Source organism: Aquarana catesbeiana, linkage group LG02, assembly GCF_042186555.1.
Source record: "Aquarana catesbeiana isolate 2022-GZ linkage group LG02, ASM4218655v1, whole genome shotgun sequence".
NCBI classification, from domain to species: domain Eukaryota; kingdom Metazoa; phylum Chordata; class Amphibia; order Anura; family Ranidae; genus Aquarana; species Aquarana catesbeiana.
In genome coordinates, this window is record NC_133325.1 from 477589860 (window position 1) to 477661948 (window position 72089).

Below are 72089 nucleotides of genomic sequence, written 5' to 3' on the forward strand. Positions count from 1 at the left end.
CTCTCACTTGTCTAGCAGCAAGTACATAGCACGAACAAAAGTCTCTGCCACAGACTTGTTTGGGATAAACCTGTACGATCCTCTGTTTTATGGTGAATGTCAGTCACAGTGCTTGAACCTTTAAGCCAACCCGACAACACTATGCTGTATAACTACTTTTAGGATACGTCCTCCAACCGAGTCACCAGGCCCCTCTCCAGACCACGATGCATGATCCTTCCATGACGGGTCCTCCCCTGGGATCTCCTTGGTTGTCCAGCTTCTTCCCTTCTGGATAGACAGCTCAGGACCATTCCTCAGCTGCTGTGGTAGGCCACAGACAAGCTTCTGGGCCCACCCCTGCGCCGCAGTGGCGTGGGCCTCCGGAACGGAGGACCACCAGATTGCTCTCTAAAGCATACCTGTCGGCCCGGAGGGCCAGCAGGTGGCTGAAAATGAACCTCCCAATATGGCATCTGTCCCATAAATACCCTTGCCCAGAATGCACCTCGGAGGACCACCTCCACTGAGTTGTCTCTGGGACAGAAGAGCATCCATATGCTTCGACACGTTGCCTTTCCAACACTGGCCAGTGATAACAGCGACACCCACCGGTCAGTATGGAAACACACACAGCGTCAGCCAAGCTGGAACAGAGGCAAACCTAAGCTATTTAACGAACAAGTTACTAAATTTACCTAACATATGGTAGATCGCAAATCTACCAGCGCTACATGTATATCCAGTTTTAGACTTTCACCTTAAATTAGAGCTTTATCCCCATTACTGCCTGACTCCATATATATTCTACGTGAAGGGAGGTTCGAGTTACCAAAGGTCAGCCTTGAAACCTTAATGACTTGGAGAGAATCTGCAAAGAGGAGTGGGACAAAAACCCCCTGAGATGTGATTGCCTACAAGAGTTTCTCCACCAAGTACTAAGTCATGTTTTGTGAAGGGGTCAAATACTTATTTCACTCATTAAAATGCAAATCAATTTATAGCTTCTTTTTCAATGCTTTTTCTGGATATTTTTGTGGTTATTCTGTCTCTCACTGTTAAAATAAAGTTACCATTAAAATTATAGACTGATCATTTCTTTGTCAGTAGTCAAATGTACAAAATCAGCAGGGGATCAAATGTTTTTTTTTTCCCTCATGCTGTGTATATATATATATATATATATATATATATATATATATATAATTTTTTCCCAAAAAAATAAGCATATAAGGACGTGATCAAAGAGACAAAAGAGATGCTGTAGCCACTTCTCCAACTCCAATAATGGGTTATGTTAACTTCTTAATTATTATTTTGGGGGGGGTTACAATATAGAAATAATGGTAAGTTCTCATTTTGTAATACAATGTATTATTCTGCTAATATTTTTTGACATTGAACCATCTGGAAAAGGTCAATACGAAATAGTTAAAAAAAAAAAAAGATGTTGTTTTCCTTCTGTACTACAAACTACAGAAAATGCAGCAGCTACAGATGACTCTAAGAAACTTTGACAATGTTGAATATGTTACGTCATAAAATATTTACCAGAAAAGACAAAGACAATACTAGGAGTAATATTATTCTAGCAGGAAACAAGAAGGCATCACCCTGCTTATGACAAATCCACGTTTGTTTTTTTTAAACCATAAAAAAAAAAAAAAATAAAACATTTATAAAGATTTGTAAATCACTATTTTTTCTTTAAAATCTCCTGTGAAAGAAATGCCAGTTTCTTGTGGCATAAGCAGTGCATGGCAGTTTGATGCTAAAACCTTGTGTGAATATTGTCATGAAATTCTAGCAATCTCAGGCTTAAGCTTACATTATTTCCCCAAAATTTTTACCTTTGGTGATTAAATGGTATTAATTTAATTCAGCAGAAAAATGTAGCTCAATTTCCATATGTCAGAAAATAAAGATAGTTTAAAGCTATATAACCTTCAAGACAGAATGAAAAAAAGCAGTTAAATATAAATCTCAGAATTGCAATACTCACTATAAGGATTCAAAGCCCCAAAACGTTCTGTATTATAAATAAACCATTTAAGTATGTTATTTGAAGTTTTGATACAATTACAAGAAGACACTTAAAGAGGTTGTAAACCTCCATGGGGAAGTTGTACCTATATGTATGCCTATAAAAAGGCCTTTAGGTACTTTACATATCTCCTAAACTTGCACCGTTTAGGAGATATTTACTATATACGCTGCCGCTGACGTCATCGGTGCATGCACACTGAAGGAACGGCACGCTTGTGCCGTTTCTTCAGGGCCTGTGCCATGATGGGCAGCACACGCGTGCTGGCCAATCTCAGCCCAAAGCCTGCGAACCTGGAAGTAACTAAAGGAAACATGTTGGCCATGTAAGCGGTGTGCTGGCACTGATCCAGGGCATTGTTCTAAGGTAAGTATTTCATAATGAGCTAGTATGCAATGCATTCTAGCTCATTAGGCCTTTGTATTGCAGTTTTTTCGGGGGTGGGGGGTGGGGTTGGTTACAACCTCTTTAAGCTGGCCATACACAGTTGGAAAATTGTTTGAAAAAGCATTTAATACGCTTGATCATTCGATTAATTCGACATTAGTAGGATATTCTTGATGATCAAAGTCACAATTGTTATGCCAAAAAGCGAACTGTCATCAGATTTTTTTTAGTCTGAACAACTGATTTTTAAAAAGATTAGTAGTGGAATAGATCGAAAAGAGTTTGAAAAATCGACAGCGCATGTGCTTGTTAAACTGTAGCCCTGGAAGTCAATGCGACAAGCAACGAAAAGAAAGATCTCTTGTTGCCGACTTTTCGTTCACATAGGGAAATAGGAAATATTGCACATATTGACATGTGTGTTTTCCAAAATGTTTTTAGAAAAAAACACCATTAACCACTTCAATGCCAGGCACTTTTGTCCCTTCCTGCCCAAGCCAATTTTTATCTTTCACCACTGTCGCATTTTGAATTTCTGTCAGACGCAAGTGAGGAAAAGCTGAACGGCTCTTCCTGCTTACATCTTAATCAGCCGTGATTGGACATGGCTGATCATGTGGTAAAGAGCCTCCATCAGAGGCTCTTTACCGAGATCATTGTAGCGGTGTGTCAGACTGACACACCACACCACGATCGCCATGATGCGTGCCCCCACGGGCGCGTGGCAGCAGTTATCCTGCTGGACATCATATGATGCCCAGTCAGGATAACTGAACCACTGCCCGGCCGTCATTCTGCCATAGGCCGGGTGGGAAGTGGTTAAAAAAATGTTGTTGCTATACAGTATTGAAAAACAAAAATGTGTGGAAACACAAGGATGTTTGTCAACTAGATATGTATTTTGTGGGCTTAGGCACTTTAATTGTCACCTTTGCAGAGAGACATGGTGCCATAAAGGCTTTAAAAATATTTAAACCTCAGTAAATAGTGTCTGTAAACCAGTTGTTTACAGTATACACTTACCAAAACTGGCACTCAAAATTTGGTGCAGCTGGGTATAGTAACCAATCTGCTTCTATTCAGCTTGTTCAATTAAAGTGATACTAAAGACTCTTACCTCCTCTGTGTAGTGGTTTTGCACAGAGCAGCCCAGATCCTCCTCTTCTCAGGTCTCTCTTTGATGCTCCTGGCCCCTCCAGGAGATTGCTATGAAGGCACCTGAGCCAAGCCGCATCTCCCTGTGTCCATTCAGATACGGAGCTTTGGCATGGCCCTGCCCCCTTCTCTCCTCATCGGCTCACTGACTTTGATTGACAGCAGCGGGAGCCAATGACACCACACTGCTGTCTCAGCCAATGAGGAGGGGAGTCCAGGACAGCCAAGTCTCTCAGGCAACATCGCTGGATCTAGATGGACCTCAGGTAAGTATTATGGGGGCTGAGGGGGGAGCTACGCACAGAAGGCTTTTTATCTTAATGCATAGCATGCATTAGGATATAAAAAAAACCTTCTGCCTTGTTAAATACAATGATATCCCTCCATAATCTTTTTCAAGAAATAGAGACATATGGATCATTATCATACCTTTTTTAATTCCATATGTTTATTAATTTTACAAAGGAAATACAGTGTACAATTAACATTGTATGTCGTGCAACGACGTCAGGATAAGTATTACAAGGCATAAATAAATATCCACTAACAGGATTCATGTGTAACAAGTAGTAAACGTATTGAGAGTTTCCTAAAAATACGATCAGTCCACTTCACTAGTGTAATAGAGCAAGAAATCAACCAGCGCTAATCACTTATGTGGTAAACTAAAGCGACTGAATACTGAGGATAAAATTTATCAAATCCCACAACTCAAATTTAAAAAGGCAGTACAGCGCTAGAAATGTGAATCCCTATAAAACATCGATTAACATAAATGTCCATAAAAAGAGAATTCCAGATAAAAATCCAAAAGTGCGAGTGACATCCACATATGATGAGTGACTGTTATTGTGATAAACCTCCACCAACGATATCGCTAGCCGCTCACCTCAGCAGGTGGACCCCTGAATAAATTCAGTCAGGTCTAAAACAGCTTTTCCCACAATGAGAGATAAACAGGAGCAGGTCACTTAGGCCGGTCAGCTTTCAGTCTTTGGTGGAGCTCGCAAAACGATCACATGCAATAGAATAAACAACATCTAGTGCTCTCTGTATATTGCATAAAAGTTTTAACAAAAAGTGGATAAACTTACAAGGAAAGCACTGTTCCCCAGTGCGAGGGATAAAAGCCTGTAGGATACTCCACGGAGATCAGTGAACAAGACGCGGGTGACGTCACGATTCAAGTCACGTGATGTTTTCTGTACGCGTTACGTCCCTTGTAATGGGCGGGACTTCTTCAGCGGCGACGGCATGACGTGGTCCACCCGCTTTAAATAACTCAGCTGATCACCGCAGCCAATGGGGCATGGTGTATACAAATTACCATGGTAACCAATGGCCGGGAACGGAGATGATAGTTCTAGTGATAGAACCACAAAGGGGTTTGTTATGACGGTAGTGAATAACCGAAGCTAAACCCATAATGACTGAAAATGTGTGTTGTTACTATGTGTAACTATTAGGAATGTGACCAGCTTCCAAAAAGGAAGTCTAGTTTGTGCAACAACCCGTGTACTTGCTCGATTCCGTGGAACATCCTATTACATAGTACAATAAAATTGGATCAAGATAAAAATACATCTGTATATTCCAAACATAAAATGCATGTGAAATTATCGGTCAGAAATAAAGCAATTAACGTCAAACGCGACGTTCAAGCCTCTGGGCAAGAGAACCTTGGTCTCGTGAATCCAATGGGATTCCCTGCGGCTAAGCTGGCGAAGGAAGTTTCCCCCCCTCCAATGTTTATTAACTTTTTCAATCCCCCAGAATTTTAATCCTCTGGGGTTTTGACCATGTACAATTTTAAAATGTTTCGAAACATTGTGGGTTTTTAATCCTTTTTTAATATTATTAACGTGCTCGCCTAGACGCACATGCAGGGGCCTGGAGGTCCTTCCAATGTATTGGAGGCCGCATCCGCACTCCAACATGTATAGGACTCCAACTGTCATGCAGGTGATCAATTGGTCAATTTTGTATTCCCTACCAGTTGAGGTGGCAACAAACTGTTTTCGTTTTTTATTATTGCATTTAGAATGCCTGCAGGCTGTGCAACGCCCACAGGCATAGAAACCTGAGAGAAAGGAGAATAATCTATAATCTATTGTCTGCTTGTGTGGGAGGATCTACCACTCCAGGTGCTAGACGGTCTCTTAAAGACGGAGCTTTTTTGTAAATAAAAGACGGGCGTGGTGGCAGTAAGGGACCCAGCACACGATCTTGTTTCAGGATTGGCCAATTTTTTGCAACCAGCTTTTCAAATTGCTTATATTGGACATATAGTTGAGTAACATTTTGAAATTGGGGGCATTGTTACTAGTGTCTCTGACTTTATTAGAAATCAACTCTGACCTATCCATGGCTAAGACTTTTTCCATATCACTCTTTAAGGCTAGTTGATCATAACCTTTTTCTTGAAATTTAGAGGTGAGTGCCATGGATTGAGAAATGAAGTCACTATCGTCAGTGCAATTTCGTCTGAGCCTCACAAATTGTCCCTTAGGGATGTTAAATAGCCATGATTTGTGATGGCAGCTCTCTAATGGGATAAATGAGTTACGGTCAGTGGGTTTACGATAATTGCATAATCCAAACTTATCATCTTCCCTCCGAATCTCTAAGTCTAAAAACACTATTTTGTCCTCGCTAAAATTCCAGGTCAGTTGAATATTTTTAGTATTAGCATCAAGAGTTTGCACAAAGGCAGCTAGACTAGACCGATCACCCTCCCAGACCATTATCAGATCGTCTATATACCGTTTGTAACAAACTAGTTGTGGGGGACGGTGCTTGAACACCGCAAAGCGGGCACCCATCGCAACGCCCCTCTTTTGCAAATAAAATTGACGGCTAAACCAAAAATAATTCCTGGCTAAACAAAAACGTAAACATTTTAATAAGAAATTCTTATGTTTGGTTGAAAGGTCAGAGAATTTGGATAAGGCCCATTGTACCGAGGATAAAGCATCCTCGTGTCCAATAATAGTATATAAGGACCCTACGTCCGCTGTCACCAGAATACATGGGGAAGAACAACTGGTGGACTCCATGATTTGAATGACATGTTTCGTGTCTTTCAGAAACGCTTCAGTTTTGTTCACTAGCGGTTGAAGGAAGTGATCGATGTATTGACCCACCCTGGAGGAAATGGAGTCAATACCATTGACAATAGGCCTACCAGGGGGATTAATACTATCCTTATGGATTTTTGGAAGGCAATAAATAATGGGAGTTCTGCAGAATAAGGGGTTCAAATAGGATGCCTCCTTCTTTGTCAGAATCCCCTGTGTCTTTCCTTCCTCTACAAGCCAGTGTAACTCGTCCTTATAGATAAACATAGGGTCCTTACTGAGAATCTGATAAGTATCTGGATCATCCAACAATCTAACAAGCTCTGCGAGATACTTGGATTTATCCAGAATAACCAGACCCCCACCTTTGTCTGCCGGGCGTATAATAATGTCGTTTCTAGCCTCCAGAGTTTTCATACCTTGCCTGATATGCTGTGGGTCCAATACCTTTCTTACTTTCATCTTATCCAAATCATTAAATAACATGTTTTTGAACACCTCCAGGTACTTATTGTCGGGGTTCAAAGGATCGAAAGTAGATTTATTCCTCAAACCGGAATGTGAACCTTTTGTGATAACAGAAGGTCTGGTAGGATTTGACAAGAAATACTTTTTCATGTTCAGATTTCTGACAAATTTATGAATGCTCACATAAGTTTGAAATGTGTTCATGTTGTGAACAGGAGCAAATTTGAGCCCTCTATCAAGGACTCTCATCTCATTTTCACTCAAGGCACAACTACTCAAATTATAAATACCTGAGCCTATTGGGGCTTTTTCTTTTTGTAATCTCCTGCCCCCTCTCCTTCCTCTCTCCCTCTTTTTCTGGATTGGTCTCTTGTTTGTGGGGATGGTTGCGGTTGATGTCTCCACCATTCCGTATGGTTGGGCGGAGGCATCAGCGCTCCCCTCCCCGGCCCGCTCTGTGCCCGCGAAAAATCCCCTTCCTCATTAGAATTGTGATGTTGAAACGGGGTAAATCTATTTGACAGGGGCAAGGGTTCCCCACATGTGTGTTGAGGCATATCCCTTCTTCCATAATTATTAGAGTAATCATGATAATCCTGCCTATGATTTTCCCATCTACGAGGTGATTCATAATTTTGTTGATGATATGAGTAGTAAGAGTTATCCCTTATGGGGGTCCCTGGAGGGCCATTGTGTTTACCTTTCCCTCTCTTCCCTTTGAAATCCCTTCTCTTAGCTAAACCTCCTCTATTGGTGGAAGGTGCAGGAGGGGGGTAGTTGTATGAATTAGATATAACAGGTGGAGGTCTACCTAGATTAGAATTTAGTTCCCCCTGTGGTGGATTGGGATTTACCTCTGATGCAGGGGGGGCAGAAGTAGTCTGCCATTTGAAGATATTACCATTCCTAAAATCATCATAATCTCTGATATATTTTTTCTTTTTCTTATTCTGGGCTTCAATATCCCATTTGGCAAGCTTATTGCCAAGGTCAGCAGATAATTTTTGAAACTCTTCACTATTTTTATGAGGCTCAATGGATTTCCTGATGTCACTAATTTGTGACTCAAGGAATTCCATTTTCCTTTATTTACGTGCAAGTAATAATTGTAACAATTCTGAACCTTTTTTAACAAAAAAATTCCTCCACTCCAACATTGATTCCTCATCAAATAGACCATCATTCGGTGGGATGTCTCACCTAAGTCTTCTAGGGACCAGGTTAGAGGAAATGTACTGATTGAATGAGGTAATATCCCACCATGTCTTTACCTTCTTCTCAAAAATATGATTCAATTTTTTGAAAGAAGAGGTTAAATCGTTATATTGTTCAGATATAAGCAATTTGAAAAGCTGGTTGCAAAAAATTGGCCAATCCTGAAACAAGTTCGTGTGCTGGGTCCCTTACTGCCACCACGCCCGTCTTTTATTTACAAAAAAGCTCAGTCTTTAAGAGACCGTCTAGCACCTGGAGTGGTAGATCCTCCCACACAAGCAGACAACAGATTATTCTCCTTTCTCTCAGATTTCTATGCCTGTGGGTGTTGCACAGCCTGCAGGCATTCTAAATGCAATAATAAAAAACGAAAACAGTTTGTTGCCACCTCAACTGGTAGGGAATACAAAATTGACCAATTGATCACCTGCACGACAGTTGGAGTCGTATACATGTTGGAGTGCGGATGCGGCCTCCAATACATTGGAAGGACCTCCAGGCCCCTGCATGTGCGTCTAGGCGGGCACGTTAATAATATTAAAAAAGGATTAAAAACCCACAATGTTTTGAAACATTTTAAAATTGTACATGGTCAAAACCCCAGAGGATTAAAATTCTGGGGGATTGAAAAAGTTAATAAACATTGGAGGGGGGGAAACTTCCTTCGCCAGCTTAGCCGCAGGGAATCCCATTGGATTCACGAGACCAAGGTTCTCTTGCCCAGAGGCTTGAACGTCGAGTTTGACGTTAATTGCTTTATTTCTGACCGATAATTTCACATGCATTTTATGTTTGGAATATACAGATGTATTTTTATCTTGATCCAATTTTATTGTACTATGTAATAGGATGTTCCACGGAATCGAGCAAGTACACGGGTTGTTGCACAAACTAGACTTCCTTTTTGGAAGCTGGTCACATTCCTCATAGTTACACATAGTAACAACACACATTTTCAGTCATTATGGGTTTAGCTTTGGTTATTCACCACCGTCATAACAAACCCCTTTGTGGTTCTATCACTAGAACTATCATCTCCGTTCCCGGCCATTGGTTACCATGGTAATTTGTATACACCATGCCCCATTGGCTGCGGTGATCAGCTGAGTTATTTAAAGTGGGTGGACCACGTCATGCCTTCGCCGCTGAAGAAGTCCCGCCCATTACAAGGGACGTAACGCGTACGGAAAACATCACGTGACTTGAATCGTGACGTCACCCGCGTCTTGTTCACTGATCTCCGTGGAGTATCCTACAGGCTTTTATCCCTCGCACTGGGAAACAGTGCTTTCCTTGTAAGTTTATCCACTTTTTATTAAAACTTTTATGCAATATACAGAGAGCACTAGATGTTGTTTATTCTATTGCATGTGATCGTTTTGCGAGCTCCACCAAAGACTGAAAGCTGACTGGCCTAAGTGACCTGCTCCTGTTTATCTCTCATTGTGGGAAAAGCTGTTTTAGACCTGACTGAATTTATTTAGGGGTCCACCTGCTGAGGTGAGCGGCTAGCGATATCGTTGGTGGAGGTTTATCACAATAACAGTCACTCATCATATGTGGATGTCACTCGCACTTTTGGATTTTTATCTGGAATTCTCTTTTTATGGACATTTATGTTAATCGATGTTTTATAGGGATTCACATTTCTAGGACAAGTACTGCCTTTTTAAATTTGAGTTGTGGGATTTGATAAATTTTATCCTCAGTATTCAGCCGCTTTAGTTTACCACATAAGTGATTAGCGCTGGTTGATTTCTTGCTATATTGTCCTTTTATTTTAATTTATCACAATTTCAGCAGCTATCATGGATGTATTTCTTTATTTAGAAAAACGTGAAGTCAAATTGGATGAGATTTTTTCCCATGGTCCCATGTCTGAACAATATAACGATTTAACCTCTTCTTTCAAAAAATTGAATCATATTTTTGAGAAGAAGGTAAAGACATGGTGGGATATTACCTCATTCAATCAGTACATTTCCTCTAACCTGGTCCCTAGAAGACTTAGGTGGGACATCCCACCGAATGATGGTCTATTTGATGAGGAATCAATGTTGGAGTGGAGGAATTTTTTTGTTAAAAAAGGTTCAGAATTGTTACAATTATTACTTGCACGTAAATAAAGGAAAATGGAATTCCTTGAGTCACAAATTAGTGACATCAGGAAATCCATTGAGCCTCATAAAAATAGTGAAGAGTTTCAAAAATTATCTGCTGACCTTGGCAATAAGCTTGCCAAATGGGATATTGAAGCCCAGAATAAGAAAAAGAAAAAATATATCAGAGATTATGATGATTTTAGAAATGGTAATATCTTCAAATGGCAGACTACTTCTGCCCCCCCTGCATCAGAGGTAAATCCCAATCCACCACAGGGGGAACTAAATTCTAATCTAGGTAGACCTCCACCTGTTATATCTAATTCATGCAACTACCCCCCTCCTGCACCTTCCACCAATAGAGGAGGTTTAGCTAAGAGAAGGGATTTCAAAGGGAAGAGAGGGAAAGGTAAACACAATGGCCCTCCAGGGAGGGGATTTTTCGCGGGCACAGAGCGGGCCGGGGAGGGGAGCGCTGATGCCTCCGCCCAACCATACGGAATGGTGGAGACATCAACCGCAACCATCCCCACAAACAAGAGACCAATCCAGAAAAAGAGGGAGAGAGGAAGGAGAGGGGGCAGGAGATTACAAAAAGAAAAAGCCCCAATAGGCTCAGGTATTTATAATTTGAGTAGTTGTGCCTTGAGTGAAAATGAGATGAGAGTCCTTGATAGAGGACAACACACATTTTCAGTCATTATGGGTTTAGCTTCGGTTATTCACTACCGTCATAACAAACCCCTTTGTGGTTCTATCACTAGAACTATCATCTCCGTTCCCGGCCATTGGTTACCATGGTAATTTGTATACACCATGCCCCATTGGCTGCGGTGATCAGCTGAGTTATTTAAAGCTGGTGGACCACGTCATGCCGTCGCCGCTGAAGAAGTCCCGCCCATTACAAGGGACATAACGCGTACGGAAAACATCACATGATTTGAATCGTGACGTCACCCGCGTCTTGTTCACTGATCTCCGTGGAGTATCCTACAGGCTTTTATCCCTCGCACTGGGGAACAGTGCTTTCCTTGTAAGTTTATCCACTTTTTATTAAAACTTTTATGCAATATACAGAGAGCACTAGATGTTGTTTATTCTATTACATGTGATCGTTTTGCGAGCTCCACCAAAGACTGAAAGCTGACTGGCCTAAGTGACCTGCTCCTGTTTATCTCCCATTGTGCGAAAAGCTGTTTTAGACCTGACTGAATTTATTCAGGGGTCCACCTGCTGAGGTGAGCGGCTAGCGATATCGTTGGTGGAGGTTTATCACAATAACAGTCACTCATCATATGTGGATGTCACTCGCACTTTTGGATTTTTATCTGGAATTCTCTTTTTATGGACATTTATGTTAATCGATGTTTTATAGGGATTCACATTTCTAGCGCTGTACTGCCACTTCACTAGTGTGGCACCCCATGTGGGATCTTTAGTGCCACTGGAGTGGAGAGGGCTTCTGTGTAAAATATCATACGCTAACTGAGTTTATCTAGTAGTAATTAGCTAGAACATGTAACATATAACGTTAGGAAAGTAACCGGTATTGCTCGGTCAAGAAAGAGAAGTTTGTGTAACAGTACGTTTATGTGAGATGCGCAGTTAGTCCAGTCCGTCCATTGTTGCCAGTTTGTGTGCATTTTTGTTGCGTGTCCAATGTGTGTTGCTGATGTGATCTCATAGCTGAAGTGTAGGGCTACCAGGTCTATGACTTGGGTTAGTGTTAGAAGTTTGTCGGACTTCCATTGTCTGGTTATATTAACCACTTACCAACCGGCCCATAGCCAAATGATGGCTGCAGGGCGGTTGGATAACTCTGGGAGGACGTACTATGACGTCCTCCCAGAATTCCCCTCTCGCGCGCCCCCTGGGGCGCGCTCCCGAACACATCCGTGACCGCTGGGTCCAGAGGACCCGGCGCATCACGGATCCCGGTAAATGGCCGCTGATCGCGGCCGTTTACCATGTGATCGCGCCGTCAAATGACGGCGCGATCACATGTAAACAGACCGGCGTCATCTGATGACGCCGGTTCCTCTCCTCCCCTCCTGTGTACCGATCGGTACACAGTGAGCGGGGAGGGAGATGGATGGATGTCTGCAGCGCTGTGGGCTGTATGTGTAGTGCCCACAGCGCTGCACAGAGACATCCAGCCATCCATCCATCCATGCTCAGCCATCCCTACTACTATGCAATGCTGTGCAATACTCTGCATTACCCCCACAATACTCTGCAATGCTGTGCAATACTCTGCAATGCCCCCACAATACTCTGCAATGCTGTGCAATACTCTGCAATGCCTCCACAATACTCTGCAATGCTGTGCAATACTCTGCAATGCTGTGCAATACTCTGCAATACCCCCACAATACTCTGCAATGCTGTGCAATACTCTGCAATGCCCCCACAATACTCTGCAATGCTGTGCAATACTCTGCAATGCCCCCACAATACTCTGCAATGCTGTGCAATACTCTGCAATGCCTCCACAATACTCTGCAATGCTGTGCAATACTCTGCAATGCCCCCACAATACTCTGCAATGCCCCCACAATACTCTGCAATGCTGTGCAATACTCTGCAATGCCCCCACAATACTCTGCAATGCCCCCACAATACTCTGCAGTGCCCCCGCCATACTCTGCCATGCCCCCGCCATACTCTGCCATGCCCCCGCCATACTCTGCCATGCCCCCGCCATACTCCGCCATACTCCGCCATACTCCGCCATACCCCGCCATACTCTGCAATACCCGGCCATACTCTGCAATACCCCGCCATACTCCGCAATACCCCGCCATACCCTGCCATGCTGAGCCATGCTCAGCTGTACTCGGCCTCTGTATGTGGCCAGGCTGTGGAAGTCTCACACATGTGGTATCCCCGTACTCAGGAGGAGCAGGAGAATCTATTTTGGGGTGTCATTTTTGGTATGTACATGTTATGTGGTAGAAATATTGTATAAATGGACAACTTTGTGTTAAAAAAAAAAAAAAGCGCTTTAACCACTTCCCGCCCGCCGGCCGTCATACAACGTCCTTGACTTTGTGCGGGGATATCTGAATGATGGTTGCAGCTACAGGCATCATTCAGATATCAGATTTTTCAGCTGGCGATTCCCTACACCATGAGAATGATCATAGCAGCTGTTCCACTGCTTGATCGTTCTTACGGGAGGCGAGAGAGGATGTCCCCCCCTCCCGCGCTTCTACCGACTCACCGCTACGATCGAAGCCAGGATCATTTTTTTTTTTTTTTATTTCAGGCTTCCCAGCCTAGAGGTGAGATGTGGGGTCTTATTGACCCCATATCTCACTGTAAAGAGGACCTGTCATGCCATATTCCTATTACAAGGATGTTTATATTCCTTGTAATAGGAATAAAAGTGGTCCAAATTTTTTTTTTTTTGGAAAAAAGCATCAAACTAAAATAAATAAAGTAAAATGAGCAATAAAAAAAAAAAAAAAAAATTTTTAAAGGGCCCCTGTCCCTGTGTGCTCGCATGCAGAAGCGAACGCATACGTAAGTCCCGCCCACATATGAAAACGGTGTTCAAACCACACATGTGAGGCTCTAGATCCTCCTCTGTAACTCAAAACATGTAACCAGTAAAAAATTTTAAAGCGTCGCCTATGGGGATTTTTGAGTAGCAAAGTTTGGCGCCATTCCACAAGCGCGTGCAATTTTGAAAGGTGACATTTTGGGTATCTATTTACTCGGCGTAACTTCATCTTTCACATTATGCAAAAACATTAGGCTAACTTTACTGTTTTGGTTTTTGTAAAGCACAAAACATTTTTTTTTCCAAAAAAAACACGTTAAAAAAATTGCTGCGCAAATACCGTGCGAGATAAAAAGTTGCAATGACCGCCATTGTATTCTCTAGGGTCTTTGCTAAAAAAACATATATAATGTTTTGGGGTTCTATGTCATTTTCTAGCTAATAAATGATGATTTTTACATGTAGGAGAGAAATGTCAGAATTGGCCTGGGTGCTCCAGAACGCCTGAAGGTGCTCCCCTGCATGTTGGGCCTCTGTATGTGGCCACACTGTGTAAAAGTCTCACACATGTGGTATCGCCATACTCGGGAGTAATAGCAGAATGTGTTTTGGGGTGTAATTTGTGGTATGCATATGCTGTGTGTGAGAAATAACCTGCTAATATGAAAATTTTGTGGGAAAAAAAAAAGTAAAAAAAAAACCTTGATTTTGTAAAGAATTGTGGGAAAAAATGACAACTTCAAAAAACTCACCATGCATCTTTCTAAATACCTTGGAATATCTTCTTTCCAAAAAGGGGTCATTTGGGGGGTATTTGTACTTTTCTGGAATGTTAGGGTCTCAAGAAATTAGATAGGCCGTCAGCACTTCAGGTGTGATTAATTTTCAGATATTCGCACCATAGCTTTTGGACACTATAACTTTCACAAAGACCAAATAATATCCACCGATTTGGGTTAATTTTACCAAAGATATGTAGCGGTATAAATTTTGGCCAAAATATATGAAGAAAAATTACTAATTTGCAAAATATTATAACAGAAATGAAGAAAAATGTATTTTTTTACAGATTTTTCGGTCTTTTTTCTTTTACGGCGCAAAAAATAAAGAACCCAGCGGTGATTAAATACCACCAAAAGAAAGCTCCATTTGTGTGAAAAAAAGGACAAAAATTTCATATAGATACAGTGTTGCATGACTGAGTAATTGTCATTCAAAATGTGAGAGCACCAAAAGCTGAAAATTGGTCTGGTTAGGAAGGGGGTTTAAGTGCCCAGTTGTCAAGTGGTTAAGTCTGGCTGCCAGGAGAATGTGAGTTATTATGTGTCTGAATTGATGAGGAATGCCTTCAATAGTAAGATTTAAAATTGCAAGTGCCGGTGAGGGGGGGATCGTGATTTGGGTTATATTTGAGATTAGTCGGAAGATGTTTTCCCAATATTTCTGTAGGCTGGGACATGTCCAGAAAATATGGAACAAGTCACCTGGGGAAGATTTACATCTCTAGCATGTGTTGGGGATTCGGGGATCAAAGGCTGTTATTCTGGCTGGAATTATGTACCAGCGAGAAAAGATATTTTCTGGGTGAGTTCCCAAAGGGCCGCACATTTGGTGGCTCTGTAGACAGTCTTGAGGGCTTGTTGCCATTGGGAGTCTGTATAGGTGCAGGCAAGGTCTATGTCCCACTTGTGGTGTGCGTTTGTTTTGGAGAAGGTGTATTTTTGGTAGAGGCTGTTGTAAAAGTATGAGATACCTTTGGTTTTCGTGTCAGGAATGGTGAGGTAGTTCAAAGTTTTAGGGTGAATGCTGTATATAGGGAGGTGAATAGTGCGCAGGCGATTGTGTATGCATAGGTATGTAAAGTGTTCGGATGAAGATAGGTTGAATTTGGATTGTAGTTGGGAAAATGTTTTAATGTGGTTATCACGTAATAAGTCTTGTAGGGAGTGTATACCTTTTAGGGTCCATGATGCTAGTGACAGTTCGGGCATTAAGTGTAGGAGTGTAAATGTTAGGAGGGCTGTCATTTTCTTCCAGGCGTGGGCTGAGGCTTTCATGGTTGGAGATATAGAGGTCGGAACTGGGGAGCCTAACGGTGTGCTTAGTAACCAATTTTTCAGATTAGGGTGGGTGAGTGAGGAGTCCTCTATTTGTCCCCACAGTGTGGTCGGGCAGGGTTGGAACCAACAGGGTAGTTGGGCTAAGACAGCTGCTAAGTAATAATCTTCAAAGTCTATGGATCCCGTGCCGCCCGCCAGTTTCTGTTTAATCAGTTTGAAATGGTCACATCTAGGTCGTTTACCATTCCAAAGGAATTTATTGAATATCGTTTGGAGGGATCTGAAGAATGTGACTGGTAATGGGATGGGTAAAGTTCTGAAGTAATAAAGTAATTGTGGAAGGCAAATCATTTTAAAGGCCACAAGTCTACCTGTCCAGGATAGTTCATGCTTTGCTATTTGTTGTGTGGTCGATTGAATGTTCTGGAGAAGTGGCGGAAAATTGCAGGAGTATAGGTTCTTGGTCATTCTTGGTAATTGGATGCCTAGGTTGGATATGTCAGTAGCTGCCCACACAAATGGGTATTGTAGTTGTAGTAGGTTTTTCATATTAGCGTCTATATTAATGTCTAATATGAAAGATTTGGTCGTGTTAATCTTATAGTACAAGACCGACCTGAACCAGTTGAGCAATTTTTGTACTTATGCCAGGGAGATAGTCGGGTTGGTAAGGATGAGAATGACATCATCAGCAAACAGGCTTATTTTGTGGTGTGAAGTGCCAAATAGAAGGCCTGAGATGCTGGGATGGGAACGGATATGATCGGCTAGGGGTTCCATAAGCATGTTAAATATGAGGGGGGATAGTGGGCATCCCTGGCGTGTGCCATTGGTAATGGGAATGCACAGGAGAGCATGCCTTCTGTGTACACTTGGGCCTCAGGGTTGGAATACAGTGCCATAATGGCACTTAGAATGTTGCCCTGGAACCCAAATTTCTGGAGGACCGCATTGAGGTAGGACCAGTGGACTCTATCGAATGCCTTCTCTGCATCTAGAGATAGGAGCAGAGAAGGCGTTCCAGTGGATTCTGCATGATGAATAAGGTTAATCGTCCTTCTGGTGGCGTCAGAGGATTGCCTACCTTTTGTGAACCCCGTCTGGTCTTGATGAATTAGAGTGGGCATAATTGGATTAGTCTTGTTGCTATTGTTTTAGCATATATCTTGACGTTGAGGTTAAGCAAAGAGATTGGGCGAAAATTTTGGGGGACAGTCGACTCTTTCCCTGGCTTTGGTAACGTTATAACCAATGCTTTTAGATATTCTTTCGAGAAGGCAAAAGAGGAGGCAGCGTGATTGAAAAGGTCAGTGAGGTGCGGGATTAGCTGTGAGGAGAATTGTTTATAGTATTCCCCTGTCATTCCATCGGGGCCTGGTGCCTTTCCACTAGGTAGCGAGTCAATTGTAGTCTTAATCTCTTGGTCCGTGAAAGGAGCGTTAAGTGCGGTTAGTTGTACCCTAGTCAGTGTGGGTAGGTTTATAGTGTGGAGAAAATGGTCTATGTCATCCTGTGTAGGTTGTGGGGTATGGGGGTCTTGATTTAGGTTGTAGAGGTCAGCATAATAGGCACTGAAGGCGTCGGCTATGTCTTGGGGGTTACTTAGTGGAGTTGACGTGTGGGAGTGAATCAGTTGGGTTATTTTAGTTTTGGCACGTCTACCTTTAAGGCGTTGTGCAAGTTTTTTCCCACTTTGTTAGAGGTGGAGTATGTAGACGCTTTAAATTTCCTTTGGAGGAATTCATAGGAGTGGAGAAAAGTTTTAAGTTCCTGTCTTAGGGATAGTAATCAGTTTGTCTGTGGGTCCTGTGGGTTAGCTTTGTGTTTCTTTTCTAGGGCCTCTATTTGGGCTGTTAATTCATCTACACGCTGCGTCCTCTTTCATTTATGGTAAGAATCCAGTTTAATTAACATTCCTCTCATGTACGCCTTGTGCGCACTCCACACCACGGCAGGGTCTGTTATTTCTGGCGTGTATTTGTCATGTTGGATAATGAAGTTGTTTGCTCGCCAGAGAAATGCATTTTGCTGTAGGTTGGAATCTTGTATTGTAATTGAGGTAGGGGCATGGTCCGACCATGTCATGGCGTGGATCACAGAGTTAGATATTTTTTGTAGAATGCATTTGTCAGTTAGGAACAGATCTATTCTCGAGTATGAGCGGTGTCTGGAGGACAAAAAGTGAAGTTGCGTTCGGATCCATGATGGCATCGCCAAACATCATAAAGATCCTGGGAAGAGATGAATTTTTTCAAAGGTGAATCTCGTCTCTTTGCTGTTGATGTGGAGTCCATGGATATGTCTGGGATTAGGTTGAAGTCTTCACAGATTATTATGTGGCCCTTTTGAATGGGTTTGGCAGTGCGTAGGACTCTGTGTAAGAACTTAATTTGGTGGGAATTCGGGGCATAAATATTGATTATAGAGTAGGACACTCTATTAATGTTTCATACAAGAATAATAAAGCGACCTTCAGGGTCTGTTGCGACATCTAATAAATGGAAATCTACAGTGTCTTTGATCGCGATCATGACTCCTCTGGTTTTAGAGGAGTGCAGTGCGTGGAAAACATGTGGGAATTGGCGGTTGCTACAAAGGGATGAGCTTGATGTTAGCAAGTGGGTTTCCTGGACACAAAGAATGTCACTGTGGAGAGCCGTGATGGTTTTCCAAAGTGAGTGGCGTTTGGCGGGGTGATTTAGCCCGTTGACATTCAGAGAAAGGATATTGATCAGCATCTTGTGGTTGTGAGGTTGGTGGATGTTGTGCACAACACCTACAGTTAGTCGATATAATCTGGATCTGAAGGTGCCTGGCAGCGAGATTCAGAGGGAGGGATATGGAAGTCCAATATCTGGAAGCAAGTTGGACTAGGAGACTGCAAATAGAGCAATACGTTAGGAACAAAAACAGTGAGCACTAAAAAAGAGGTAAAAGTAGGAAATTGGTTAACCGTACTGTTAGTGGAAGACTTACAGTAATTCAATTGGTGAGAATAATATAGGGTAGGGTTGGTAGAGGGGGTGCTGAGCACCTTGATAGCCTCTATTTGGGAGTAGAAAAAAAGTTATTAGCGCGGGAGGGTGTTAACAGGGGTAGCAGGTTGTCAGAGCTCAGGGGAGCTGTAGTGACGTTTTTTGGCCATGTAGGTCATGCATCTGTGTGCCATTCAGGTGTAGTTGTGGTCTGCGTTTCTGCGAAGTGTATTAGAGCCTCTGTCATTTGGAGCTGATGTGGGAGGTTCTGGTATTATGCCCCCCCAGGAGTGAAGAAGCCATAGACCCTTGTCAAGATCAGCAATCGTGTGGGATTGACCATTCTTCACAATAAGGAGAGTGGCTGGGTAACACCATTTGTAGGGTATCTTGTGGTTTTGAAGGCCCTTGGTAATTGGGTTCATCTGGCGTCTCAGTTGGAGGGTGAACTTGGAAAGGTCAGGGAAAAACTGAATTCCTGTATAAGGAGCAGGTAGAGGTGATTTAGCTTTGACTCCCATGAGGAGTTTTTCTCTAATGTGACAGAAATGGACCCTCATCAGGACATCTCTGGGGACCGTGGCTGCTAGGTAGAATGGTGTGCATCTGTTATTTTGTGTAGCATGGTAGGTCGGCAGGTAGTATGGACACAGGGATACCTCTCAGCTTGATATTGTTCCTGCGGGACCTGTCCTCTAAATCGGCCAGCTTGGCACGCACCCATGACCTCTTTAACAGCATCATAAGAATCAATGACTTCATTAATTGTGGTAGTGCAGTCAGTCAGACCTCTTTCAATGTTGGACACTATGTCATCTAAAGAGTGGATGTCAGAGGTGATTTTGTGGAACATGGAGGATAGGTCAGTCATGATGGAGGACTGCAAGGAGATTAGCATGTCCTTCAGAGTGCTATCAATGACCAGCTGGCCTGAGGTGGGGAAGGAGGCCATGGAGGAGTGTAAGGCCTGGTTCAGGGAGATGGGATTTGGAGCCTGGGCCTCAATTAGCAGGCGCTGTGTCCACAGCTGCGGCATGTCAGGCCGCATTATAGCCTTTGCTGAGCTGCCTGGGAGAGGGTCACACTCTGGGGAGCAGGGGAGTACAGCGTGAGTATCTGCATATGGCTGTTTCTCTGGGATGTCGTCTGGGAGATCAATCTAGGAATCCCGTGGCACGGTCGGGCCGGCACCATCTTGGAAATTACTGTTCGCTGGTTTGTAGGCGAATTCAGTAAGTTTTTGAGGCTTGTGGTCTGTGAAACGTTTCCTGGAGGATAGCATTTTGGTCTCCGGTGTGTCAGGAGCGAGGATGGCTGTGGATGGGAACGTTTCTGCGGCCTGTGTCGGTGTAGTGATTCCCCTGTCTAACGAGCTGTGTGCTTAAGCGTCCATCTCGGTCTCCGGCCGGCCACGCCCCCTCATTATCATACCTTAAGATTAACTTTTTCAAGTTGAAAGGCCATGGGAATAGCCATCCCCAATACATTGATAGAGGTACTAAAATACAGCTATAAATTTAAATGGACGGATCAAGCCTTGAAGTATTTGGGGACTATGATCCCAGTAGACCTTTCACGCATATTCAAATGTAAATTTTCCATTAGTTGTATGTAAGTTGAAAAGGCACAAAGGTTTCCATTCATGGTTTGGGAGGTGTAACATTATTAACCACTGCGCTGCTTTAACTGGTAATTGCGCGGTCATGCAATGCTGTACCAAAACAAAATTTGCGTCCTTTTTTCCCCACAAATAGAGATTTCTTTTGGTGGTATTTGATCTCCTCTGTGGTTTTTATTTTTTGCGCTATAAATGAAAACAAAATGAACATTTTGAAAAAAATGTTATTTTCCACTCTTTGTCATAAAAAAATACAATATACTCAATTTTAGTCATACATTTAAGCCCAAATGCATTCAGCCACATGTCTTGGGTAAAAAAATTTCAATAAGCGTATATTTATTGGTTTGCGCAAAAGGTTATATCGTCTACAAACTAGGGTACATTTTCTGTAATTTACGCAACTTTTAGTTTATGACTGCCTATCTCATTTCTTGAGGTGCTATAATGGCAGAGCAGTACAACCCCCCCCCCAAATGACCCCATTTTGGAAAGTAGACACCCCAAGAAATTTGCTGAGAGGCATGCTGAGCACATTGAAAAATGTATTTTTTTTGTCACAGGCGATTGAAAAATGACCAAAAATATTTACACAAAGTTGTCACTAAAATAATATATTGTTCAAACATGCCATGGGCATATGTGAAGTTACACCCCAAAATACATTCCGCTGCTTCTCCTGAGTACAGGAATACTACATGCGTGGGACTTTTTGGGAGCCTAGTCGTGTGCAGGACCCCGAAAACCAAGCAACGCCTTCAGGCTTTCTAAGGGCGTAAAATGGTGATTTCAGTCCTCACTACCTATCAGAGTTTCCGAGGCCAGGATATGCCAAGACAGCACAAACCCCCCCAAATGACCCCATTTTGGAAAGCAGACACCCCAAGGTATTTGCTGAGAGGCATGTTGAGTCCATGGAATATTTTATATTTTGCCACAAGTTTCAGGAAAATTACAAAAACATATTTTTTTCACAAAGTTGTCACTAAATGATATATTGCTCAAACATGCCACGGGAAAATGTGAAATTACAACCCAAAATACATTCTGCTGCTTCTCCTGAGTGCAGGGATACCACATGTGTGGGACTTTTTGGGAGCCTATCCACGTACAGGCCCCTGGAAACCAATCACCGCCTTCAGGCTTTCTAAGGGCGTAAAATGGTGATTTCACTCCTCACTATCTATCACCATTTCCGAGGCCCTGAAATGTCAAGAATGCACACCCCCCCCAAATGACCACATTATGGGAAGTAGACACCCCAAGCTATTTGCTGAGAGGCATGTTGAGTATTTTGCAGATCTATCTTTTTGTCACATAATTTATTATTTCAAGTTTTGAAATATGAAAAAAGGAAACAGAAAAAAAAAATGTTCTTTTTCTTTCTTCATTTTCAAAAACAAACGAGAGCTGCAAAATACTCACAATGCCTCTTAGCAAATACCTTGGGGTGTAATTCGGGGGGGGGTGCTATTTTTACATTTCAGGGCCTCCAAAAACTGTGATAGGCAGTGAGGAGTAAAATCATGCCCTTTGCAATTCTGATGGCGGTATTGGTTTTCGGGGTCCTGTACGTGGCTAGGCTCCCAAAAAGTCCCACACATGTGGTATCCCCATACTCAGGAGAAACAGCAGCATGTATTTTGGGGTGTAATTTCACATATACCCATGTCATGTGTGAGCAATATATAATTTAGTGACAACTTTGTGTAAAAAAAAAAAAAATTAATTTTCCCAAACCTTGTGGCAAGATATAAAATATTCCATGAACTCAACATGCCTCTCAGCAAATAGCTTGGGGTGTCTAAGTTCCAAAATTGGGTCATTTGGTGGGGTTTTGAACTGGTATTTTATGCACAACTTTAGAAGCTTATGCCACACATCACGCACTCTTCTAACCACTTGAAGACAAAGCCCTTTCTGACACTTTTTGTTTACATACATTTTTTTTTTTTTTTTGCTAGAAAATTACCCCCAAACATTATATATTTTTTTTAAAGCAAAGGTCCTATAGAAAAAAATGGTGGGTTTTGCATTTTTTTTCTCACAGTATTTGTGCTACGATTTTTCGCAAACGCAATTTTTTTAGAAAAAAAAAAAACACTTTTTTGAATTTTTATGCAATAAAACACACTATATTGCCCAAATGTTTGATAAAATATAAAAGATGATCTTATGCTGAGTACATAGATACCAAACACAACATGCTTTAAAATTGCGCACAATCATGCAGCGGTGACAAACTACATAAAATTACTGCCCACCATCTGACCTTTGCGATGATACCTCACATACATGGTGCAATTGGTGTTTACACATGACACAAGACCAACGCTTGTGTTCGCCTTTGCGCACGAGCAAGGGGGGGGGACAGAGGTGCATTTTTTTATTATTTATTTTACTTTTTTATTTTATTTTTACAATGTTCCTTTCTTTTTTTCTTCTTTCTGAATCATTTTTTATTGTTATCATAGGGAATGTAAATATCCCCTATAATAGCAATAGGTAGTGACAGGTACTCTTTTTTAAAAAAAAATAGTGTCTATTAGAATCTAGATCTCTCCTCTGCCATTAAAGCATTTGGCCACACCAAGATCAGTGTGATAAGATGCTTTCCCAATTTCCCAATGGCGCTGTTTATATCCAGCGAAACTGAAGTCATAAAATTCTCATAGCTTCGGGTTTCTTAGGCCATAGAGATGATTGGAGCCATTCTGGTCTTCGATCAGCTCTATGGTCAGCTGGCGGAACCACCGGCTGCATTCTCAGGTTCCCCTGTAGGACAGGAGAGCCCTAGAAAACCATGGAAGATGGAGGGAGGGGGGACATGTTCCCTCCCACTGCTTGTAAAAGCAGTCTTGCGGCTAATTAGCCGCTAAGATTGCTTTTACATGAAAGCCGACCGCTGGCTAAAAAGAACAATACCAAGATGATACCTAAACCTGCAGACATTATTCTGGTATAAGCACTAAAATTTCAGCAACATGCCAGTATGTTGCTGGTCCTTGTTGGGCATATATTGTAATGTTCTATTTTTTCATGCAGCCTGTGGGCTGAACAAAAAGAGAGATTGATCGGTGGGTATGCCCACCATTAGAATACCACCCTGCATCCACCCACTTCTAATGATAGGCATACATGCACCTAACTGTGGTGGTGAAATCACCTCCTACAGTGCTGGGGTCGCTGATTTATGTATCATGAGAGCAAACGCTGTTGCTGTCAAAATACATAAATCAGTGCTGCAGCTGAAGGGCGTACCTGAAAAACATTGGTAGCAATAAAACTTTAACTCAATAAAACAACTTTTTTTTTCATTGCAATCTTTTCCGAAAAAAGAGCAAAATATATATGCCGAAGCATGAGGGCAATCCACCCCTAATGTTAGGGGCAAATCGTCTCTCCACCCCTGCCCCTATGCTTCAGTGTATATGCTCTTTTTTTTCAACTGTGGTGGTGAAATCACCTCCTACAGTGCTGGAGGTGCAAATTTACATATCGTGAGAGAGCAAACGCTGTTGCTGTCAAGATAAATAAATCAGTGCTTCAGCTGAATGGTGTACCTACAAAGAAAATAATGATTGGCAATAAAACACAGTAAACAGTAAAGTACAAAAGAATTACATACCTGCAAAGCAAACATGATAAAACATAGTAACAATAAAACATTGCAGTTAAAATAAATTAATAAATAATAAAATACAGTAAAACAAAGTAGAACAATAGAGATAGAATAGAGAGAGAAGAACAAGAAAAAACACAACTATTTTTGGCTTTTTAATTATTTATTTTTAATTTTTTTCCTTTTTTTTTTTTTTTACAGTTTTTTTGTAACTGTAACGGTTCCAGGTTTGGGTCTCTCAAAATGCAATGGCATCTTTGGAGACCCTGTGAAAGTGTGTCCTATGATTGTGCAGTGCTGTACCCTACGCTAATACTCCACTAATGTGTGGTAGCATTGGAAACAGTCACGCTTGTAATCCACATTTCCTACAGACACAACAAATTCTTTGGGGGAGTTCATTGGGAAGGAGTACCACTGAGACATATAGAAAATGCCTTTTATGCAGCCGGCTCACTGCATTTGCATAGGGAAGTTGGGGCACAGCACCGTCTGGAAACAGAAGGGCTGTGATGACCTCTTCCTGGAATTTATGGAAAGATCCAGTTTGTCCTGACGCCTTGTATAGCACATAAGCGTTCAGCAGAGCCAATTAAAATAGGTATACAGACACTTTTTTATACCAGCATCTGGCTCTACAGGCAATTAAGTACGGCGCCATCAACTGGTCGTTGAGGACCACCCCTCCCATATTAAGGTTGTATTCATGGACACAAAGGGGTTTCTCCACAACACCAGTTGCAGTTAGAATTTGGACTGTCTAATCTGCATGAAGGGAGGACAAAACTAAAACATTCCATGAATCCCTCCACTTCTCTGCGAGCAAATTATTACATCTCAAGCAGGATCTCTCCCCCAGCCTTGGATGGGAATCTACAAGCCGCTGGGGTAAGCCCCAGTGATTAGATCGCATGGTGACACATGCGCCAATTCCACAATCAAAAAGGTGACTAAAAGTGGCACACTTGTGTAATAATTGTCCATGTACAAGTGGTACCCCTTTCCAAATAAAGGTGACACCAAGACACAATCTTACCAGCGCTCCCTATGTAGTCTGGGTAGTTCTCTGGCTCTTTTCCCCTCGTAAACCAGAAAAATATATGTATAGCCTGTTACCCTGTCACAGAGCTTATACAACTTGACCCCATATCTGGCATGCTTGCTGGGAAGATACTGTTTGAAAAACAAGCAGCCAGAAAACTTAATCAGGGACTCATCAACACAGACAACTTGATTGGGAGTAAACAAGACTGCAAACTGTTGGTTGAAGTGGTTTACGAGGGAAACAATTTTGTAGAGCCAAATCCAGGGTCACCTCCCGGACGACAGAGTTCATTGTCATTGAAGTGCATAAATCACAAGATCTGCTCATATCTAGCCCTGGTCATGGATGCAGAGAACACAAACATATGGTGAATTGGGTGAATTGGGTCAGTGGACCAATATGACCGCAACTCACTCTTCTTAGTTATGCCCATGAGGAGGGATAGGTCCATGAAGGTTTTCAATTCTGAAACTGTAATAGTTTTCCAATCTCTGGCAAGTGTCAACTGGGGATTAGCTGCAATGAACTGACTAGCATACAAATTGCTTTGGTCCACAATAGATCTATAGAGATCTGTGAAAAATAGCGAATAAAAATCAAGTAATGTAAAATCAACTGTTTCCACCTGAATTCCGGGTTGGCCAGTGAATGGGAGAAGTACGGGTGCTGCAGAAGTTGTGGGCTCCCAATTAGGATGGCAAATGCAGCAGGAAAAGCACTATGGGCTCAATGGGCCTGTGTTTGTCTTCTTGGTGTCTGCGGGACACTACTTGTGCTAGCCACCTCACCAGCTTGAACTGACTTAGGACTCACTGTTTGACTAGGACCAGGGTGTACTAGGCTGCTGGTGCTTGCCAGTTTACCAGAAGGACGTGCTCTCTGCTCCAAACGAGAGCCCTGCGGTTCTTGCACCTCAACAACAGCAGGAGAACGGGGTCAGGTACACCTGACCTTGGCAGGGACCACTACTCCATCGTCAGAGCTATCAAACGCTACCAAACGCTACGCTACGCTGTTAGCGTTCACAGGGATCAGGCCTGACTCTGTGAATGCTACAGTTATGTGTTTAGTGTTTTGTAAGTGACAGTGATTGATTGATACTGCACTTGGGTGGGCTCGGCTGGGCGGAGGGGCTAAATGCAGGTGCTAGCAAGTATCTGGGCTGATCCTGCTAACGCTGCATTTTTGGGAACCCTAAACTACTGTGGACGCTAATATAGTTCTGATCAAATCAAAGATATTGATCCGTTCAAACACTATACTACTAAGGGAGGTGTATGGTGCGTGCGTGGGTCTTATCGCTACTGGCACTAATCTGATGCTGCTTGGGGCAATGCAGACCCTAACTGATGCTGTAACCTAACTGATGTTACCTGCCCCGGTGATCAGGGGGTTAAACCTTTATTAGGTAATAAATGGCGGGTACCTAGATGCTATAAAAAATTAACTAACTAACCAGCATCACCCGTAACACTAATATGGTGATCACTGGTGACAGGGGTTGAAAGGGTTAACTGGGGCAATCAGGGGGTTACCTTTATTAGGTGGTATATGGGGGTACCCTGATGCTATAAAAGACTGACGGTGAAACTAAACAACTAATTGGCTAACCCGTGACATTAATACAGTGTATAGATCTATATTCTGATCTCTGTATTAGTGACACTGGTGACAGGTGGTGAAAGGGTTAACTGGGGGGCGATCAAGGGGTTAAACCTTTATTAGGCGGGCTTAGGGGGGTTCCCTAGACCTAGCTTACTACTAACTGCCCTATTATCGTATTAGTTCGTGTAGGACTAACTGCCCTATTATCAGGCAGTCCGTGTAGGATGCCTAATTGATTGGTGTCGACATGGAGACTTAAAAATATGGCCGAGCCTGGAGCAGGCACAGAGCAATGCATTGTTACATAGAGCACCTTGGTGCTATTGGGAACTATCACCTTGTATAAAGAAATACCCATTGATTGCACCCACGTTGCGTCAATGTTCTTGGCTTTTCTCCAAGGGCAAGCTTTCATCATAAAATCCCCATTATTTCTCATCTTGGGGAATCCACAATTCGCCCCGGGTTTACGACAGGGAACTTTTGAAGCTCTGATGAAACAGGGGGTATATCAGGCATCTCATTTTATGGTATCAGGAGACTGGCTTACAATACAGTACAAAATATTTTACAGCGCACACATACAAGAATGACATTTCCTGCAAGGCTAGTTAAAAACACCTGAACATATTCAAAAAATAGGGGGGTTTGGTCACACTATATGGTCATATAGTGCTAAGCCCACTTACTGCGACAAAGTACCCCAAATTAGTGGGTCCTACTCTAATAATAGAATGGAAGATCCTTTGTCTCAACCATGGGAGCTAAACTCCTCTATGTGGGAGAACTGAAGGGGATACATCCTATACACTGGTGGCCACTAAATAAGAGGTAATGAGGAGGGGGAGGGGTGCTCCAGCCCAAAAAAACCTGGTCAGGGTCTATTCCAATATACAAGTACATATTTGGGGGGCACACCCTACAATGCGTTTTTAAACGGAGCAAAAATGCGTTAAAAACGCATCAAAAATGCATGTTCAAAAACGCGGCAAGCAACGCAAAAAGCACTACAGATACACTCAAAAGCAACATGCATAGGTGTGAATCGAGCCTAAAGGAAGAAATTGTTATCACCTATCAGGCTATTTTTTAGAATAGTTATTCAGAGAGAAAGGTGTACAGAGCAATCTATTAACATGCACAGAACCTTTCTTCACTGAAAAATCATTAAAGTAGAACTTCATCTTTCCATCTAATAAATCTTCTGCGCTTGTTGTTTTAACTTTGGATAGTAAAACATTTTTTTTTTCTGCCAGTAAATACCTTATACAGCCTACTTCCTGTTTCTTGGTAAAAAACCTAGGCTTATGACATCATGCACAGTTCTCTCTCACTCTTGTGAGAGTTTGCTAGGCAGGGGGGTGAGTCATAATAGGGCCAAGCTGCAGAGCTGGAGGTGTGCCTCTGTGTGCCTGTGTAAATCCAGGAAGTGAACAGGCAGCAGCTTCAGCTGCTCACGGTTAAAATGGATGCGGCCAGACTCAGTGGAGGTAGATTTCTGCAGCATATTTGGCACGTACAGAATCACAATATATACAAAATAATATGCAAAGTTGGAATTGGTTGGAGGGAAGCTTCAGAATGCCAAAGATGTTTTTATAACAAATAATGTGAGCAGACTGTAGTTCCTCTTTAAGTAGCTCTATCTATGTTCAAAAGCAACAAGATGACACAGACAAATGCATAAAACTAACTTTTTCTTTATTTTCACCCAGAACATTGTATCCAGCAGTGATCCATTTTCTTTCTTTCTTTTTCTTTTTTTAAAAACTAGAAAAAACATTTCTTTTTTAATGTACAGAGGTTCAAAATGTGCACAATATAAACATTTTTTTATTGCACAACAGGTGCTTAGCACATAGTAAAGTTTCAACAAAAACAAAAAAATTACACTTTCCTCAACAGGTTGATTATTGTATTGATTCTGGTCTGTACACTGTGTATTGTTCCGTAATTTTTTGTATCTCAGCCTTGCAGACTATGAGCTCATTGACGAGCATTTGTGTGCTGGCACTTGTAAAATGTTCTTCGCCATAGATCTCCATTTATCCTACAACACAAAAAAAAGACTAGAGATCTAATGCATGCACGATTCCTAAATATTGATGGTGTTATCGACTTACCGTTGCTTGTGACATTTCCAACAAGCTCCAAAACCACTTCCTGTTCTTCAGGATTCTCTGTCTGGCTGCTCTGCTTTGTGTCATCAGTTGCCATGACAGTTGTGTCAGTCGATTGCTCAGCAGCTCTTCTTCTTTTATCTCCTGTAAAAAAAAAATTAAAAAATCTTAGAACACAGTGCATGGAAGTATCTTTATGCAAAGTAAATGCATTTAAGTTCAGAACAACTGGCATATATGTTGTTTAAGCTATACTGAAACTTGAATTAGTCTTTTCCCTTTTGAAAAAAAACAAAAACAAAAAACACCAGGTCAGTGCAATGGTTTCTGCACAGAGCAGGGCCAATTATGTCTCAGCGTTGGCACTCCTCTCCCCTACCTTCTGTGTAACTACCCCGTGCATCGTACTAAGCGACCCCAAAAATAATAAACAGCTAAAAGTTTGACGACATGATATATGATAGATTTGTCATTATGAACAAATGATCGCGACGGCTACAAAAACCACACTAAAGATTATGAGAAGTGTCACGGGCAAGGCCAGAGCGGAGGCTGTTGGAGAGGACTGTGTGCAAGCCTGTTGCCCACCGATTATGGGCCCTAGCATTTGGGGCAATGGTGCTCTCTGTGAGCTGTATGCCTGGGGACCCTGGGGTTGGTGTTACTTTGGATTCAGCTCCATGTTCCCCCAAAACACACAGACTCTGGAACCCGTTGTATGCCATATTAGAATGATAAGACTGAGTTATACTGTTGGGACACATCCTGTGAGGAGATGCTAATGTCATCATCTCCACTCACCTGTCTGATGTCAGCTATAATGGGTTTAATGTAAATAAGTTTAGTCTAGGTTCTAAAGGTATTCAACTCATTGTTGTTTGTTCTAATTAATCCTGTGTTGATGTTTATGGTAATGTGTGTTAATTGAATGAGCTGATCACATTGTCCTCTATACAATGTAGGAGACGGGACGACTCCTATTGGAGCTCATGTTAATTAGGTTAATTAGGTTATGTTTGTATTGTTAATTGTAATTAGCTCCAGCTATTGTGTTTATATTCCTGTGTGAAGCTCGGTGACCACAAGTCTGGGCAAAAGGTCATGTCTCAGCCACCTAGGCTGTATAAAGGATGAGATAATTAGCTCATGTTAATTAGGTTACGTTTGTATTGTTAGAGTAATCTTCGCCTGTGTATATAAGACTGTATTCTGGTTCTGAATAAAGTGAGTCCATGTTAGCAGTGAAGCAAGTGTCGCCTTGTTTTCTGCTCAGAAAGAGGTTGGAATATCTGATATCTGTATACAGACTGGGAGGAAGTGGTATATGACGGAAGCACTCAAGCGGAGTGTGGGGCGTTCCGTGACATTGGTGGCAAGCAGCGGGAAAGCTTCTTGAAGTCTGGGACATCCAAACTTCCATCTGGATCCAAGGTCCAGATAGCAGAAGAGGAGAGGTACAGATACCAGCCGCCATGGATGAGGAATTCAGAAGGAGTTTGCGAGAGATGCAGATACAGCACAGAGGACCAGTATCGGAGCAGGTCCTGCTGGGATGGTGTGATTCTATTCGCTGCAAACTCTGGAAGGAAGCGCTAGCCCGTGAGCAGCGACACCAGGGAAAAGTTCTCCCCTCCATCGAGGAAAGGTACTGGTCGCAGTACGGACTGCGGGTGCGGTTTTTGGGAGAAAAACCACACAAGAAGCAGACAGCTGAATTAAGCAGGCTGGCCTGGGCAGAGATGAAGTTGGATGAGAGCTACAGAGCCCTCCGGTGGCATGTATCCCAAGCATGTCCCTGGATAGCGGATGACAGCCCAATGGAAGGCTTAAGCTACGGCGGCTTGGGACTGTTGTTTGTGAAGCTGACAGGGGACCCTAACTTTGGGAGTGATTTGGAGCGGCGGGTGGACGAAATCATGGATTTCAGAGAAGGGCTACTGAACATTTCGGAAGTGCACTGGGCACAGGAAGATTTGGAGTTTCTGGCCGTTCAGGAATGGGAGCTAGAGATCGCCTACAGACGGCTGTTAGACATTGCTCAGTGCCAGGGCTGGGCTCCCTTTGCCTGGGACTATCAGGAAATACCAGCTGACAACCCTGAAATCCTGGCTGAAGAGTCGGCAATGTGGCAGAGCGATAGTGTGCTTTGCCAACCTGCCCCCACAGCTATGGAGGCGGAGGTCTTATGGCGGATGCAGCAAGTGCTGACTGACCTTGATGATCCTGTTTCTGCATGGGATGATCTTGGATGGAGGAATGTGCCTGTCCAGCAGCATGCCAGAGAATCTGCAGTGGAAAATCTGGAGATTGCCGTCCCCAAACCTGAAGTGCTGACAACAGGGCAGAGCTCTGCTAACCTCTGTCCAGAAATGATAACATCTTCTGGGTTCCATGGACAGGAGATGGTGAACCCCTATTCCCCGACATCAGTTGCAGAGACATGGGATTTGATAGACTTTTCTGCTGAGGAAGAACCGTCGGGTGAGCCCCCAGCAGAAGAGTTGGGATTAGGGCCAAACTTCATTGCGCTCTGCTCAGCACTGATGGCATCTTCTGAGTTCCACGGACGGGAGATGGTGAACCTCTATCCACAGACACCAGTTATAGAGGTAGAGGATTTAATAGACTTTTCTGCTGAGGAAGAACAACCTGATGAGCCTCCAGCAGAAGAGCTGCTATCAGGGCCAAAGTTCACTGTGTTCTGCCCAGCACCAACAGTGGCTTCAGCCTTCCTGAGAGAAGAGGTAGTCAGCCTTTCTCCCACAACACTGACAGGGACATGTGATTTTCTGCCAGCAGCATCTACGGAGTTAAAACAAACTTCTCCAGCAGAAGTGCTGGCAAACGGACAGAGGGTCCAAGACCTCTGCCCCACACCTGCAGCAATTGTGGAGGTCCAAGGAGAGAATGCAGTCATCACCTCACAACTGCAGCTTGATCTGGTGTCAGTTGATGGGGCTTCAGTCCCCACCTGTATACCCCAGGGATGCTGGGCAGTCGGCCCAGATCCCCAACAGCAGGATGGAGTGAGCCCAGTCCCCCTGTCTTCTCTCCAGCGGCAGAAAGGATTCCAGGGAGAAGAGCCAGTCCGGGCCTCTCCCCAGCGGCAGATATGTTCTCTGAGAGAGGCAGAGGATGGCTGCGTGAGTAATGCACTGTTTGGGATGATTTGTTTGGGGTACTGTGTGGGTACAGGCAGTAGAGGACTGGAGCTGTGGACTAACTTCGGAGTCAACCCGTCTGGGGTCTCCTCCTGTGTTAGTCTCCTGCCGAAAGGGGAGAAATGTCACGGGCAAGGCCAGAGCGGAGGCTGTTGGAGAGGACTGTGTGCAAGTCTGTTGCCCACCGATTATGGGCCCTAGCATTTGGGGCAATGGTGCTCTCTGTGAGCTGTATGCCTGGGGACCCTGGGGTTGGTGTTACTTTGGATTCAGCTCCATGTTCCCCCAAAACACACAGACTCTGGAACCCGTTGTATGCCATATTAGAATGATAAGACTGAGTTATACTGTTGGGACACATCCTGTGAGGAGATGCTAATGTCATCATCTCCACTCACCTGTCTGATGTCAGCTATAATGGGTTTAATGTAAATAAGTTTAGTCTAGGTTCTAAAGGTATTCAACTCATTGTTGTTTGTTCTAATTAATCCTGTGTTGATGTTTATGGTAATGTGTGTTAATTGAATGAGCTGATCACATTGTCCTCTATACAATGTAGGAGACGGGACGACTCCTATTGGAGCTCATGTTAATTAGGTTAATTAGGTTATGTTTGTATTGTTAATTGTAATTAGCTCCAGCTATTGTGTTTATATTCCTGTGTGAAGCTCGGTGACCACAAGTCTGGGCAAAAGGTCATGTCTCAGCCACCTAGGCTGTATAAAGGATGAGATAATTAGCTCATGTTAATTAGGTTACGTTTGTATTGTTAGAGTAATCTTCACCTGTGTATATAAGACTGTATTCTGGTTCTGAATAAAGTGAGTCCATGTTAGCAGTGAAGCAAGTGTCGCCTTGTTTTCTGCTCAGAAAGAGGTTGGAATATCTGATATCTGTATACAGACTGGGAGGAAGTGGTATATGACGGAAGCACTCAAGCGGAGTGTGGGGCGTTCCGTGACAAGAAGTATCACATGGCACAGAAACCAAGCAGTAACCACAACACAGAATAGTGTGCAATGAACATGGCACAGTAAGAAGGCAGAAAGCACGGTGCATATTTGTAGGAAAAGCAAATGGCACAGAAAGAAAGGAACGTGAAGACATTAGATATACTCTCTTTTCTTTATAACTCTCTTGATCTTTGCAAACTGATCCTCCTCTCGCAATTTCAAAACCGACCAATGTTGTTTTCTGACTTTTTCCTTTGTCCCCCTTACCCCAAACTTCTTGCAGTACACGGATCACCTTGTCCATTATCTTTTCTTTTCTAGCATTAGGCCTCAGGTAGGATCCCATTCTTCCATCATAATCTTTTCTAAACAGGATATCCGCAAGGTCCACCATCTCATTGAAGGACATGTTTGTTTCCTTTTTTTTCTTCCTAGGCCAGGTAGTCTGCCTTTCCCCCCTGTAAGAGCCACTGCTGCTGCCGGACACATGTCTGTCCTCCTCTCCGTCATCTTCCTTCTGCCCACACCAGGAGAGAGAAGGGGCGGGCCATATATTGCAGGTGTACAACATTGCCGCCCTTTCATGAGGAAGAAACTTTCATTTCAGTTTACTACCAGGTTATGTAAATTAATCCTGAGTCCACATTAAATACTATAATCCACCTGCTGTAATTGTAGATGTGTTCACCGACTAGACATATTGTTTGCCTTTGCATTCTGTCATCTAGTGTTTTTGTGTTATGCTCTTATATGTCTTGACTAGTATTATTTCTTTAACTTTTCCCTACAGCAATGGTAACCAAATTTACTTCCCCACATTTCCTATTACAATTTATTGATATTCACCAGAAAAACTCATACCCCTGGAATGTGACATCAAATGACTATTAGCAGATTTAGCAGATTTACAAATGCATCTCATAAAATTTGAATATCATCAAAAAGTTAATTTATTTCAGTAATTCTATTCAAAAAGTGAAACTCATATATTTTATATACTGTAGATGGGTTACACACAGAATGATATATTTCAAGCATTTCTTTTTTTTAACTTTGATGATTATGGCTTACAGCTAGTGAAAACCCAAAATTCAGTATCTCAGAAAATTAGAATATTACATAAGACTAATAAAAAATAGGAATTTTAATACAGAAATATTGGCTTACTGAAAAGTATAACCATGTACAGTATAGTATGCACTCAATACTTGGTTGGGGCTCCTTTTACGTGAATTACTGCATCAATGCGGTGTGGCATGGAGGCGATCAGCCTGCGGCACTGTCAAGGTGTTATGGAAGCCCAGGTTGCACTGATAGTGTTCTTCAGCTCCTCTGCACTGCATTTTGTTGGGTCTGGTGTCTCTCATCTTCCTCTTGACAATACCCCTCAGGCTCTCTATTGGGTTTAGGCCAGGCAAGTTTGCTGGTCAATCAAGCACAGTGATACCATGATCATTAAACCAGGTATTGGTACTTTTGGCAGTGTGAGCAGGTGCCAAGTCCTGCTGGAAAATGAAATCAGGACCTCCATAAAGCTGGTCAGCAGAGGGAAGCATGAAGTGCCCTAGAATTTCCTGGTATAGGGCTATGCTGACTTTGGACTTGATGAAACACAGTGGACCAACACCAGCAGATGACTTGGTTTCCCAAAAAATCACGGACTGTGAAAAATGTAGCATTTAATTTGGAAATCAAGGTCCCAGAGTCTGGAGGAAGCGTGGAGAGACACAGACTTAAAGTTGCATGAGGTCAAGTGTGAAGTTTCCACAGTCGATGATGATGACTGATAAGCCTCCGCCTGCAGACCCCCCCACAACCACAGCCCAGGATTGTGGGAAAAGACCCCTGTCCCCATCAACATGGGGACAAGGTGCTTTGGGGTGGGGGGGTCATGTTGAGGTTGTGTGGCCTGGTATGGTTCGGGGGGGGTCGCTCACTTGTCCCCCCCAATTTCCTGACATGCCAGACTGTGTGCTCAGATAAGGGTCTGGTATGGATCTTGGGGGGGACCCCATGCTGTTTTCTTCCTTTCTTTTTTTTTCAATAGTTGGGTGCTGGCCCCCCATACCTCTTTTATGGCCAATTGCATATTATCCTTCAAAATGGGCACTTTTGATTTTCCTGTTTGCTCCCATAGACTTCAATGGGGTTCGCCTTTCAGGTTAGAACTTTTCCCCTGTTCGGTTTGCAGCAGAACTCCCGAACAGGGGGGTGCTCAGCCGATCTCTACCACCCATATTGCAAGTATTAATCCTCATGCATCTCAGAATGTAAGTAAATGGCAAGGGCAAAATCCAAACAGATCTCTGGCGGAACCAACATGCCAACGACATACACACACCCCTTCACCACCTAAAAGCACTTGGCAACCAAATATGCATATGCCCTCCCAAACAAAACCAGAACCCACATGGCAACACAATATAAGTAAGCGCTGCCAATCACAACCAGAACTCACATGGCAATGCACGTGAACATGCTCTCCCACTCACAGGCAGACAACACATGGCAGGGAAATATGCCAAGCTAGGAACAAGAAAAGAGTTCCTGGACACAGGATCACAGTTTCACAACCCTATAATCCTTTGGCTGTTTATTTGTTCATTATGTTACATGTTTAAATAATGCACAATAGACTACCAGTTGGGGTTTTGTTTTCTGTGATGTTTATGTTTACAATTAAACAATAAAATTGTTTTGTTAAACTAACCTACCTTCAAATACTCTCTTTTTAAGACATTGGTGATAGCTTTGCATGTTTCAGGAATAATCCTGCTTAGTGCCTGATATCTCTGTTGTGAATTTAAGATCTTCTAGGGTTCTTCCTGTTGCTGAGAAGTGCAAGGTTGCTATGAGTCTCTGTTATGGGCTGATGGCTTTCCTCATTAAGAAATCTGTCTTCTGCATGTGAGGACCAACTTGTTCAAGTAGACTGTCGAAAGTTTCTTGGGACATCCTGAGATAATTACGATAGTCATCAGGATAACTTTCCCGCAAGTTGGTCACAAAGGGTATATGTGACAATTCTCCTCTCCTCGGAAGCCAATCCTTGCTCCAAACTCTTGCTTTTCTTTTCTTCTTTCGTTTTGAATCATTATCCAGTGTGATTATTTCCAGCATGGCAATTGCTGCCTTCCTCTTCCTCTGAGCATCCATAGCTGGACCACAATACACGACTAAGCCAATGGAATGGAACAACACCTCCAACGACTGTCATGCATGGCAACAATGTATAACGTGTTTCAGTGGGAGGATTCCCAAAGGTCAAAAAATCTTTACATAATTTCCGCTGTTTGTATAATTGGTCGTCGAAAAATGTACAGTTTTTTGTTGTTATTGATTGATAATATGTTGATAATTGGGTGACAGCTATTGATACAATGATGACGTTATCACATGCACGTTCGACAGATTTTTTAAATTCCAACTGTTTGTGTCAAACAATTTTCTATTCATGTATGGCCAGCATTGGGGGTCTATTTAAAAAGTTTTTTCACAGTTTTCTAGTATTCTCGCATTTTTCCAGTTGAATCCAATTCGAAAAATGGGAGAAAGTAGTGGAAACCTTAGTTACGCTCCTTAACTAAAATCCATAGCATGGTCTTACTGTGTCTTACTGTATGTCAGACTTATTTCAATATATGAACTTGCACATAAAATGGGTGAAGTATGCCTGTGGATAAGTTAAGGCAGTATTAAACCCAAAACCAAAAATGTAATAAATTGCAGCTTATCAATCATTAGATGTGGTGACTGCATTAGTTTTCTGTTTTTAGGCTTTTTCCACCTCTGTTTTCACCTTATGATCTGGCCAGTAACACACCTCCTGTATTAGAGTACCTCCACTCTGGATGAATGAGTACAAGGGTACGACAGACAGCAGCATTATCAGTCTAGGAGCAGGGTTATGTTAAATGTACTAGCAGATTTAAATGCATTAACATATTGAATTCAAACTCCAGTTCACATTTTATACTCAGTTATAGGTAAAGGTTTTACATGATTAAATAAAAGCTAATCATTGTAAGCACTCCAATGATCAATGATGGGGACAAGGGCCTCGTCCCCACAACCTTTGCCTGATGGTTGTGGGGGTCTGTGGGCAGGGGCTTATCGGAATCTGGAAGCCCCCTTTAACAAGGGTACCCCCAGATACTGCCCCCCCTTATGTGAATGGGTATTGGGAACATTGTACCCCTACACATTCACCAAAAAAGTGTCAAAAAAGTAAAAATGACAGTAGACAGTTTGAGACAAGTCCTTTATTAAAAAAAAAAAAAGTGTCCCACAATATAACTACATCTTCGATGGCAGCGCAGACGACCCGAGAAAAAAAATGGAAAAATTCCTTTTTTTCTTCTTTTTTTTCTCAGGTCGTCACCGTTGTCATCGAAGATGGAGTTACATCGAGGAGGAAACTTCTTTTTTTTTTTTTAATAAAGAACGTGTCTCAAACTGTCTCCTGTAGGGGTACAATGTACCCGATACCCATTCACATGGGGGGCGGGATCTGGGGGTACCCTTGTTAAAGAGGACTTCCAGATTCCGATAAGCCCCCCACCTGCAGACACCCACAACCACCAGGCAAGGGTTGTAGGGATGAGGCCCTTGTCTCCATCAGCATGTGGACAAGATGTTTTGGGGTGACCCCAAAACACCCTCCCCATGTTGAGGGCATGTGGCCTGGTATGGTTCAGGGGGGGGCGCTCTCTCGCCCCCCCCTTCCTGCAGCTCAGATAAGGGTCTAGTATGGATTTTGGGGGGCCCCCCCACGCCATTTTTTTTATTTTGGCGCAGGGTTCCCCTTAATATCAATACCTGAACTTAAAGGATTTTGGGGGACCCCCATGCAATTATTTTTTAAATTTTGGTGCGGAGTTCCTCTTAATATTCATACCAGACCCAAAGGGCCTGGTAATGGACTGGGGGGGAACCCATGCCATTTTTTTTTTAATATTGCTGGGATCCGACAATTCATTACAGCCACAAGCAGTTTTAAATGACATTTTTTCCTTTAGAAATGTCATTTTGCTGTGGTACTGTTCTAAACACAGGAAATATGTGCTACTTTACAGGCATACTAAGGACACCCCCCAGGCACGATAATAAAAGGAATATTTCATTTTTATTGTTAAACTTTAAGCATTATTAAAATCACTGCTCCTTTTGTGTTTTTAAAACTTTTTGCATTGATACATGTCCCCATGGGGCAGGACCCGGGTCCCCAAACACTTTTTATAGCAGTGATATGCATAACAGCCTTTAAAATGAGCACTTTTGATTTTTCATGTTCGTGTCCCATAGACTTTAATGGTGTTTGCACAAATTTTTTGCCTGTTCCCAAGTTCTAGTGCAAACTGAACTGGGGGGATGTTTGGCTCATCCCTATTTCTAACCAATGAGGTTATTGAAAAAATAGTTACTGAGGCAAATCTTCGTAAGTTTGCAAGAAGCAGAAAGTGGAAACCAGTGACCAAAGATGACATTTGGAAATTTTCTGGGCCTAATAATACTTGAGGGAGTGGTGGGGAAACCCCTGCAGAAGTGGTATTGGACAACTAACAAATTACTTGCCACTCCATTCTTTGCCATGGTCATGTCAGAGTACAGATTTTCCCTGATCATGAAATATTTACACTTTCAAAACAACAAAGAACTTGATGAAACTACTCATCATGCACCAAAACTCAAGAAAATTTGGGAAGTATCTAAAATGATTCTAAAGGATTTCCAATGGAGCTATGTGCCAGAAAGAGATATCAGCATAGATGAAAGTCTAATGGCCTACAAGGGAAGGATCAGCTGGATACAATACATTGCATCAAAGAGAGCACGATTTGGCGTAAAATCCTTCATGCTATGTGAATCGTCAACTGGTTACATTTGGGATTCAGTCCTATACACTGGGAAAGGAACAAAATTCAATCCAAAATCCAGCAACTATGGAATGGCAACATCTTCAGTTCTTTCACCCATTGAGCCATTGCTAAATCAGGACTATTGCATAACAACCAACAACTTTTACACATCTCCTGAACTTTATGAGTTTCTTCTGCAAAACAAAACAGATGCCTATGGAACCGTTAGGGCTAACCAGTGTGACATGCTGCTAATGTTTGGCAATAAGAAGCTAAAGACTTGAGAAATGGTTGCCTGGCAGAAAGGCAAAATGGTGGCACTGCAATGGTGTGACAAGAAAGATGTGTGCCTAATGAGTACAGTTCATAATACCTCCACTGTTATGGTATGCACGAAAGGTGGGAAAGAAATCATGAGGCCACAAGTAGTAATAGACTATAATAACACCATGGGAGGTGTTGACAGAGCCGACCAAGCAATGACATTCCACCCAGCAATGAGGAAACAGCAAAAGAAGTACTACAGGAAAATCTTCAGACATCTTCTTGAGCAATGCTTGTGGATAAGGATGAGCTCGGGCATGTTCGCACAGCCCACGTGCAGAGCCTGCCAGGGAGTCGTCACGGCGCTGCGCTAATCACAGGCAGTGAGACATTTTCCCGATGTGCGGCTGCAGAGATCGGGAAATGTCTCACTGCCTGTGATTAGCGCAGCGCAGTGAGACTTCCTGGCGGGCTCTGCACGTGGGCTGTGCGAACACGCCCAAGCTCATCCTTACTTGTGGAATGCCTACATTCTGCTAAAAAAAAAGAGTGACAAGCCTGTGATTCATTCTGGCTTCATTTGGAAAGTTGCCAAACTGACCTTTGTGAACCACCAAATACCATCAATGGCTGTGAATAGGGCTGGAGGTCATGCTGTTGGCATTGTCAACACGGAACGCCTGACTGGTCGTCACTTCATGGACTAAATCCCACCAACCGAGGAAAAGTCAGCACCTACAAGGATGTGGGTGGTTTGTTGCCTGAAGCAAGATGACAGTGGAAAGAAAATCTGAAAGGAAACCAGGTTCCATTGTCCTGATTGTGATGTCAGACTTTGTATGGTCCCATGTTTCAAAATGTATCATACCCAGGATGTTTATTAAACCAATATGCAGTGTCTAGTATTACAGTGAATAGTAATATCGCACCCTTGTTTGGACAAATTTCAGTGTTTTTGATTTGATTACATTATTGAATAAAATCTATTATTATTATATTATTATTTGTTATAATTATTTATAGTTAATTATTATATTATAAATTATGATTTTGTGTTTCAAATTTATCATACCTAGGACTTCAAATAGACAATAAACTGCACTTACATTAAAAATCAGACATAATCATACTGCCAGGGAGGTTAATTGTTTGTCTTATCCCTGAAACGCATACATCTGGAAGAGCGCTTAGGGGTTGATTTCCTTAACGGGAGAGTGCAAATGCTGGTTCAGCTCTGCATAGAAACCAATCAGCATCCAGGATTTTTGTCAAATCTTAATTGAACAAGCTGAAGTTAGAAGCTGATTGGCTACCATGCACAGCTGCACCAGATCTTGCACAAGTTTTAGTAAATCAACCCTTTACTGACCAGATCACCAAATGAAAATTGAAGAAAGAATACCTTAAAAAGAAAACTAATGCAGCCACCACATCTAAGAAATGGTAAGCTGCAATACAATAAATGTTTGCTTTTGGGTTTAATTTCAGAAATCCATAAATTCTCGAAATCTATTGAGCGTAATTACAAAAAAATGAATAAAGTGCTGAATTTAAAGTAAACTCTAATTTACCTAAGTTGGCATAGGAACAGCTATGAAGATCAGTGAGCAATGGGTACAAGCTGGGACTAGACTACTCTTTCAGACTGTGCTTGAGAAAATCATACACATGGAGTACAGGTACAGTTTTTTTGAAAGGGAACATGGATTGGTGTATAGTATCTTTTTGTTTAAACAGCTGCTACAACAAGAGTTTGAGAGTATATTGCTACTTGCTTTTCAGGGAGATGCTTAAGATATCTTGTTCATGTCACATGTTGAACAAACAATGATGCAGCAGCACATCTCTTGTGTCCTATCTCCAGATGCCAAGGGCATAAATGTTATAATGGAACATAAAGAAGTATACTTTCAAAAGTACATTCAGCAGTGGTGGCCCGTCCATAGGGGGCGCCCCCCCCCAAGCACTCACATAAATTTTTTAAAAAGGCCCTTTAAAAAATAAAAATAGAAAAAAAGGTCCTTTAAGTGCACTGCGTTCGGGTACCGAACACAGTGTACTATGGGAAGCATGACGTCTATGCAATCATGAGATTGCAGACGAGATGCTTCATTTGCAGTGTTTTGACCTGCCTTGTGGCTCAATGGATTGCGCCGGAATACTTCCGCCTGTAGTAGCACTACGGGTGCTTTGTTCTAGCTTGGCACCACCCTAAGAAATGGGTGGTGCTTTCCCTCCGAGTTCTGAGTTACAACCTTACTTCTGGTTTCCCTGTGCCAGTGATAAACCAGAAGTGACGTCAGCAGCACGGCCCGAGCGGAGAGTGTCTGCAGTGCACTCTCAGTGTGTAGTATGAGTAGGCAACCGGTACCTATGCTCTATACTATGAGTGTGTGACTAGAACCTCAGTCCTATAGTATGAGTCTGTGACCAGAACCTCAATTCTATAGTATTATTCTGTGACCAGTAAAACAACCTTATAGAATTAATGTGGGGCCAGTACCTTAGTCCTATAGGATAAGTGGGTGATGGGCACAGTAGCCCCATGGCATCAGTCTGACCAGCACAATAGCCTGTGGCCCTATAGGATGAGTCTGTGACCAGTGCAGAGGCCCTATAGCATGTGTCTATGACCAGTCCAGCCATCCCATATGAGAGCCATACACCCAGCAGGCAGTAATGTCAGTAGCAGAGCATAGCTATGCTCTATGCCCCTGTAGAAGTCCAATTGGATGAAAAGCGTCGGGCTAGGCATACTGTTCCCTACACTTTGTTTTATTCTTGACTTTTATTATACTTGTGATCACGGTTTTATTTTTCTATAATGGTTTGTTCAAATAAACCTACCCTTCTGATCTGCACGATTGGAGCACTCCATTGTTTTCTTTCCATATTTTTTATGTGATGTGAGACCAGGATCCCCTTGTTGGATGTAGGATTCCTTCTGGGCGGTGGACACCGTAGTAGCTGTTGCAAACCAGAGGAGATGTGTTTTGAGATCCGGCACCTCCACTCCATTTGGATCTCTAAGCCTGTTTGATTCAGTGTCACCGACATCTGAATCCACCGGTTCCGGTAAGAGTGCTTAATCTCTCTCCATCTCAAGATTTGATGAATGACACACTATGTGACTAAATGTGACACACACATTTTTGAAATATTTGTCACATTTTTGTGTAGCAGCTTTATATTTTCTCTCACTGGGTTAGCGCAGTTATATATTTTTTGTTTATCCAGGTTAGAAGACTTGCTGTATGCAGATAACATTTCCCATAGAATAGTGTGAGCTCTCCCTTGGCATGTCATGTTCAGAGGTTTGCTGTACATGCTGGAATGAATTGCCTTTCATGAAGTGTCACTGTGGATTTTTGCTGGGGTTGTAATGTGGTTAATGCTGATGTGTGTGCAGGTATGGGTACAGTACTGCAGTTTTAAAAAAGGCTTTATGTATCTACTGTATGTGTGTGTGTAAGTATAGATGTGTGTGCATGTATGTATATGTATGTATGTGAGTTTATATATGTGTGAGTATGTATGTGTGTTTGTATGTATGTAAATATGTGTGTGTATGTATGCGACCTTATGTATGTGTGTGTGTATACTGTATGTGTGTATGTGAGTCTATGTGCGTATAAGAAAGTTTGTGAGTTTATGTATGCGCCTCTGTATGTGTATGTATGTTTGTTACTTTTAGCTGATAGTGCCACTGAATGTGATGGGGTATATTTCCTGCTGTGACTGAGGCATGTGTACCACCTCAGCTGCTGCTTCTGCAGCTAAAGGCAGTGCAGCTGGGGTGGTAAAAATATAGCTCAACCACATGGTTTCACTGTCCCCAAACCTCATGTGTGAATGAGCCCCTAGGCTTGGATCACATCTGTGTATCTGTGTGCTGGGTGTAGGTCTGTCCTACCCAAAGAAATGCAGGAAAGTAGTCCCTGACACTTAAAAAATCTCAGCACATCAACTTCAGGGACAACATGTTCACTGGCTGTCTAATATATCCCACCAACTTTCAGATGCTATTGTAATCCAATTAACAGTATTATTCACAGATGGTTGGTCAGTGATCATAATATTATGGCTGATTGGTGTATGTGACTTGTGTGTATATACATTGTACACATATGACTTTTGTGTACATACAGTAATTGACTTGTGTGTTCATTGTATACAATGTACATATGCAGTATATGACCTGTGTAGATACATTGTACATAGAAATGACCTGTGGAGTATACATTGTGTGTGTGTTTAAATATATATATATATATATATATATATATACAGTTGGGACAGAAAGTATTCAGACCCCTTCTCTTTGTTATATTGCAGCCATTTGCTAAAATCATTTACGTTCATTTTTTTTCCTCACTAATGTACACACAGCACCCCATATTGACAGAACTGTTGACATTTTTGCAGATTTGTTAAAAAAGAAAAACTGAAATATCACATGGTCCTAAGTATTCAGACCCTTTGCTCAGTATTTAGTAGAAGCACCCTTTTGATCTAATACAGCCATGAGTCTTTTTGGGAAAGATGCAACAAGTTTTTCACACCTGGATTTGGAGATCCTCTGCCATTCCTCCTTGCAGATCCTCTCCAGTTCTGTCAGGTTGGATGGTAAACGTTGGTGGACAGCCATTTTTAGGTCTCTCCAGAGATGCTCAATTGGGTTTAAGTCAGGGCTCTGGCTGGGCCATTCAAGAACAGCCACGGAGTTGTTGTGAAGCCACTCCTTCATTATTTTAGCTGTGCTAAGGGTCATTGTCTTGTTGGAAGGTAAACCATTCGGCCCAGTCTGAGGTCCTGAGCACTCTGGAGAAGGTTTTCGTCCAGGATATCCCTGTACTTGGCCACATTCATCTTTTCCTCAATTGGAACCAGTTGTCCTGTCCCTGCAGCTGAAAAACACCCCCACAGCATGATGCTGCCACCACCATGCTTCACTGTTGGGACTGTATTGGACAGGTGATGAACAGTGCCTGGTTTTCTCCACACATACCACTTAGAATTAAGGCCAAAAAGTTCTATCTAGGTCTCATCAGACCAAAGAATCTTATTTCTCACCATCTTGGAGTCCTTCAGGTGTTTTTTAGCAAACTCCATGTGGGCTTTCATGTGTCTTGCACTGAGGAGAGGCTTCCGTCGGGCCAATCTGCCATTAAGCCCCGACTGGTGGAGGGCTGCAGTGATGGTTGGTTTTCTACAACTTTCTCCCATTTCCCGACTGCATCTCTGGAGCTCAGCCACAGCGATCTTTGGGTTCTTCCTTACCTCTCTCACCAAGACTCTTCTCCCCCGATAGCTCAGTTTGGCCGGACGGACAGCTCTAGGAAGGGTTCTGGTCATCCCAAACATCTTCCATTTAAGGATTATGGAGGTCACTGTGCTCTTAGGAACCTTAAGTGCAGCAGAAATTTTTTTGTAACCTTGGCCAGATCTGTGCTTTGCCACAATTCTGTCTCTGAGCTCTTCAGGCAGTTCCTTTGACCTCATGAGTCTCATTTGCTCTGACATGCACTGTGAGCTGTAAGGTCTTATATAGACAGATGTGTGGCTTTCCTAATCAAGTCCAATCAGTATAATCAAACACAGCTGGACTCAAATGAAGGTGTAGAACAATCCCAAGGATGATCAGGAGAAATGGACAGCACCTGAGTTAAATATATGAGTGTCACAGCAAAGGGTCTGAATACTTAGGACCATATGATATTTCAGTTTTTCTTTTTTAACAAATCTGCAAAAATTAATAAATGATTTTAGCAAATGGCTGCAATATTACAAAGAGTGAACAATTTAAGGGGGTCTGAATACTTTCCGTCCCCACTGTATATAAATATATATATATATATATATATATATATATATATATATATATATATATATATATATGACCTGTGGGGTATACATTGTACAGATATGACCTGTGGGGTATACATTGTACATATATGACCTGTGGGGTATACATTGTCTGTGAGGCTGCGCTATATACCATGATCTGCGAGGCTGCGCTATATACCATGATCTGCGAGGCTGTGCTGTATATCATGATCTGCGAGGCTGTGCTGTATACCATGATCTGTGAGGCTGCGCTATACCATGATCTGTGAGGCTGTGCTATATACCATGATCTGTGAGGCTGCGCTATATACCATGATCTGCGAGGCTGTGCTTTATACCATGATCTGCGAGGCTGCACTATATACCATGATCTGCGAGGCTGTGGTATATACCATGATCTGAAAAGCTGCACTATATACCATGATCTGCGAGGCTGTGCTATATACCATGATCTGCGAGGCTGTGCTATATACCATGATCTGCGAGGCTGCGCTATATACCATAATCTGCGAGGCTGCACTATACCATGATCTGTGAGGCTGTGCTATATACCATGATCTGTGAGGCTGCGCTATATACCATGATCTGCGAGGCTGTGCTTTATACCATGATCTGCGAGGCTGCACTATATACCATGATCTGCGAGGCTGTGGTATATACCATGATCTGAAAAGCTGCGCTATATACCATGATCTGCGAGGCTGTGCTATATACCATGATCTGCGAGGCTGTGCTATATACCATGATCTGCGAGGCTGCGCTATATACCATAATCTGCGAGGCTGCACTATACCATGATCTGTGAGGCTGTGCTATATACCATGATCTGTGAGGCTGAGCTATATACTATGTCCTGTGATGCTGAGCTATATACCCTGATCTGTGATGCTGAGCTATTTACTCTGTTCTGTGATGCTGAGCTATATACTCTGTCTTGTGATGCTGGTGCTGTATACTCTGTCCTGCGATGTTGCGGCTATATGCTCTGTCCTGTGATGCTGAGCTGTATACTCCTGACACTATGGGTGGAAGCAAGTGGAATACAGGGGACAGAGTAAGTGGATTATATAAGGGGCGGGGCTTATGGGGAATGGGAGTGGTCAAAAAGGAACAGTGGGATCTGGTGCTCCCCCATCCTAAAACTTCACCAGCTGCCATTGAAATTCAGGATTAATGCAGACAAACAAGTATTGTATTGCAGGAGTAGGCTCAATTCCAATAAGCATGAATATTCAATATCACCAACAGGTTGTGAAGCATTCTCACTAAAACTGGTTATACATGCTTTTTTTTTTTTTATTCAACCAGCATGCTGATTTAAAAAACAAACAAAAAACTGACAGATGCCTGCATCAACACATTAATGTGTGATGCAGGGATCTCTCCCTCTGTGCTATTGTATTATGAAAGAGGACCCTGTCAGAATGCACTCATCAGTGCTTGCAGTCATTGGCTTCAAGGGCTGATGAAATGCTGGTTTTCCAACAAGACCTTTTGACAGAAGCTGGCTGCCGACTTTCGGTACTTGTGTACTGGGCTTAAACAACCCATAGATCATTAAAAGAAAGAAAATCAATTGATTCCCCCATCAACACAGTCAGCGTTGATGGGGGAGCACTCCCACAGTGCTACTGTGCTCTGCCAGCAGGGAGCCTTGCCGGCTGGCAGAACACAACTACTGCTGGTGAATATAGCCTCCGCAGCAATCGCATATTAAAACTTTAACAGGATTGTTGTACCCAAGTCGATTGGGTACAACCAGCCTGCCCATAGATGGATCAAATCTTAGCTGGTCCCTGCTGAACCGGCTGAGATCTGATTCATCTACTGTATGCCCAGGTTAAGGCTCAATCAACTCATCATATTGATGAGTTTGGCTGTAGTATATTTGCTATGCTATGACCCCTAATAATATTTGAAAGTATCAGGATCAGGGGAAAGATTGACTAGTTTGAGCAACAAAAGGTCAGGACAGGACAGGATTAATGAACAGTATAAATGAAGCAGGTCCAGATTTGCAGATATGTCAACATGGTCAATGCTGCTTAGGTCAGGATTCAAGCAAAATTTGTGAAGTTCTCTGGGATTTTGAAGGTACAGTACACACTTATTTTCACATGTTTTAGTCAGTCTAAAATGAAAAAAAAAAACCAAAAAACAACTATACATAAAATTCCAACCATGCTGTTCCATTATATGACATTACATCGACTTTCTTATATACAGTATATTACACCTGTAAGCAAAATGTAATACTCTAAACTCCACTTCTACCCATACAACCTAGCATTTTAAAAAAACAACATTATCTGTGGTCTTATATGGTCTTATATATTGTACATTTGTTGTAGATAGATAAAAGACCCCAGATACGTGTGCTATGTACTATAAATGCTAGGTCAGTGGTTCTCAACTCCAGTCCTCGGGACCCACCAACAGGCCAGATTTTAAGTATTACCTTGGGGAGTTGCAGACTAGAATACTGCAATCACTGAGCAGCAAGTGATATCACCTGTGATGTATTTCAGTTATCTTGCAAACCTGGCCTGTTGGTGGGTCCTGAGGACTGGAGTTGAGAACCACTGTGCTAGGTCATATGGGTAGGAGTGGAGGTTAGGGTATTCCATTTTGCAAAATGTAAATTTTATGTATATATACTGTATATTTTTTTTTTTTTAAATGTAGTTTATTAAGTTTTCACAAAGGTACATCAAGTGAGACAAAGGCGCATGTCACAGAGTAACAGATAACCAAGTTAACAGATGTAACATAAAGGTCTAGGTTGTACATTTCATGGAATAATGTTGATAACAGAAATAATTGACCTGTTTCCTGTCTGTTATCACCAGTAGGTAAAGAGGATGGGGTTGATTAAAAATCGTTAAGAGAGATTGTCATAATGTCGTATCAAACCTTGTGGTGTTTGGTGATGTTTCTGGTGTATCTGGCCTAGGCAGTTCCACTCCCAACACTGGGCACCCCTATGGGGAACTATCTGTGCCCAGTGTGTGGAGTATATGAAAAGACCTGTTTCGTAGCTTATTAATTCTGGCCATGCAAAGTATTATAATTTCTGAGGTATTTCCCCAAAAAAAAAAAAAAAAACTGAGTGGCTTCCAGTTCACCTTTTAAGTGGTAGGGAGTGTATTGAAGGGAAGGAAGGGAAACGAAAAAGGTAAGGGGGACGGAGAGTGATGGTCTGTATTGTGTTAGTTTAGGAGGTTATTCAAGTATTTATGTGTTTGAGATATCTCCTGAACCAGTGGGTGAGGGACTGGCGGAATCGGTCTGGTCTTGGGATGATTTAAAATGAAACCAACATGCCCAGGTATTCTTGTATTTGGATGGTGTGTCCGAAGCTTGATGGATGAGGTTATCCATTTCCGCCACTCTATCTACCCTCTGAATCCATTCAGAGATGGTGGGGGGAGATGTGGTTCTCCAGTGTACAAGAACACATAAGTTTGCTGCGTTTATGAGGTGTAGAACTAATGATTTTCTATAAGTGTGTTGTGGAAGTGATGTGTGATGGAGAAGATATTGGGTGGGAGTGAAGTCTGGGGTATATGTCGTTATCTGTGTGATTAAGTGATGAATTTCGATCCAATAGTTTTGGATGAGAGGGCATTCCCACCATATGTGAAGTAGTGTACCTCTTGATGCATTGCACCGCCAACATTGGGGAGAGAGGTTGGGGTGGAATTTGTGAATTCTGTCAGGAGTCCTATACCATTTCGTAAAGATTTTATATCTATTCTCCTGAGTTGATATAGTGAGAGAACCTTTATGCATATGAGAGAGGGCATGCTTCCATTCTTCGGCGGAGAGATCTATTTGCAGATCTTTTTCCCACCTTTTAACTAAGTCATCCGTTTTGATTTCCTCAGTTGAAAAGAGGAGCGCGTATATGGATGAGATGAGGTGTCTTTGGGGTTCAGGGTCGTTGCATAAGAGTTCAAAAGGCGTGAGTTCCCTGTGCAAGTTTGTCGTGGGTTTGAGGCTATAGATGAAGTGACGGATCTGCAGGTAGTTGTGGAAGGGTATGTGGTAGTCTGGAAATTTGCTAGTCAGGGCTTGGAACGTTAGGAGAGTTCCTTGGTGGAACAATTGATGCACCTGGAGTCTTGGTCTGTTTGTATCAGTCACAGGGTGGAGGGAGCATATTCCTGGGGTAAAGTCCGGATTATTTTCCAGAGGTGTCATGGGACCGGGAATGGGTTTTAGCCTGAGCGTTTTGCATGCTGCTTTGAAGTTAGTTAATGTGGAGGTGATAAGTGGGTTTGATGAGGCTGTTATTGGTACTTTTGTTTGATTGATCCATGGTAATAGTTTTATCGGTATCGGGGTGAATGCGTTCTCAATATGTACCCAGTCTTTGTTTGTACTATTAACGTGCCAGTCTATTCTGGAAAGGTGACATACCCAGTAGTATTTTTCCATGTCAGGTATATGTAGTCCCCCCCTGAAGCTTGGGAGTCGTTAATCTAGTCCAGTTTAGTCTAGGTTGTTTGGAGGACCATATAAAATTCTTACAATACCACTTGAGTGTTGAGAAGAAGGCAGGGGGAATTTGTATGGGTATGGTTTGAAATAAGTAAAGCAGTCTAGGTAGCACATTCATTTTTAAAATAGCTTACCTTCCGAACCAAGAAAACGGGCCCGAGGTCCATTTGTGCAGGTCTGTCTGGATAATTCGTAAGATAGGCAGGAAGTTCAATCGGTAGATTTCTGTCAATTTAGTGGGTATTTTGATGCCCAAGTAAGTGAGTGCCTGGGGTTCCCAGCCGAATGGGAAGTTCCGTTTACATTGTGTGACTGTCTCAGCGGGTAAGGAAATGTTAAGGGCTTTGGATTTGGAGAAATTTATCTGTAGGTTTGATAAGGATTTGAATGTTGCGAAGTCTTTAAGGAGGTTGGGGATAGTAATAATTGGGTCTGTGAGAAATAATAGGATATCGTCCGCATAGGCCGCTACTTTAAATTGTTTATTATTAATTTCTATCCCTTTGATGTTTGGGTTTTCTTGAAGTTTACGGAGTAAAGGTTCCATTGTGAGTATAAAAATTAAGGGGGACAGAGGACATCCCTGTCGCGTACCATTAGATACGGAGAAGGCGTCCAACAGGTGACCATTCACTCTTATTCTGGCTGTGGGTGAGGAGTATAGAGCCATAATCATTTGGACCAGTTGTAATGGTAAGCCGATAGAGTGTAATGTGGCTTTCCATAAAATCCCAAGCTACCCTGTCGAACGCCTTCTCCGCATCCAGGGACAGGAAGAAGCTGCGTGTGTCAGAAGTGGTTAACCAGTGGTGGATGTCTAGGGCTTTAGTGGTGTTGTCTCGGGCTTCCCTTCCGGGAACAAAACCGACTTGTTCTGTGGAGATAAGTTTGGGAATTAGCGGTAATAAACGGTTGGCGATTGCTTTGGCATATACTTTAACGTCTACGTTAAGGAGGGATATTGGACGGTAGTTCGAGACCATGGTAGTATCTTTACCCGGTTTGGGGATAAACGTGATGTGTGCTTCTAATGCATCCTTGGATGCTGTACTTGATGGTGAGAAACTTTTTAAAGCTTTGACTAGGGAGGGTATAAGGATGTCCGAAAAGGATTTATAATACCCAACTGTGAGTCTGTCAGGTCCGGGACTCTTTCCTGGCTTCATCTGTTTCAGGGCTAACGTGAGTTCTTCTGATGTTAATGGGGAATCTAGAGAAGTGGATTCTTCCGCCGTGAGGGGGGTGGGGGCAAATTGGGCGAGAAATGTTTCAATTGCTTCCTTTCTGTCTGCTGGGGTATTGGACTGTAGAGGGGAGTGTAAATTGTATAGGTCCGTGAAATAGTGTACAAATTGTTTTGCAATGTCACTTGAATTGACGAAGGATTTACCTGTAGGATCTTTGATTGTATGTATGGTGTGGGCTGCTTTTTTGGCTTGTAGGGCTCTAGCTAAAAGTTTCCCTGATTTGTTACCAAATTCGTAGAAGCATTTCTGCTGCAGTGTGTATTTGCGTTTAATCCTGGTATGTAATTCTTCTAGTAGTTCTGTTCTAGCTTGTGTGAGTTCTATGAGTGCCTCGGAGACTAAGGATTGTTTGTGTTTTTGTTCCAGTTTAGAGATGCGTGTAGTCAGTTCTACCAGTTTCGCTTGTCTGAGTTTGTGACGGTATGCAGCTATCGAGATGAGAGTGCCTCGTATAACACATTTATGTGCGGCCCAGATTATATCTGGTGACGTGTCACCCGTTTCATTCTCCGTGAAGTAGTTGGTAAGATGTTGGGAGATCTTGCTTGAAATGTCAGTGTCGGTAAGTAAGAAATTGTCTAATCTCCATATATGTTGACGTACTAACGTGTTAGGGAGATGAAGAGTCAGGGTTATGGGGTTGTGATTTGATAAAACCATCGGTTCGATGGTAGTGTTCTTCAGTAATGGTAGATCGCCTTGGGAGATAAAAAAATAGTCTATTTGTGAGTATTTGGAGTGTGGCGGAGAGAAAAAGGTATAATCCTTTCCGTTAGGGTTCATTGTGCGCCAGGTGTCGTGTACTAGTAGGTCATTAAGTTGCGTTTTTATGGCACAAAGTGCTCTGTAAGTGAGGGAAGAATGGCCATTTGAGGTGTCGAGAGCGGGGTTGAGAGGTACGTTGAAATCGCCTCTGATTATCAACGTACCATAGCTAAAAGTCGTGAGTAGTCGTAACGTGTTGCGGAAAAAGGAGACTTGGTGTGTAATAGGGGTGTAATGGTTGGCAATTGTGATGTGTTTCCCGTGTAAGGTACCTTTTATGAAAATGAAGCGTCCTTGTGGGTCATTGTGTGTATCCGAGACAATGAGTGGGCAGTCTTTAGAAATGAGAATGCAGACCCATTTGGATTTGGCTTCATTATTGGTTGCATGGTATATTGTTGGGAATTGTTTATTATGTAGTTTTGGGATTGCGTCCGTTCTAAAATGTGTTTCCTGGATTAGTGCTACATGGGTTTTGGACTTATGTAGCGAGGAGAGTATAAGGGAGCATTTTTCGGGCGTGTTCAGACCGCGGACGTTGATGGATTTGAGATTTAAAGAGGTGTGTGGTTGCACCACATCTTTTGATGCTCGGTTGAGGTCCCTGACCTCCGTCGGGTTGGGGAGAGGAAAAAAAAAAAACCCGAAAGGATAAGTAATGGAGCAGGGGGTGGGTTCTGATTAGAGCCTTACTGTCTTGAGGAGGGCTGTTGGTATCGTGTTGTGTATAAGCGCAGGAGTAGTGCAAAGCCCACGGTAGGTAGGCTAGAACACTACACCGTTACTGTGTGGGGGTTGGTGAGATCCTGACACGAGATAATTGGCGGATATACGTAAGTGGAGAGTGTCCTGCCATCCCTTGACCATGGAGAAGGATGGTAGGAGGGGTGTTGACGAATCTGTACGGTGTAGGTGTACAGCTGTATTTTATAAGCTTGTGGATACATAAGAAAAATTATAACAAACCAAATAACTCCTATATTCTCAGTAACTGCTTTTGTAAGGGAGCACTTTGTGGAAGTAGTTTTCAGTCTCGTACTCTGCATGAGGCAAACTCAGACTGTTGGGGTCACCACCATACCCGTATATGCGTATGGTGGAGAGTCCAGGGTGCGAGTCTGGATTTAACATTCGCTCCGCGGTCACTGAGGATGTTAGTGTGGTCTACTATTTTATCTAGCAAACTAAAACCTGAGATAAACCTTAACAACTTACTCATAGCCCGTGTAAGGCACGAATTCACCCTTAGGTGTGGCTTGGGGATGTGCCTGTACATGAAAGTCTGTTGCCTAAGTCTGTTCCGAATAAATGACACTGTAATATTGTACCCCATTCTGTGTTGAGTACTCCCTTCACCCAATTGTCCTACGTGAGGGGAGAACTCACGACATATTGCTGTTGCATATTAATGTCATATCCTAGAGCGTTTATTGGATCCTGGGAGTCAGTCTGGTATATGCGTGTGGGGTAACCAAATACCTCAAGCAGCCCTTCGCCTTTTCCGACAGTAGGTTCCGAGGTAACTGCTACACAAGCATGAGGAGAATGTTCCACCAACCTTTAAGCAGTTGCTTATGCAGTAAAATGCTGGTGTATTTCGTGAGTCCATTGCAGGAGAGGTGTGAGTTGTGTATTTCTGCCTGCGGGGGTCCCTGGAGCGATCGTCTGAGACGAGGCAGTCGACTTGAGGATTAGGATGGTGTCGCGGGGTCTCTGACGTCCGGTGTGGTTGCCGTATATGAGGTGTGCCGCGCTATTCTTGTGTGTCGTTCACCTGTTATTGAGCTGTGGCTTTGGTTGTGGGTCAAGGTGAGTGGTGGGCGTGTTAGTCAGCGCCAGTAGCCACATTGCGCATGGAGCGATCCCCTTGTGGTGATGGTTAAGATGATGTGAGCCAGTATGAGAAGAGGTAGACTTCCGCGTCGAGTACGCAAGCAGGTACGTGTTTCCGGCTCTGGCTCCCGAGGCAGTATGGGAACTGTAGTTTACTGGTTATGCGTTGGAACCTCAGTGAAGGAAGCGCGGTGTGAGGAGATTATTCCAAGTCCCGTTAGTGTACTCGTTCCGAGCACATACGTCACGGATGATCTCTGCATACAGCGCTGGTTAATGATAGACTCAATAGGATCAGGCACTTGTGCGTTGTGTCAAGTAATTAGAACAGCTTAGTTGTATAAAAAACAAATAAAGAACAAGTGTAGCCTAACGTGGCATAACAGAAAAAGTAGAGTGCTGTGACATGGAGTACTTCCCTGTAATTCTAGCGGTCTCGTCTGGCTCTCCTCGATGAGGGCAAATCGGCCGTGTTGAAGTTATGGTGGCGAGTATTGTGGGTGCCGTGATGCGCTGTGGTGGAGGGCGATCTTCTCCTCCTGTGGCCTGAATTGGTAGCTTCCATAGATTCTGCAGGCTGCTGTTCCCTCCTCACAGCCGAGCGACGAAAGTCCGCGTACCAATTAGGTACCTCCACATTGGGGATGTTTAATGCCTCACAAAAGAAAGGAAGGTCCTCAGGCACTTTAAGGAAGGCTGTGCCGCCTTGCGAGGTGGCAGCCAGGCAAAAAGGATACTTCCATTTATAGGTGATGCCTTTGGCGCGGAGGGTGTCTAGCAGGGGTTTCAGGTCTCTGCGGTGTTGGAGGGTTATGCCTGACAGGTCCTGGAATATCTGGATGTTCTTCCCCTCGTGTATGATCTGCGGGATACCTCTAGCCTGTCTAAGAATTTCTTCTTTGACCTTATAGTCAGTCAGACAGCATATGATATCCCTGGGTGGATCAGTGTCTCTTCCTTTGGGTCTCAGTGCTCGGTGGATTCTTTCAAAGTCGACAGGCGTCTGGAGAGGTTTGTGTAAAATGCCATTGAACAGGCTGGTGACAGAGGGAATCAGTTGATCTCCTTCAATTGACTCAGGGAGACCCCTGACCCTCAAGTTACGTCTTCTGCCCCGATTATCAAGATCCTCGAGGTGTCTCTGCATTTCCCTCATCTGCAGGGTATGGGCATCTACATGGCGGGTGGTTTTGCGCAGTTGTAGATCATGTTGTTCAGCCATTTGTTCCGCCGCCGTGACTCTATCAGACAGGGCGCGGATGTCTAAACGAAGTTCCGAAATGGCAGCGGAAAGAGTGTCTTTAATGTCGGTAGTGATCATCCGTAGATCGTTTATGTTGAGTTGGTGGTGGGGTTGTGCCTCCGGAGTAATGTCTCCCATTAGGCTGACGGGAGGAGTGAGAGACGGTTCTCCTAGGTGAGAGGAAGATGCGGCCTGTGAGGTCCTGTGACGGGAGGACGCCATGTTTCCTCTGCCCGTTTTAAACATTTCGGCAATATTGTGTCCCGTGTGCTTCGGGTGTTCCCTCGGTGATCGGGAACGTGAAGCTGAGGTGTTCCTGGAAGCAGTCCCCATAATTTGAGGCAGGTATCGTGCTGTTGAGCCTCCTGTAAGCTGAAATCAGGTCGTGAGGTGGCAGGAGCTGTGGAATTAAGCAGCCATCTTCGTGTCAGGTCAGGCCACGCCCCCATACTGTATATTTTTAATTCAGACTGAATAAATACATTTGGTTGGTTGAAAACATTTATAGGATTGTTTTGGACCGAACCAGAACCGTTCAGTACTTTTGTTTCTGTCCCCCTGGTCAAATTAACCTTCAATGTAAAAGTGTACACACTTGAAGCAAACTACTGACACATACACGAGTTCAGTAGATTAATACTTCTGCTTTTATTACTTCCTGGACCCCGGCTAATATACCGTGAGACGGATTTTTTGTTATCAAATCAAATATCAAATAAAACAAGCGTATGCAGACCACAAGATATACATATTCATTATTGTGACAAAGTATAAGCTTTTAGCTGGGTTATATCTATATAAGGGAATAGCAGACTATCATAGCTAAATAGGGTGTCTTGTTTCCAGTTCTTGAAAACAGGCGCAATCTTCTTTTAACTTGTTCTTAACTGTTGCAATTCTGTTCCACATGAAGGGGGGGGGGGTAAGCTGGCAGACATCTAATTGAATATGGTTAAGGCTGATAGCTGAGAGAGAGAGATAAGCACTTATATCTATATGGTTATATTTAAAATAGGCATCACCATAACACTCATAATCACATCCATTACAGTTCCCTCCTTGAAATGCTTATTTCACAAAACTGTCCCTCACACTGAAAGGCCTACACCACCCAGCCCATCCCCCTCTGCAACTCTTTTAAGCTGTATGTAGAGAAAGGGCAGCGACTAGTTCACTACCCCCCTCGATACAGCTGGGAGAGTGCGGACAAATGTTATCTGTCCCTATAGCCCTACGGTGTTGCATCTCGGGGGAGGGTGACTGTAACGGAGTGTAACACATAATTATCATCATAATTTTCATCAAGCCTTGCATAGACATCGTCATCATCATCTGGTATCTCTTGGTTCATGAACGTAGGGGTAGTTTGATCAACAGCTTTTTCTACACACTTCCTAATACAGGGGAGAACACAGCAGATTATGGCAGCCATTACCAGGGTAGCTATTCCTATCTGGGTCAACAATCCCTGCCATCCTCCCTTTATCCAGGTAAAGTACTGATCCCAGGGGTTGGTGAGCCCTGAATTCTGTTTTAATTCTTTGAACAGGTCCTCTAGTTTCTGGATGGCTAAAGTCTCTTTACCATTTGGGCCGGTGTTGTCTGGGATGTAAGTGCAACATGTGCTTGTCTCGGGGATTATTTTACATACACCCCCCTTTTCAGCTAGGAGCATGTCTAAGACCATACGGTTTTGGAAAGTCATGTGTAAAGTTGCTTCCAACTGTTCGGCTAAACCTTGGAGTGCATCTCTGGTGTAGTTAACAAATCTTTGTTGGTTATAGTAGATGTAGTTTATCCAGTCTACATTTTTATTTACAGTGATAATGGGAATCAGTGACTCAAAACCCGCTGCTACTTGGTCTCTTGCTTTGAACTCATCCGGGACCCCCCTTGGGACCCCTATGGCATTTATGTATACGTGGAGGTCAAAACCTCCTGCTGGGGCACTCCTGCCTCTTCTGTTGTGTTTGGGTACATCGCTTGCTTCTGGCTCTGGGTTCTCTGAGAGAATTTGCAAGGGCATTATGGTTTTAGCCATTGCACATTCTCCTATTCCCTGTCCTGTCATTCTATTTCTAATTTTCATGCCTCCACAGATCCAGTACACGTCCCCTAAGGACTGAACTTGATTTTGCGCTAGATCTGCAGACACCTCACTGTAAAACTCACAATAACCTTAGGTGAAGTGTTGATCTGTGTGCTTGTTGATTGTCATTCTATCTAAGAGTGACTTCAATATGTGTCAGTGACACATACATACACAGTCATGGGACCTATTGCTCTTTCATTGGACTGGACACTGTAATCAGTACCTGGAAGTATCTTACTATAAGGGGATATGAAAGTGGCAACATGTGTTGGATGAATTATACCAGAATTGGGTTATGCCATCTTTCTGTTTGATGGCTACTTCTTGTGCCTGAACAACAATCACAATAAAAAAGATAAACAGGATCATGGCTTGGTCTCCTCAGCCTCTTCCTCGGGCACAGGACTTGCGGTGAGAGGCGTGTATCCACGAGTTCCTTCCGGCCACTTTTACTGATGTGGTAGTTGTCAGAAGGACTTGGAAAGGACCATCATATCTGGGTTCAAGGGTGTGTTTCCTCACAAACTTCTTTACCATGACCTAGTCACCAGGAACCAGCTTGTGCGTTCCTGTATCCAGCTCAGGATCTGGAATGGAAGAAAACACTTCCGAACGGATACGGGTTAATTCTCAAGATAAAACAGTCACATACACAGTTAATACATCAGATTAGAGCTGCAACTGTTGTGGGAAATAACAACCTAGACTGAGGACTGAACCAAACAATATCCCATAAGATGACAAACCATGATTTCCCCTTGGAGTGTACCTAACACTGAACAAGGCAATGGCAAAGGCAATGGGTAGGCCGTCTGGTCTGGCCAACTCATTCCCGTTTCCTGAGACATTTTCAGCATTCTAGACTTTATTGTGCCATTCAGTCTTTCCACCTTCCCACTACTCTGAGGATGGTATGAGGTGTGGAAAGCTAGTGTGATCCCTACCTAGAGCTGTCCATATCTCCTTGGTTACTGAGGCCGTGAAAGCCGGCCCCTGATCACTCTCTATAACCTCTGGGACACCATATCTGCACACTATTTCTGTTAAAAGTCTTTTAGCTGTGGTCTTCGCCGTCATGTTGGTAACGGGATAGGCTTCCGGCCTACGTGACAGACACAGTCTCTTGTTTAATTCCGTGATTCCTTCAACTTCTGTGGCTCCTTTTTTGATCCACACTTCTTTTTCTTCTTTGTCAGCTGTCTCTTGTTGCCCCTTGAGGTGAGTCCTGTTTACAGGAAGGTTTTGTAGAATCATAATGGTTTGTACAGTCTCTTCAGGGGTGTCTATTGGGTCATCCAGGATAGGTGCATTCACTCTGCTGACCACTTCTCGCGTTCGATCAGCAGCTTGTTTCCCAGCAGAGTAGGGCATCCATTAAGTCCTTGATAGCTGCACTGTGTTTTACAGGTGTTCCTGCTGCTGTCAGGAACCCTCTGGTTTTCCAGATGATCCCAAAATTACCTTCTGCCAATTTGCATGCTGTTTCACTGACTGTCGGTAAGTGTGTTGTGTCCATCTTCATCACTTCGACGCAGTCATGAGCGGTGAGATGAGAATCATTTTCCAAAGAGGTTCCCCCCTCGAGAAGAGGAAGGAGAGTGGATGGGTTAAGGGTATCACATCGGAGGATGGTGATGTTATCGGGGAGAAGCAAGGCACACTGAAGTCTGAGGTGTCTTGCTGAGGGCAGGTGTTTGGGCTGCACTTGGTTCAGTATGGCAGTTATGTCATCAGGGGCATTGGACTGCACAGACGGCTTTAAGGCAGGAGGGTCCCCCCCTGGCCACTGAGTCCAGTTGACAGGAGTGATACCCTGAGTCTGTTATCATGGGCCTGAGCCAAAACTCCTGTGGCATGTCCTTGCCTCTCTGAGACAAACAGTTTGAAAATCTTTTAGTCCCAAAGCAGAGGCTGTTGAGAGGATCTCCTTCAGAGTTTCAAAATTGTCCACAGCTTCTGGAGAAAGCAGGAAAGGTTCAGATTTCAGGGCATCATAAAGGGATTGCTTGACCTTGAGGCAAAGGGATGCCCTTGATTGCAGCAATTCTTTCTTCAGTGAGATGTCAGGTGCCTTGAGAGATGCAGAGGCCTGGGAAAATCACCTTCTTTCTGGACTTTTTGCTTTTTAAGGCCTTGCAACCTTGCTCAACTAGGTGGTAGAGGAGGCTTTCAGAGTAGATTGAGGCAATCACAAGCAGGAGGTCATCTACATACTGAAGGAGTACAATGTCTGGGTGTAACTTCATCCAGGTGTCCAGAATGAGGGCCGTTGCCTTGGCAAATTGGGAGGGGGAGTTCTGGGAACCTTGTGGCATAACAGTCCAGGTGTAGCTGGCAGGTGAAACAAGCTTGCCTGAATCCTTGTGGAGAAGGTCCATGTGATCCGGAGAGGTAGGCGAGGTGAGGTGTCATGTCTCTGGTACTGGGTGCTTTCATGTGGACCACGGTTGGGGCTTGGTTGACTGTGGGTGAATTTCCATGGGCTTTGGTATTCCCTTCTGGAGTGGCTGGGTCTTTCGTAGTTGTAGCAGACACGTGGAGTTGGTACTGGTGGGCGCAGATAGGGTGTGTCAGAGGCCATCATGAGAGGAGCTACTCTCTACTGTCCTGTGAGGATTCTGGACCTAATAACTACTAATAACAATGTCTCAAGCTCCAAGGTTGTGGGTTCTCTATACTCAGACCCTTTCGGATTGACTCTTTAAGACCTGAAATAAATGCGGCAGCTAACATGTGTCTATGCGCTCTGTTCAGCATGCTAAAACCCAAATCAGTAAAATTCTTGTACACATATTGACTTCAGGCGTTTTAGAGTAGAGATGTGAACCATCTCCATACAGAATAATTTTTTATAGGGAGCCTCGGTCCAGCCGATCTCCACAACATACATATTTATTTTCTTTCTAAACATTCTAATTAGATACTGAGTCTTTTTCTTTTTTTTTCAGAATACATAAACTTCTTCTTTATTTATAATACTGTTAAATATTGAAATTGAACATTTTAAACTCCCCAATTATTGCTAATACAGCTTAAACACAATTAAAACCAAAAGAAACACCTTTTAGCTTCAATAATGCAAGGGTAAGCAATTACAACTAAATTCAGACTGACTGAAATATTCAGAAATATTCAATACATCCTATACATAAATTATTTATTTAATTAAAATGCTACATTGATTGCTACTATGCTCCATCACTGGAAACATGTGGGTGGGTTTCGGTGTGGGCGGTTCATGGGGCGGTGGCATGGGGCGTGTTGCCACAGGGGGAGGTGTCACTTAGAACAGAGGGGCGGTTGACGAAGGGCAGTGTCTACTTCCTGGGGACCAGACGCCAATATAGGGCGGTGGCTGACTATTTAGCTTCCTCTTTTCTAGTTTTCTTGTACACGTACACAATGCAACCATTTTGGTTTGTTTCCTGTTCCAGCCACCCTCTTCTTCATGAATAGCGTTTGCAACTTTAAATCAAGCATCTGCTGCTCGTAGCAACCCATAATCTGACAACAGACCTTATTTATGTTTCAAAAAACAGTACGCCATTCATCTACTTGTAATCTCCCACCCAAATGCATATCAATCCCACACACTTTTGCTAATTTCTTTCCCTTTTTCACAGCATCCTCTCCCTCCTGTTCTAATACCAAATCACAGGCCAGATTGCCCTTTTTTGGCTTCGCTAACTTGTGTCCCATGTCACAATTCTTAGGTTTGAACAAGAATGAGACACAGGAGAGAGAGAGAGAAAAAGAGACACAGCTGAGTAGGAATACGCAGTAGTAATTTGGAGATGAGGAACTGAGAAGATCTCTAATAAGACACTGGAGAGAGAGAGAGAGAGAGAGAGAGAGAGAGAAAAAAGAACTGAATAGAAATACACAATGATGTGGAGATGAGGAACTGAGAAGATCTCTAATAAAACACTTAATGAGCAGACATGAAACACCAGCAGCTGATATTTACACTACACACATTCAATCTAAACACCAATAAATGCACAGTATGTGGCAGTAGGGGTTTGTAACCAAGAATAGATCTCTTATAACCTGGTTCTACTTTCGTGACCAGGCCCCAAGTCTCCTCATTAATTCCAAATAACAGTCCACAGACACATCTAGGACATGACATTACCAACAACAATTAATGTGACAATTGAAATGAAATATGGGATTAATCAGATTCTCACGGGATCCCCACGCCACCGCTGGGCGTATTACTTGATGCCCCCTCCTGGTAACCCGTGCTTCACCGCACAATTATTTCCCCCAGGAGAAGTTTACCGCGTCCCGACGCCCTCTCATGACTTAAATCCTCAGGAGAAGTTTAACCACGTCAATTATTCCGTCCGTGACTATATAATCAATCCCTCATTCACAACGGCCGTCACAAAACACGATAAAACAAAACACAAAACACTCCAAATACAGGCAGGTCAGAAACAATTGCAGGTTCGTACTATATAAATAGGCTCAAGACAAGATATATACCTGTCTTTGTGGACCGCGGGAAGCCGATACGGAGACAGAAATTAACCAAATACAGATGCGGATCAAACAGCAGACAACCTATTAAGGAAAATGTCTTACCGTTTTCTCCAGAGTTGATCAGGCTCTGGTCCGCCCGTATTTTGGTCCTCTTTCAGTGTCCTCTTAGTTCAGCTTCCTTTTGGGCCAATCTCAAGCCCCACATTGGGCGCCAAATGTTTTGGACCGAACCAGAACCAGTTTGGTACTTTTGTTTCTGTCCCCCTGGCCAAATTAACCTTCAATGTAAAAGTGTGCACACTTGAAGCAAATTACTGACACATACAGGAGTTCAGTAGATTGATACTTCTGCTTTTATTACTTCCTGGACCCCGGCTAATATACCGTGAGCCGGATATTATACCATGTATGTGTGTATACCAGCGTATGTAGACCACAATATATACATATTCATTATTGTGACAAAGTATAAGCTTTTAGCTGGGTTATATCTATATAAGGGAATAGCAGACTATCATAGCTAAATAGGGTGTCTTGTTTCCAGTTCTTGAAAACAGGCGCAATCTTCTTTTAACTTGTTCTTAATTCTTGCAATTCTGTTCCACATGAAGAGGGGGGGGGGGTAAGCTGGCAGACATCTAATTGAATATGGTTAAGGCTGATAGCTGAGAGAGAGAGATAAGCACTTATATCTATATGGTTATATTTGAAATAGGCATTTCACCATAACACTCATAATCACATCCATTACAGGATGTTGGTACTCCCCTGAGAAGTTGGTACACCCCTGAGAAGGAAATTACTTGATGGTATTCATTTTCTTAATATATCCTTTTAGGTTATAAATCAAACAGGCAAGAAGGATAAAGCCATATGCTGAAAAAGATAGGGGTTTGAAAATTTGAATCCATACAGACTAACAAAAACAGACAAACCAGGTTCAGATGATGCACCATTCTAATGGAGACAGGCAAAGACAGATACAAATAAACAAGCACTAGAACAGACCAGGGTAAAGGGGAGCACATAAAAAGAACCACATTTTAATTCAACATGTAGACCAGAATTGTAAAATTCTAATCAGATTTGTAAATTCAAGTGGGAACCAAATATACTATAGGCTATCAAGGTACCATAGTAATATGTTAACCACCCAGATCATACAAACCTCCACTCCACGCCACACTAAATAGTGAAGAAAAAGCCCAAAGTCAAATATTATACAGTATATAGCATGAAAGCTGCCATAACAACAACCCCTCAACAGATGATAAATATACGGTTATCATACCATGTTAACCACTCAGCTATCCATAATTACCATGGCTGTATGATGCATAACTAAAATTTCCTGAGAACAATATATGCTATTTAGATATTTACTTTATCTGTTTTCTTGTCTTGTTACCTGGTTGTAACTGGTTGTAATGTTTTTGAGCACACATATAAAAAAAATAATTAGGTTAGGTAACATGCAGCCACTTCAGATTCATTGCTGTTCCTTGGGTGAGTTCTAAAACCTAATTTTTATTTTGCAAATGGCTGTTGCATCTATACACTTTATTTTATTTTATTTTTTTTTACAGTAGAGCAATTAAAGGAATTGGTGATGTGCAAAGTGCAGTAACTCATAGCTGCCAAGACAAATCATTAGGCAACTGATATGGCTGCAATGAACTGAATTAAGCAGCTTCTATTGAATATTTCACTTTGTACAAGCACCATTGTTCTTTGCAATGCTTTAATAAATCAACTCATTGAAATAAGTAATATACAACTATTTAATTATTGTAGAATTACTTAATCCAGCAAGCTAATAGATACCAACAATCTGCCGATTGCCACCTGCCATAAGTGACATTTCAGGCCTTATTATCAGACCTAATTATAACGCCTGGTTCATCAAGAAGAGTAAAGTTTTAAGTGTTTTTAATGCCAGGATTTTTGAAGGGCAACTTTCAAGCATTATTAAGTCATAAAACATCTCCCTTGAGATTTAACACCTGATCCAAAATTATTTTCTCTATGTAGGTTTCAAACCTTAGCTGCAACCTGCTTTTACATCACATTATTAATGATAATAATAATAATAAGAAGAATGTTTAACAAATATTTCTGAACTGCAAGGAGTTGAAAGAAAAGCTGAAAGGGAAGCACTGGGGCTGTGCCAGTCCACTCATCAGGAATAATGAACACTTTCAATGTTAATACTTTCAAAATATTAATATGTAATATATTAATATTTGTAAAAGTGGTTACACATATGTTTCCATATTCCAAATAAACTTTTTTTGTTAAAATGATGTAATAAAAAAATAAATGTTTTGTCAGATTGCAATGCTATAATGGTTTTTACCACTTACATGTATGTGAAAAAGTGGAGCTACCAATAATAACAATCGTACTAATATAATGTACAAACTTATTTGGAACCAATGTGACTGTGATAATACAAATACACTATTCTCCTGTTTTTCATGTAAAATTCAGTAAGCAAAGTGATAAAACAGAACTAGTGACTCAGTGCTCCAAAAACAAAAGTGTATAGCCCATTCAAGTGCTGAACAGGTTGCTGTGCCACACTGACGATTCTTCTCCTTAGGTGACCTTCTATGAACCAGAATGACTCCAATAAAGTGCTCACTCACTAGAAATCAATGACCGCTTATATTTAATAAGCAGGCCAAACAATGCTTTATACCATGACCTTACTAAACTCCCCATCAGAACTAACCATTGGGGATATACAGAGGTGATCAACTCCTTTCCTCCTCCGGGTCACTAAGACAAAAGTATAGTTTAAAAGTAATCTGCTGTCTCTTAGAGTGTCACGTGTTATAATTAGAGATGAGCCCGATGTTCGAGTCGAACGTAAGTTCGACTCGAACATCGGGTGTTTGCCTGTTCGCCGAATAGCAAACAATTTGGGGTGTTCGCAGAAAATTTGAAAGCCGCGGAACACCCTTTAAAAGTCTATAGGAGAAATCAAAAGTACTAATTTTATAGGCTTATATGCTTGGTATTGTCATAAAAAGTGTTTGGGGACCTGGGACCTGGGATGTATCAATGCAAAAAAAAAAAGTTTTGAAAACGGCCTTTTTTTGGGAGCAGTGATTTTAATAATGCTTAAAGTGAAACAATAAAAGTGATATATTCCTTTAAATTTCGTACCTGGGGGGTGTCTATAATATGCCTGTAAAGTGGCGCATTTTTCCAGTATTTAGAACAGTTCCTGCACAAAATGACAGGAAAAAAAGTCATTTAAAACTACTCGCGGCTATAATGAATTGTCTATGGGAGAGATCAAAAGTGCTAATTTTATAGGTTTATATGCATGGTATTGTCATAAAAAGTGTTTGGGGACCTGGGTCCTGCCCCAGGGGACTTGTATCAATGCAAAAAAAAGTTTTAAAAACTGCCGTTTTTTCGGGAGCAGTGATTTTAATAATGCTTAAAGTGAAACAAAAAAAGTAAATATTCCTCTTTAAAGTTCGTACCTGGGGGGTCTATTAGGGATGAGCTGAACACCCCCCCAGTTCAGTTCATTCAAACACCGTTAAAGTCTATGGGACCCGAACATGAAAAATCAAAAGTGCTAATTTTAAAGGCTAATATGCAAGTTATTGTCCTAAAAAAGTGTTTGGGGACCTGGGTCCTGCCCCAGGGGACATGTATCAATGCAAAAAAAGTTTTAAAAACTGTAGTTTTTTCGGGAGCAGTGATTTTAATAATGCTTAAAGTGAAAAAATAAAAGTGAAATATTCCTTTAAATATCATACCTGGGGGGTGACTAAAGTATGCTTGTAAATTGGCGTGTGTTCCCCATGTTTAGAGCAGTCCCTACACAAAATGACATTTCTAAAGGAATAAAAGTCACGTAAAACTGCTTGCGGCTGTAATGTAATGTCGGGTCCCGGCAATATGGATGAAAATTATTGAGAAAAATGACATGGGTACCCCCCCCCCCCCCAGCCCATTACCAGGCCCTTTGGGTCTTGTATGGATATTAAGGGGAACCCCACACCCAAATTAAAAAAAGAAAAGGCGTGGGACCCCAGACCTTATATACTCTGAACAGCAGTATACAGGCGGTCCAAACAAGACAGGGACTGTAGGTTTGTTCTTAAGTTGAATCTGTTTGTAATTTGGAACAGGTACATTTTGTAAGTGTAGTTCCAGCCAAAAAAAAATCAATTTTTAAGCTTTTTGGATAACATAGGGAAGGGTTATCACCCCTGTAACATTTGTTTTGCTGTCTGTGCCCCTGTTCAGAAGATTTTACCTCACTTTCTGTCCCAATGACAATTGGATTTTGAAAATTTGGGGTTATTAGGGAAACAAGGATTGGTGATAAAGCATCAGTGGAGACACCTTTTTACCATATCAACTCTTACAGGAGATAATTTCCCTTCCTAGGGGTAGATTTCCTCTTCCTTCCTGTTGTCTCCCTCTATTTGTAAGTAGGAGTCTTTTGTAAGTCGGATGTTTGAAAGTAGGGGACCGCCTGTATATACTATATGGCCTATATGGCCTGCCCTATATACTCTGTGGAAAATTGGGCCTTAGGTGTTGGTGGTACCAGAACACTGTAAGCCCTCACAGTTACCCTTGGTGGGTGCTGGAATGGGCCCTGCTGTGAAATATTATATGAAGAATTGTAATTACATGCTCCTGTTGAACAGGGGCAGAAAAACTGGGCCTTTGGTGGTGGTGTGATGGTGGTGCCACAACACTATAAGCCCTCACAGTTACTCTTGGTGGGCACAGGGACAGGCCCTGTTGTGAAATATTAGATCAAAAATTGTAATTACACGCCCCTGTTAAACAGGGGAAGAAAAATTGGGCCTTAGGCACTGGTGGTGGTGCCACAACACTGCAACACCTCACAGATACTCTAGTTGAGTGCAAGAACAAGCCCTGCTGTGAATTATTACAGCAAAAATTATAATGATATGCCCCTGTTAAAGGGGGGCAGAAAAATTGGGCCTTAGGCACTGGTGGTGGTGCCCTGAAACAAAAATGTTCTTAGAAGCTATCAACATGAACATTGAGAAGGAATAGGATAGTCACTCAGCGTAACTGGATAGTCACTCAGCATAGGCAGTCTTCAAGGGATCTCACATTCATAGAAAAATTAATTGGTTACATCAGCATCAGGTGCTTGGTAGCTGGTGATCCAAGACTGATTCATTTTTATGAAGGTGAGCCGATCAACTGAGTCTGTAGACAGGCGCACTCTGTGATCGGTTACAAAGCCTCCAGCAGCACTAAATGTGCGTTCAGAAAGAACGCTGGATGCAGGACAGGCCAGTAGCTCAATTGCATATTGTGCAAGCTCTGGCCAGTGATCCATCCTCAAGACCCAGTAACCCAGTGGATTTTCGGTTGGAAAGGTCTCCAAGTCTGATCTTGCCGCTAGGTATTCCTGCACCATGTAAATCAGACACTGGCGATGGTTGCTGGAACCAATCAGACCTTGGGGCTGCGGACTAAAGAATTGTCTGAACACATCAGTCAGATGGCCAACTTCTCCAACCGCTCCTTCTGTGACTGACCGAAGCCTCAGCAACATGTTGTCCAGGAGGACAAGGAAATTGTAACCTCCCAGGCTCTGGAAACGCATTGCACAAACCTTTCTGCAAGGCCTCCCGAAGATGTTTCATCCTCTGCTCCCTCTGCGAAGGCTGGATAAGTTCCACAACCTTACCCTTGTAATGTGGATTAAGAAGGGTTTCCAGCCAGTAATGATTCCTCTCCTTGATACCATGATTCCGAGGGTCCTTTTGCAGGCTTTGCAGGATCAGGGAGGCCATGCAGCGAAGGTTTGCTGACGCATTCGATCCGGAGTCCTCTGGGTCACTAAGGATGACATGATCGACAGCCACCTCCTCCCAGCCAAGTCCATGGGTTTCTGGGGACTGAAAACAATCCCTTAAAGACCGCTGCTGATACTGAGTGCTAGGCTCCACCTCCATGCTGACACAATCCTCATCCTCCTCCTCCTCTTCCTGTGTGATCGGCAGGCCTGCAGGAATACTGCCTGGATAAAGGGGGCCTTGAGAGGTAAGGAAGTCCTCCTCTTCCTCCCTCTGTTCTGCCTCAAGTGCCCTGTCCATTATTCCATGAAGCTTGTGCTCCAAGAGGAAGACAAGAGGGACAGTATCACTGATGCACGCACTGTCACTGCTCACCATCCTCATGGCCTCCTCAAATGGTGACAGGACAGTGCATGCATCCTTGATCAGTAACCACTGGCGTGGCGAAAAAAAGCCAAGCTCTCCTGACCCTGTCCTGTGCCATACTCACACAGGTACTCATTGATTGCCCTCTTCCGTGTGTGCAGCCACTGCAGCATTGCCAATGTTAAGTTCCACCTGGTGGGCATGTCACACATGAGGTGGTTCTTGGGCAGGTTGCATTCCTTTTGAAGGTCAGCCAGCAGAGCACTGGCAATATATGACTGGCAGAAATGCCCAAAGACTTTCCTGGCCTGCCTCAGGAGATCCTGTAAGCCTGGGTACCTGCACAAGAACTGCTGCACCACCAAATTAAGGATATGAGCCAAACAGGGAACATGGGTCAAGTGTCCCTGTCGGAGGGCGGAGAGGAGGTTGGTGCCATTGTCACAAACCACCATTCCTGGCTGAAACTGGTGTGGCGTCAACCACCTCTAAGTCTGCCCCTGCAGAGCTGACAGAATCTCTGCCTCAGTGTGGCTCATGTCCCCTAGGCAGACCAACTCAAGCACCGCATGGCATCTTTTTGCCTGAGTGCTTGTGTAGCCCCTTGAATGCCTACGGAGCACCGCTGGTTCAGAGGACAAATCTGCAGAGGAAGAGGCCATAGAGGAAGAAGAAGAGGAGGGGGGGAGAGAGAGGTGTGGCAGAATCCCCACTTCTAGAATTTTGGAGGCATGGTGGTGGAACAAGCTACAACAATACTGCACCCTGTCCTGCATCCTTCCCAGCTGCCAGCAGAGTTACCCAGTGCACCATGAAAGAAAGCTAACATCCCTGTCCATGCCTGCTGGACCATAAGTCAGAGGAAATATGCACCTTACCGCTGACCACCCTGTCCAACGAGGCCAAGACATTACCTTCCACATGCTGGTAGAGAGCCGGAATTGCCTTCTGTGAAAAGAAATGGCATTTGGGAACTTGCCACTGAGGTACCACACATTCCACAAATTCACAAAAGGGGGCAGAGTCTACCAGCTGAAAAGGCAGCAGTTAGAGTGCTAGCAATTTAGCCAAGCTAGCATTCAGTCACTGAGCATGTGGATGGCTGGGACTGAATTTCTTTTGAAGGTTTAGCAACTGGGGTAGGGAAATTTGCCTGCTGCAATCAGATGTTGGTGTAGCGATAGCAGATTGCCTGCAAGTTCTTGGCACACCTAATTCTACACCTTGGAGTCTAGAGGAGAGGTACACCTTGTTCTTTGGTGTGGGTTTTTTAAGTACTGTTGCCAACAGACTGCATGGGAGGTCTACATTTGTCTGGTCAAGCATGTGGTGCCCAAGTGGCTGCTGTTTTGGCCATGCTTGATACGCTTCAGACATATGTTGCAAACAGCAACGGTGCGATCTGCTGCACACGTATCAAAAAAGGCCCACACCAAAGAACTTTTCAAAATACGCAGGGAGTAAGCAGCGCCCTGCACATGCGGAGCTCTGTGGTGTGATGCAGTTGGGTGGCTGCCCGTAAGCTGACCCCTGGAGGGCATCCTGCCTCGTTGGAGATGTGCCTCCTCCTCTCTTCTATCAGGCAACCACGTAGAGTCAGTGACCTCATCATCCCCTCCCTCCCCATCACTGGAGCAAACCTGGCAGTATGGGGGAACATGACTGCCAGTTTCTTGTCCTTCTTGGGCACTCCCTATCTCTGGACTCACATTACTGCCTTCCTCAACCTGGGAGCCTTCAAAATGCTGTGCATCCTCCTGCAGGATGTACCCAACACTGTGGTCAAACAGTTCGGGGGACTCATCCGTGCATGATGGTGGGGCTAGGGAAGGAGTGACTGATGACATTGAGCCGATGGAATAGGCCGCTTTGGCAGCTGCATTGGCAGGCAAACTACTCTGATCCTGGGTGACAGAGGATGAGGAGGATGAGGATGGCTTAGTTATCCACTCTACCAACTCTTCTGCATGTTGTGGATCAACACGGCCAGCTGCCGAAAAAAAGGACAAGCGTGCCCCATGGCCATGTGCTGAGGATGCATCATGTCCATGACCAGCAATGTTGGCTGTAGACACAGAGCCTGCTTGCCCTCTTTTAGTGGCCTGTGAGTGTCTGCCTATCCTTGGTGGCCTTCCAGACATGCTGTAAAATTTTATTACCAAAACACTGCCTGAAGTTTACTACAAAAAGTACACCAGGAATGGCCTGCAGTCAGATATAGGCTTGGCTAGACTAGAATGCAGTGAATATATATATGTAGGAGACTGTATATATATTTAATGCACTGCAGATCACTGAATCACCTGCCTGCCTGAAAGTGTATTTGTAAATGTATACCAGGAATGGCCTGCAGTCGCCTGCCTGCCTGAAAGTGTATTTGAAAACATACACCAGGAATGGCGGGAGAGTTTCCTCTTCTCCCTGCTTGATTTTTTTACTTTTGGTTGGGCTGCATGTGGTGGGGCTGTCAGGAGGCGTCGACTCACCTTGGAATTGTCGTGGTAAGAGAGGTCTTGTGCTGCCGAGCTGTAGTGCTGGCTGTGCTGGGTCCATGTGGGCAGGAGCCAGGATGCTATAGCAGGAGCCGCCTCCATTTTGATGGCTATGGGCCGAGAAGGAGGATGGATAGAAGTCCGTTAGCTTCTGTGGCCCCTAACGGGTATTCAGTCTTTTGGTCATGTTGGCGGCAGTGCTCGGGGTGGATTCCTATATCTCCGGTGTATGGATCATGTCCCATGTCACTGTAGAGGTCACGTTAGTGCACTGTGTCCTCGAAGCTCCCTCACTCTGCGGCCATCTTGGTCCCCATTTTCCCACATCATCTATGCACATTTTAAACGGACGTAAAATTTATACAGTATGTTTTTTCACACATTTTTTTCACTCTTTTAATGTGGTTTGTATTACTATTAGCACAGCAGAATTTTGTTTATTTTGTTGAGTGCACAGTGCGTCTGATTGTATCTGCCAGAGGCTTTCTTTGTATATGCCAGGGCGTTTTCCATTTTTTATAAGAAATTAGAATTGTTTGTGTGTTATCAATTGTGTGTGTCCATTGTTGTGACTTAGATAAGGATCAGATAAACATTTTATGGCAAATTACGTCAGAAAGCCAGTCAATTCCAAGGGGCCCATATACTTTTCCTTGTCCCTGTAAATATATATACATACAGCTGGTAAAATTAAGTATTGAACATGTCACCATTTTTCTAGGTAAATATATTGCTAAAGGTTCTATTGGCATGAAATTTTCACCACATGTCGGTAACAACTCATGCAATCCATACATACAAAGAAACCAAAACAAATAAGTTCGGAAATGAAGATATGTGTAATAAAATAGAATGGCAAGGGGAAAGTATTGAACACATGAAGAAAGGGAGGTGAAAAAAGGCATGGAAAGCCAAGGCACAATCTGAAATCTATCAGTAATTAGAAAGCAATCCTACCCCTTGTCAGTGCAAATTAACATCAGCTGGTTCAATCTCAACTGATGGTTTATAAAAAGGTGTCTCATTACCAAGGTTTCACACAAGAAACATCTCATGATGGGTAAAAGAAAAGAGTTCTCTCAGGACCTTCACAACCTTATTGTTGCAAAACATACTGATGGCATTGGTTACAGAAGGATTTCTAAACTTCTGAACGTTCCAGTGAGCACTGTTGGGGCCATAATCTGGAAGTGGAAAGAACATCATTTTACCATAAACCGGCCATGACCAGGTGCACCTCACAAGATTTCTGAAAGGGGAGTAAAAAGAATTATCAGAAGATTTGTCCAAGAGCCAAGGACCACTTGTGGAGAGCTTCAGAAAGACCTGGAATTAGCAGGTACAATTATTTCAAAGAAAACAATAAGTAATGCACTCAACCGCCATGGCCAGTATGCACGCTCACCACGCAAGACTCCAATGCGAAAGAAAAAGCAAGCTGAAGCTTGTTTACAGTTTGCTGCACAACATTTAGAAAAGCCTGTAAAATACTGGGTAAAGATAGACTGGTCAGATGAGACGAAAATTTAACTCTTTTGATGCCGTAATACACACCATGTTTGGAAGTCAATGGTACTGTACATTGCACCAAAAACATCATTCCAACAGTGAAGTTTGGAGGTGGGAACATCATGGTGTGAGGCTGTTTTTCAGCATACGGTACTGGAAAACTTCATGTCATTGAAGGAAGGATTATTGGAAAAACCTACCAAGATATTCTTGATAAAAATCTGCTGCCATCTCCCAAGAGGATGAAGATGAAACAAGGATGGACATTTCAGCAAGATAATGATCCCAAATACAAAGCCAAGGAAACTCTCAATTCGTTTCAAAGAAAGAAAATAAAGCTGCTAGAATGGCCCAGCCAATTGACTGACTTGAATCCAATAGAAAATCTATGGAAAGAGTTAAAGATCATAGTTCTTAGAAGATGCCCACAGAACCTTCAAGATTTGAAGACTGAGCCAAAATTACACCTGAGCAATGCATGCAACTAGTTTCTCCTTTCAGAAGGCATCTTAAAGTTGTCATTACCAACAAAGAATTTTTTTACGAAGTATTAAATACATTTCAGTTAGCATGTTTAATACTTTTTCCCTGTGTCATTCCATTTTATTACACATAATTTACCTACATCAATATTTAGGCAGCTGATGGTGGTATTTATTCTCCTGCCACCATCAG

The 72089-nt window shown here is 42.9% G+C and overlaps 1 long non-coding RNA gene across 1 annotated transcript; it reads right to left on the minus strand.

The window, feature by feature from the left end:
• Positions 1 to 28541: 28541 nt before the first annotated feature.
• On the minus strand, positions 28542 to 42267 carry LOC141129979 (uncharacterized). Its single transcript, XR_012241932.1, has 2 exons — positions 42061 to 42267; positions 28542 to 29121 (listed from the first exon to the last, which is right to left on the minus strand). It is a non-coding gene; the product is annotated as an uncharacterized lncRNA (long non-coding RNA).
• Positions 42268 to 72089: the final 29822 nt, after the last annotated feature.